General features: G+C 50.5%; 2 protein-coding genes and 1 pseudogene across 2 annotated transcripts; 1 reads left to right on the top strand and 2 right to left on the bottom strand.

Moving 5' to 3' along the window:
• The first annotated feature begins 12,478 nt into the window (after positions 1 to 12,478).
• On the top strand, positions 12,479 to 13,402 carry LOC147599904 (olfactory receptor 14A16-like). The gene has a single exon (XM_086752943.1). The coding sequence runs from the start codon at positions 12,479 to 12,481 to the stop codon at positions 13,400 to 13,402; it is 924 nt and encodes a 307-aa protein (XP_086609069.1).
• Positions 13,403 to 44,583: 31,181 nt separating this feature from the next.
• Positions 44,584 to 45,605, bottom strand: LOC147599903 (olfactory receptor 14A16-like). The gene has a single exon (XM_086753802.1). The coding sequence runs from the start codon at positions 45,541 to 45,543 to the stop codon at positions 44,584 to 44,586; it is 960 nt and encodes a 319-aa protein (XP_086609928.1). The 5' UTR covers positions 45,544 to 45,605.
• Positions 45,606 to 51,144: 5,539 nt separating this feature from the next.
• Positions 51,145 to 54,904, bottom strand: LOC147599902 (olfactory receptor 14C36-like; annotated as a pseudogene).
• Between the last annotated feature and the right edge of the window lie 16,137 nt (positions 54,905 to 71,041).

The following is a 71,041-nucleotide window of genomic DNA, read 5'->3' as shown; positions in this document are numbered from 1 at the left end:
CCATCTGCAAACCCCTGCACTACGGGACCCTCCTGGGCAGCAGAGCTTGTGTCCACATGGCAGCAGCTGCCTGGGGCAGTGGGTTTCTCCATGCTCTGCTGCACACTGCCAATACATTTTCACTGCCACTCTGCCAGGGCAATGCTGTGGACCAGTTCTTCTGTGAAGTCCCTCAGATCCTCAAGCTCTCCTGCTCTGAAACCTACATCAGAAAAGCTGGGCTTATTGTGGTTAGTGTTTGTTTTTCATTTGTCTGTTTTGTTTTCATTGTTGTATCCTATGTACAGATCTTCAGGGCTGTGCTGAGGATCCCCTCTGAGCAGGGATGGCACAAAGCCTTTTCCATGTGCCTCCCTCACCTGGCTGTGGTGTCCCTGTTTATCAGCACTGCCGTGGTTGCCTACCTGAAGCCCCCCTCCATCTCCTCCCCAGTCCTGGACCTGGTGGTGTCATTTCTGTACTCGGTGGTGCCTCCAGCAGTGAACCCCCTCATCTACAGCAGAAGGAACCAGGAGCTCAAGGATGCCCTATGGAAACTGGCCCAATGCACATCATTTCACTGACAACAACCTACCTCCCCTTCAATATACATTTCCCAGAGTTTATCTTAGGCCATATGTTTTTTCTTCCCTGTGATAATTCTACTTATATATAATTTTCTAGGTTTATATCACATTTATTGAGACTTGATTCTGTTGTGTCTGAGCCTTGCACCACAGTGTGTCTGATGTCACCTGTCCAACAGCAGCCTCTGTAGAGTTTCCCTCTAGGTTGTAATTCTGTCTCACCGCATCTTTCTGTTATCTCCAAGCCCCGTGTGTAAGCAGGGAGATACTGTGACCAAAGAAACGCTGTTGGACTGATGAAATGAGCCATGTGTGTCTTTGTGGGGTTCCGACACCTTGAGAAGAGGTGAGAGATTCAGTTGTCTGCATCCAAGTTCAGGGCATTGCTCTTCTCTCAGCAGTGTCTGGTGGCTTTGCAGGATAAACTGGGGAATGTCATTGCTCTCCATCTGAGAAAGGTGTGATCCAGGGCAGCTGGGAATAAGAAAGAGCTCACTGTGTACTGAGCCACAGACAATCCTTTCCTTTGCCGGTGTCTCTGTTTTCTCCCTGAGTGCAGCAGAAATGCTGAAGGTTGCTAACATCCAGGAATATTCCCTAGGGAAGAAGGGGATGGAGATTTAAAAAAACCCCAAACCTCTCAAAATCCTTTCTGCAAACCTGTTTCCTTTCCTTAGCACTGGCAGTGCAGATGCTGACAAGCCCTTCTGCTTTAGGAGCGGTTTTATCTGACAAAGTCAAACACCAGCATTGGCCCCTCACCCGGTCATTCCCATGACCCCGCTGCTGCAGAAAGGGCTGACTCCTCGGCAGGCAGAGGGTGGGGGCTCTTCTCCTCACAGCACATTCAGCCAGCACCGCCCAGAGTTCCAGGCACAGAGCTGAGGGAAGGTCTCCTAGAAAATGTAAAGGACGTGCATAGCAGGGGAGGGTCTATGAGATACGGCTTTTTATCTGCTCAGAGAGATCTTCCCTAAGTTGTCACTGTCTTTCCCTCTGCCATTGTTCAGCCCCACTCGAGACCAGACTATGCATTCACTCTCTCTCTCCCTCCACCCTCCAAGACAATAGGGAGAGATTGAGATCGGGACAGAAAACACCAAAAATAGTAGCATGATAATTAAGGATAATCTTTGACAATAGATGATAAAGTATGTAGCTTATTTTACAGCACACAATGTAAATATACAGAATTAATCACGAAGAAGGAAGATGTTACTCAAACTAACAAGGACAGCAGGATAAATATGGAGCAAACAAGCTATTGGCGAAACATCAGGAGCACAGATGGACAACAAACAGCTGCCGTGGGCAATTAATGGCATATGAGGGCCCAGAGGTAAAAAGTTTAACCTCCTCTTCCTCGCTCTTCCCTGCTGCCTTCATCCCCAAAGACCCCCGTGCACAACCACCAGACATCACGGCGCAAGCGCAATAAGGAGGAGTCTGGGGCATGGACTAGGGAAATGAGTTCCAGGAATGGGTCCACCTTTTCGGGAAAAGGTCATGAATATGTATAGGCATTATCACAATCCTTATGAATATGTAAACACTCCTGTGGATAAATATAGAAAAGTCCACTGACACAGGTGCGCATCTTTTTTGGGAAGCGATTCCCTGTGCACCCAGTGCATCGAAAATAAACTATACCTACTTTAGAACCTTCTGGGTTGTGGAGTTTCTTTCTCCGCATGTCACTGTGAGGGTCCATGGGCTGCAGGGGGACAATCTGCTCCACCATGGTCATCACCACAGGCTGCAGGGCAATCTTGGCCAGGAGTCGCATTACTGCTCGCACTCCTTCTGCACTGACCTTGGTGTCCGCAGCTGTTCCACTCACGGGAAATCCTTCACAGCAGGCAGGCAGATGCCTCTCAGGGTCTCTTCACATCATCCATCTCATCTCCTCTCCACTTCTTGCAGCTGGGCTGGGCCGAGTCGGGCCCAGTCGGCCGTCCGGCCGATAACACAGAGGCGTTATCACGGAACATTCTGCTACCAATTGGCTCGGCCTTGGCCAGCAGTGGGTCCGCCCTAGGCCCGGCCAAGTCCACTGAACAAAGGGGAGTAACTTCTAGCAGTTTCCTACAGAATCTGCCACATTAGCCCCCCCGTCACTAAATAAAACCAGAACAGTCCTTCACTGGATACATCTTCTGGGCAGTGAGCTGACGGTCTCTGTAGAACATATGATCTCCAGGACACCCGACTGTCTGCTTTGCCTGTCCTGTTGGCCTGTGGGCTGCCCTCCAGAAAGGCTCAGGTCTCTCATAGCAGCGCTGAGCTTTCCCTTGGAGGCCAGGACTCTTCTCTCAGAGTCCTTTGCTTCTCTCGTGAGGAGTTGTGTCCTGCTCTATCACAACTCCACCTCTGGGCTGGGAAGGAGAAGAATTCACAGATCCACTCTTTGAAACATTGCTCCCCTGCTCTCATCAAAGTCCAGCTGTGTTTAGTCGTTTTGTTTGTTTCTTTTTTATAGGAGTAATTTGTGCATGAAGTCATCTTGTAGGCAAAAGAAGTGAAAGCACAGGGCAGGTGGGAGAACTACGAATGGACACTGCCTCTCTCCAGATGCTGCACTAAGACACAGAGAGTTGAGCCATTTGCCTGTCCCATCTCAAGATTCTACACATTTGCAGTCGTAAAAACCAAAGATTCTACCCCTGAAACAAACACTCACCAGATGTGATATTGAAAAATACCCAATAGAGAAAACAATTATTATAAACACATGCCAAGACTCTGTTCCGCACTCTCTTCAGAGCCATGAGTGGAATCACTGAACTTTTCCATTTAAGCTGGATTACATCTGACATCCCTTGTGAACATCGGAACTGCCACAAAACCAGCTCCCACGCACCCACTACAGCAGGGCAAAGCTGACTCCTCAGCAGCGCACAGGCAGAGCTCCTGCTCCTCACAGCAACCTCAGACAGTACGAATCAGAGAGAGAAAAAGAATTTCAGTGGGGAAGGATGGGGGATATGCTATGAAAATTGGAGGGGCTTTCCTCAGAGATGTTTGTCCTGATTTTTCACTGTATTTTCCTTTTTTGAGCAGTGCTCTCGTGCCAAGAAACAGAAAATGTCCAATGGCAGCTCCATCACTGAGTTCCTCCTCCTGGCATTCGCAGACACACGGGAGCTGCAGCTCTTGCTCTTCTGGCTCTTCCTGGGCATCTACCTGGCTGCCCTCCTGGGCAACGGCCTCATCATCACTGCCATAGCCTGTGACCACCGCCTCCACACCCCCATGTACTTCTTCCTCCTCAACCTCTCCCTGCTTGACCTGTGCTGCATCTCCACCACTGTCCCCAAATCCATGGCCAATTCCCTCTGGAACAGAAGGAACATCTCATACTCAGGATGTGCGGCACAGGTCTTTTTCTTCTTCTTTTTGATGTCAGCAGACTACTGGCTTCTCACTGTCATGGCGTATGAAGGCTACATTGCCATCTGCAAACTCCTGCACTACGGGACCCTCCTGGGCAGCAGAGCTTGTGTCCACATGGCAGCAGCTGCCTGGGGCAGTGCGTTTCTCACTGCTCTGCTGCACACTGCCAATACATTTTCACTGCCACTCTGCCAGGGCAATGCTGTGGACCAGTTCTTCTGTGAAATCCCCCAGATCCTCAAGCTCTCCTGCTCAGACACCTACCTCAGGGTAATGTGGGTTATTGTGATCAGTCTCTTAATATCCTCTGGGTGTTTTGTGTTCATTGTGGTGTCCTATGTGCAGATCTTCAGGGCTGTGCTGAGGATCCCCTCTGAGCAGGGGCGGCACAAAGCCTTTTCCATGTGCCTCCCTCACCTGGCTGTGGTCTCTCTGTTTCTCAGCACTGGCATGGTTGCCTACCTGAATCCCCCCCAATGTCTTCCCCATCTCTGGACCTGACAGTGACTGTTCTGTACTCAGTGGTGCCTCCAGCAGTGAACCCCCTCATCTACAGCATGAGGAACCAGGAGCTGAAAGACACAGTGCAGAAGCTGATTCAATCAGCTCTTTCTCAGAAGCATTAAGCTGCCCATGTCTCTACAGAAGTCATTGCAAATTCTCCTGTGCTTTGGACATTTTATCTGTGATAAGCATGTTTCCCCATGCCTACATGCACTCCACTTGACCAGAGGCATGGACCCAGCCTGTCTGACCCAGAGGTCTGTTCACGTGTGTCTGGCACAATGGTAGAGCTAGCCTCCCATGTTGCATCACGATAATAAAAGAAAGTTCCTACAATATCTGTGTCTGGAGGTTGGGCTCTCCTTCCAAACCTGAAATCAGGCTAAAGGAATTACCCCCACAGTGCCGTGCTGCTGTGCTGGGGTTCTCCATGGGATGAGGGGAGGAGGGTTGGGGCAAGGTGTTTGAGAACGGGCCTGGTCTGAGCCTTAACATGTGGGTGTCTGGTTCCCTTGGAGATGGTGAATGATCGACATTCCACACAGGGATCTGCCCGGGACTGTCACCCCATGGCTTCCTCACCACAGGCCCCTCACTCTGCAGAGCAGGGCCAGCAGCTCAGGGCCATGTGGAGAGCACAGGGAGGGGTCAGGGGCAGCAAGTCAGGTCAGCATGGACACACTGCCCTGGAGAACAGCTCTTTGGGGGCAAGGACATCCCTGGAGATAAGCAAAGGAGCAACTCTGTGCTTCCAGGACGGGACCAATGACCAAGAGAAACCTATTTCTGAATGCACCAGCTTGGGGCAGCTTTCTCTATTGCTGGGGAGCCGCAGCAGCCTGAGGAGCCCCCGGGCCAGGAGACTTTTCCTGGGAGAGGGGCTGGCACAGAACAACTTGTTGGCAGTGGACAAGAAGAATGTCTGGGAGACAGGCACAAGGGACACATGGAGACACTGTCCTCTGTCTCTTCATGCCATGGGTGGCCTTCAGCCCTGAGACACCTCTGTTTTCTTCCTTCACTCTCCATGCTTGGATGGACCTCAGGAAACATCCATGAGCATGCAAGATGCACAAACGTCCTGGGCTGAGTTCCCATCGCTGCGGGGGAAGAGGAAAGATTGTGAGACACATGGGAGTGCAGGGATGCAGTGGGGGTGTGTGTGGCAGTGTGTGTGTAAAAGAGAGGAAGAAGATGTGAAATGGCGAGGGGTGGGAGTGTGTCATGCTCAAATGAAATATGTTCAGTTTTGATGTTGAGGCAGCAGAAGCAGGTAGATGTTCAGGCAGCAGTTCAGGGCCGGGACATGGAGCTAAAAAGAGGAGTGAAGGGAGTCAGGGGCTGGCACCTTTAGTACCTGAGGAGCATTAGCAGGGCTTTGGAAGAAGCTGCACAGGTGATGGGAAACTCACAGCCATTGTGAGTTCAGTTAAACTTGGGACAGCAAGGGGTCACAGTGAGGTGGGGAAGCAGGGGTGGAGATGGTCTCTTTGTTGAGACTGGAACCCCCCAACAGAACTGAAATCCTTTTCCTTTCTACTGTGGCTCCTGTTTCTTCCAGTGAGACCCCTAGGAGTACACCAGTTCCTTACAGCCACAAGGCTTTTTTTTTTCCCATTCCCACTCTCCATAGAGGCTGGGAGGTGTCCTACTGCTCTCCTGCACTCAGCATCACACACCCTCACATCTCAGTGCTCCCAGGAATGGCCCTCAGCATCCCATGAGGGAAAGGATGCCCCTGCCCAGGGTATGGGGTCAGTCCTTGATCATCCTGCTCAATGGAACATGTCAAGGGCTTTCACAGTCACCTTAACACTGGATTTTCAACCTGTAAGCAGTGCCTCTGACTTCCTACTTCACCAGCTCACAGGGTTAGCAACCTTATCATTCCTCCACGGTCTCTTCAGCGATGGCCCTCAGTGGGGCCCACTGACATCCCCGGAGACTTGGAGGTTTGCTGCTGACTTTGACTGCTCTAGAGGCCCCTTGAATCCACTTTCGGTGCCTGCAGTTCAGGAATTGGCACCAGAGGGCTCATTAACATGCAAAATGCCCTAACAAGCCAAGTCTCTGGGCATAATTCAATTCCTCCGTTCTTATGTGGCTAATTTGAGAGGCTACAGGAGTGTAGTCAAAGTACAAAGTTCTCAGTGATCAATGTCAGTAAGACATTATGTGGTGCACCACACCATTCTTTCTGCTTACGCATTACGTGCCATCAGCAAACTCCTATTGATACTGATCTGGAGTCCTGATTGAATCGGAATATGTAGGGAAGTCAAGACCCTGTATGTCAGACACTCTATGGGCAGTCTTCATCCCCATGTACAACCTCACATGTCTCTCCTCAGCCACCTGGGACTGGCAGCACCTCTGTTCAGATCAGAGCTTTCTCCACTCCAGCCTGTAGCTGCCTGATTTCGCCCATTGACACCAGTATCCACTTGTTTTACTTGGGGAATGACATGCACCTCGATACAGAATGATGTTTCTTAAGTATATATAAAAAAAAAAATAAATGTGTGTCCAGTTAAATTTTAAAAACAGTGCACTCCAGACCGTTAATAAAGATATCAACCAGTGTTGCCCTGAGGGTTGGTCACTGAAGGAGGCCACTAGTAACTGGCTGCACTGTGACTGCATGGCTCAGTCAAGTTTCCACCCACTCCAGAGCTCAGCGGTTCGGATACAGAGAGACCAGTGGGCCTGCGTTAAAGGCCTTAGTAAAGTAAGGGCCCATTAATTCCCCTTGTGCACACAGCCGTTCCTCTTCATGGAGAATGCAACCGGGCTTGTCAAGGGTGATTTTTATTTGCGCTTGCTCACTCTTCCCAATCTTGTCCATTTCAGGCCTGGAATCTTCTTCCAGGCAGATTTACTCCACCATCTCACCAGGGAATGAGGTGAGGCTGACTGGGCTGTAGTTCTCCAAATCCTCCTCCTAACCCTTCTTGAAGATGGGTGCAACATCTGCCTTTCTGCAGTCATCAACAGCCTTCCCAGAGGGCCCTGAAATTTCAAGGACAGACAAGCACAATCTTGCAAGGTCCAGCTTCCCCAGCACCCTTGGGTGTATCCTGTCCTTTTCCATGGGCTTGTTTTCTCGCATGAGTGGAATGCGCCTCACTCAAAAGAGAGAAGCTGTAATACGTTTTATTGAGGCAAAATAATAATTAGACAGAGTTTGACATACTTGATGGAATTTAACAAAGTTTAACAGTGGTTTACCAGGATAAGGAAAAGGATAAGGAAGACTCTTTTGCCAAGTCATGAAGTTCAGAGTGGATCCTCTTGCTTTCTAAACTCCTTGTGAAGCCTAGGTGCTGCAAGGGCCAATCTTACTTTCAGACTTGGACAATGGTTTATGTCTAATGAAATTATCTGTACAAAGTTTATAAATAATATTGAGTAGCTACATGGATTAGTAATGTTTCATTAGGATTAATTCAGCATGCTATCAGTCACTTAGCAGGGATCTGTCCTCAGTAAGGGATCTCCCCTCCTTGGGCAGAGATTTATGCCAAGATAAGATCCCTTACTCTTTTTACCAAAACTAAGATCCCTTAGTCTCAGGTGAGGGATCTCAAACTGTGAGAGGTGTCCCTGCTCAAAGGGAGAGTCACCTGGCATGCTGTCCAGCTGCCATTCAGGGAGAGCTCAAACTGGGCCCATGCTGATGGTAGTATTTATAGAGCAGTTGGCTGCTAGTCAATAGCACAGACAAGATAGACGTCATCATTTTAGCTCTGGTGTCTTCTTCTGTACTTTAGTTATCTTGCATTTTTGGGTCTTCAAGACCACCTCTCTTTTTTTTTTTTTCTGAGGCACCTTCTCTCCCTTGTGCGTGAGCCAGGACCTAACAGCTCGCAGGTTCACTGCAGGCCATGAGTTATCCTTAGTTGACTTAGGCTCCTCAGTCAACCCAAACTAGAGTACAGCTAGGGGTCCAGTGAATCCATCACAGAGACCTTGCTAGTGAAGACAGAGGAAAAAAAGACACAGGGTACTTCAGACCTAGCTCATCTACTCTTCCTAAATTTGAACACAGTGTAACCAGTCGGTCAGAAGAAGTGATTATCCTGCTGTATTTAGTATTGATACGGCCTCACCTTGAGCACTGTGTAGGTGTGGGGCCCACAGTTTAAGAAGCATTTTAAGGTACTTGAATGCATGCAGAGGAGGACAACATGGCTGGAAGGCATGTCCTATGAGGAGCGGCTGAGGACAAACTAGGTTTGTCTAGTTTGGAGAGAAGGAGGCTGAGGAGCGACCTCAATGCTCTTTACAGGTTCCTGAGGAGGGGGAGTGGAGAGGGAGGTGCTGAGCTCTTCTCCCTGGTATCCAGTGACAGAGTGTGTGGGAATGGCTCAAAGCTGCACCAGGGGAGTTTTAGACTGGACATTAGGAAGAATTTCTTTACTGAGAGGGTGGTCAAACCCTGGAACAGGCTTCCTAGAGAGGCAGTTGATGCCCCATGTCAGTGTTTAAAAGGCATTTGGGCAATGCCCTAACAGCATGTTTTAACTTTTGGTCAGCCCTGAAGTGGTGAGGTAGTTGGAATAAATGATTGCTGTAGGTCACTTCCAATTGCAAAATTCAATTCCATTCAGTTCAGTTCAGTTCTGTTCTGTTCCATTCTATTCTATTCTAAATTCAACTGTGGCCTACTTCACATTTATTTGGGGGTTTTTTAAGTGTTAAGGAAGCAGTAGTAGCTCATCTTGTTGCCCTTTGACATTCCTTGCAAGCTTGAATTTTGGGGAGCTTTAACTGTCCTAAGATAATCCCTATTTCTCCAGACAGCTTTTCTAAACTCCACCTTTGCAGCCTGTCCCTGCTTCCAGCTCCTGCGTGCTGCCTTTTGGCACTGCAGCTGAGCCGTGAGGCTCCTGGTTAGCTCAGCCAGTTTCCTGAGATGAAGGCTTGTTTTCCTGAGTATCAGGACAGACCTTTCCTGTGCTTGGAGGAAGATGTCCTTAAAGGACTCTCAGCTGTCATAGATTTTTATCTTTCAGAGCTTCCTCTCCATGGAATCTCCTACAACAACAACAACCCTGAGCAGGCCAATGTCTGCTTCTCTGAGATCTCAAACCTGAGTTCTCTTGCTCTTCTGTCTTACTTCCCATGTGTCGTAGTTTAGCCTCGCTTGGGACCTTGCAAGAGAAGAGTTTTCTAGCAGAGGTGACTCTGCAGTGCCTTGTGCCAATCTCCAGGAACACAAGGGACCACTAAGAATGTCCCTGGGTAGCAGGGCCTGTGATCCAGCCACGCTGTGGACATCAGTGGCATGGTTTTTCTTTATGTCATCAGGTACATGGGTAGAGGATAAAGAAGAGGAGAACTGTCAGGGCTTGAGAGCACAGGGACATGAGTGGTGACCCTGGTGTGATGTTCCTCCCAATCATGCAGTACCCCTGGGTGTAGATGGGATGGATCTTGCATGCTTGCCGTGGTGCTGGTGTTCAGATGCTGCACATACCAGGCCCCTTTGGGAGGCTCTGGGGTTTCTGCCCAGCCCCTACTCCAGGGGGACATGGCTTTCCTGGAGGTCCCATGCTGTATTTCCAGCCACAAGCAGTTGTGCTGGGCACCCCAGGGACCAGACATGGCACTAGCGACCTTTCTTATGCCATTGAGGGAAAACCTTGAAATAATGTGAGTGCCTGTGACAGAGGGATGTGCACATGCAGTTTTGCAGTGAGCTGATCTCTACTGAGTATAGAGGATGGGACCTAGAGAGAGATCTGACTCCCCTTCTGGTGCACTCATCCTTTTGGTCATCTGGAAGTCCAGCAGCTGCCTTGGAAATGTGTCTACCAGATGTTCAGGTGCCCTAAACACTGAATGCAGTCTGAGGTGACAAAGTGACCCCATTCTCACAGCCCCACAGCTGACACTCAGGCAGGTGCAGGTGTCCCATGTGTGCTCCATCACAGCTTACAGAGATGTACACAAGTCTTGGACTGTCCCTGGCACCTCCAGTGCCTAGCAGGTGTTTGTGTGTGAGCTGGTCACTGCCACCATCCATCCCCATGGATGATGGTGGGAGCTCAGGGAAGTGGCTGGCCTGTAGCCCCTATTTTGTGCACACTGAGCGGAGGCAAGAGGATTCCTGACTCCTGTGGGTCTGTGGGGTGTATGGGGCAGAGGTGAACCCCACTCCAGGCTCTGGGCTTCTCACCAGAGAGGAGACACCTGTACAGACTCAAATCCCTGCCCTGCGTGGGTAGAAATGACCCCTGCCTGTCCCTGCTGTGGTGTCCTGCCTGGCAATGGGACAGGGATCGGGGTAAAGGCAGGTGGGCATTGACATCTCTCCTGGATGACAACACCATGGAAGGACAAATCTCACTTCCAAAATCAGTCTTGGCAATGTTCAGAGAGGGACACTGATTACTTCACTCTGCATCAGCCTACACTCCCCAGGAGAGACACGGCTGCCTCCCAGGTGCTGTCAGACCTTGGAGCCCCAGGGACATCTCCAGGGAGACCAGGAGGGCAGAGAAAGTGCCACCTTGGGCTGGTCCTCTGCTGCTGAGCTGGGCCGGGCTCCTGGGACAAAGGGAGCTCATAGCATGCAGGCAGCACTGCAGAGACAGCTCTGCCCAGGAGCAGCTCCTCTGCCAAGCGCAGCAGGGCTGAGGGCTCTGCCTGCAGGCACCGAGGGGAGAGGAGCGAGGCAGAGAAAGGATAAAGGCAGCCTGGGGTGGGAGGCCACTGGAGGAGAAAACTTCACAGCCCTTGACATATTAAGTGTCTGGCTGCAGGTCATTGAAGCTTCAGTTTCTTGAGGGATTTTGTAAAGCTGGCACCTCCCCCAGCCTGCGGGATCTGTAAGTACCACTCTCAGACCTTCTCTGCTGGAGAGGAGGAGGAGGAGATGCTCCAGAGCAGGAATTCTCTGCTGCACTGCCAGAGGGACAGAGCATGATGGCTGCCTTCTCCCAGGGACAGCTGCAGGGGTGTGAATGTGTGTGTGCAGCCAGGGGTGCCCAGGGCTGTCCTTCAGAGCAGGGTCCCTGCGCCCCAGGGGCTGTGTGCTGGGGCAGGGACTCTGCCTCTGCCGGGCTCAGCACTCAGCCTCCCTTTGTGAGCTCCCCACGGCGCTGGGGAAAGAAGCTGTGGGTGGGAGGAACAACTTCTGGCCGAGCAGGGCCCTTCTGCTGTCAAGAGGGATGGTTCATGGTTGTTCAGAGCTCCAAACCACCCACAGGATATTCCCCTACGGGTTTTCCAAGAAGCACATTGAGGCAGAGGGTACCTGGAAAGAAAGGAGAGGGGTTGTGTCCTGCTCTGTCACAACTCCACCTCTGGGCTGGGAAGGAGAAGAATTCACAGGTCCACTCTTTGAAACATTGCTCCCCTGCTCTCATCAGAGTCCAGCTGTGTTTTGTTGTTTTGTTTGTTTCTTTTTTATAAGAGTGATATGTGCATGAAGTCATATTGTAGGCAAAAGAAGTGAAAGCACAGGGCAGATGGGAGAATTACGATTGGACACTGCCGCTCTCCAGATGCTGCACTAAGACACAGAGAGTTGGGCCATTTGCCTGTCCCATATCAAGATTCTTCACACTTGCAGTCATAAACCCAAGGATTTCTACCCCTGAAACAAACACTCACCAGATGTGATATTGAAAAATACCCAATACAGAAAACAATTATCATAAACACATCCGGAGACTCTCTTCTGCACGCTCTTCAGAGCCATGAGTGGAATCACTGAACTTTTCCATTTAAGCTGGATTACATCTGACATCCCTTGTGAACATCACAAAACCAGCTCCCACGCACCCACTACAGCAGGGCAAAGCTGACTCCTCAGCAGCGCACAGGCAGAGCTCCTGCTCCTCACAGCAAACTCAGGCAGTACGAATCAGAGAGAGAAAAAGAATTTAAGTGGGGAGGGGTGGGGGATATGCTATGAAAATTGGAGGGGCTTTCCTCAGAGAAGTTTGTCCTAATTTTTCCCTATGTTTTCCTTTTTAAAGCAGTGTTCTCATACCAAGAAAGAGCAAATGTCCAACGGCAGCTCCACCACTGAGTTCCTCCTCCTGGCCTTCGCAGACACACGGGAGCTGCAGCTCTTGCACTTGTGGCTCTTCCTGGGCATCTACCTGGCTGCCCTCCTGGCCAACGGCCTCATCATCACTGCCATAGCCTGCGACCACCACCTCCACAGCCCCATGTACTTCTTCCTCCTCAACCTCTCCGTCCTTGACCTGTGCTGCATCTCCACCACTGTTCCCAAAGCCATGGCCAATTGCCTCTGGGACACCAGGGACATTTCCTATCAAGGGTGTGTGGCCCAGCTATTCTTCTTTTTATTTTTTATATCTGCTGAGTTTTATCTTCTCACCATCATGGCCTATGACCGCTATGCTGCCATCTGCAAACCCCTGCACTACGGGACCCTCCTGGGCAGCAGAGCTTGTGTCCACATGGCAGCAGCTGCCTGGGGCAGTGGGTTTCTCTATGCTCTCCTGCACACTGCCAATACATTTTCACTGCCACTCTGCCAAGGCAATATCCTGGACCAGTTCTTCTGTGAAATCCCCCACATCCTCAAGCTCTCCTGCTCAGACACCTACCTCAGGGAAGCTGGGCTTGTTGTGTTTAGTGTCTTTACTGGATGTGGCTGTTTTGTGTTCATTGTTGTGTCCTATGTGCAGATCTTCAGGGCTGTGCTGAGGATCCCCTCTGAGCAGGGACGGCACAGAGCCTTTTCCACGTGCCTCCCTCACCTGGCCGTGGTCTCCCTGTTTGTCACCACTGTCATGTTTGCCTATCTGAAGCCCTACTTCTCTTCTCCAACCCTGGATCTGGTGGTGGCAATTCTGTACTCAGTGGTGCCTCCAGCAGTGAATCCCCTCATCTACGGCATGAGGAACAATGAAATCAAAGCTGCCCTGGGGAAAGTATTGGAACATAAGCTACTGTAGATTAATAAGGTGTCCATTATTCTACTATGACTCTCTCTGTATCTCAGGAAAAGCTAGGCTTAAGTTTTATTCTGTGTATCTTTATTATAACTTTGTAGGGGTGGTTGTTTGGGTTTTGGTTTTGTTTCTTTTACACCTATAATTGTCTATTCTTGGCCTCCTACATGTTTTTTTTTCTTGACCCAATTACCTCATGTACATAAAGATTCAGACTCCCTGTTTAGATAAATTCAATACAGAAAGTAGAAGAAAATTATTTGTCTTTGCTCCCATCTCTTCAGCTCTCCTCTGGAGCTGTGAGAGCCAGAAGCCCGGCACAGAGGATGGATTCAGGAAGCAAATACCCAGCTGCGACATGGAGAAGCAGCCACTCTTGCCCTCAGGGCTCCCCCTCTCTCCATGGTGGCCACGGCCTCTCTATTGCTTGCGAATGGGGGCTAATGCTTCCCTGGAGCCGTGGCCAAGGACAGCAGCAGGACATGGTTTTTTCAGTGCTGGTGTCTCACTTCCACACTGTCCTGCTGGGCCCTTGCATTTGGGCTACCTCCAAGGTCTTGTGTAACTTTGGACACTCCCGTTGTGTCCACAGTGGCATCCCTGTGGCTGCAGGCAGGAGCAGGCAGTGTGAACCACTGTGTCAGAGCTGGCCTCCGTGCAAGGACCACCATAACCAAAGGGGTTCTTCAGGGCAAGGCCAGAAGACTGGATGCCTCTTCCAAAACCAGTGTCAGGAATAGATCCAAGGAGCAGCTCCCTCAAAAAGACTTTTGCTCTTCTGGGGTTCGTGATGGTTACATGGACACAAGCTTGGAGCCACAACTGGACATGTTAGGGACCCAGGGCTGGAGAGAGACTTCCCTTCTTGGCTGCACATGTTCAAGCAGACAGCAACTGGTCTTTGATTTATCTGCCTGGCACTGTCCCTCCTGCAGTGGGGCTGATGGCAGATGCCATCCTGGAGAGGAAGTGGGAGCTGACAGGAGAGCTCAGGGGATCTCCAGGGACAGTATGCGAGTGTGGATGGGCAGTGAGTGGCAGCCCATAAAATAAACAGCCAATCAAGGCAGAGTCTCCTGGAGGATGAGGTGAACCTGAGGACACCATGGGCTGATGAGGGCCCTGCAATGCCAGGAGAGGCTGTGAGGAGCCAGAAGGCAAAGGGACACAAGACTGGAGAGTGGTTCAGGACACCCTTTTGGAAACCCCGTGGGCTGGATGTAGTGAATCCCTCCCTTGCCCTTAGTGCCATTGGAGACACCCCATAGTCCTGCTAAGCCTTGTCTTTGGCTCTTGGTCCATCAAGGGAAGATGGAAAGGGCCTCAGCAGCAGTGAACTCTGTCTGTCTGGATCTACTTCCCACCCTCACCAGCACGGCTAGGGGACAGTAACTCTGTGGCCCCAGGCCATCATAGTCCTCTTGCTCTGCAGAGCAGCACCGCAGGATCAGGGTCCTGCACAGAGCATGAGGAGGGAGCCATGCACAGCTGACCAGGCCAGCACAGACACGCTCAGCTGGGAAAGGCTCTTGGGGAGCAGGGATGACTCTGGAGAAGAGCAAGGGAGCATTTCTGTGCCTGCAGGGAGGAATCAATGAAAAGAAGAAACCTCCTTCTGCAGGCACAAGGGCAGGACATGTCTCTGTCACCTGCCCAGGACTCTTGTGCTGGCCTGGGGAGAGGAGTCGACACTGAGGAGGGACAGTCAGTCTGTGGTGGGCATCTCCTGGTCCCGAAACCAAGGGTACTGGAGTTTCACTGACATCCATTTCCTCATGCCGTGGTGAACCTCCATCCCTGGGCCTGAGACCCCTCCCTGCCCTGCAGCAACTGCTGTGCACTTCAGAGGAGCTGGGGCTGGGGGGTTTATGGCCAGAGCTCTGCAGCACCTTGCAGCGGGCACTGCCATGGGGCCAGCCCAGACTGGGCTGCTCTGTGGGGCTGGGCTGGGGAGCAGGCAGGGGAGGTGGGAAGAGCTGGAGAGGGGCTAGACTGGGCTGGTAAGTGCCTGGGAGAGGCCAACACCAATGTTAGCGTAGATGTTTGACCATGCAGAGCAAGGACACGCTGCAGTGGGTGTGTGGTGCAGAGCCCAGTCTCCTGGAAGGCAGCTGAGACAGACAAGTGCAGGAAAGAGGAGGCTGGTCCGTTCCCTTGGTGGCATGGATAGTCCCAGAAGGTGCCCCAGGGCACCTGTCACCCCCCAGCCTCCTTTGTCAGATATTTCTAGCACTGGCCACTCACACCAGTTTGTGGGTGTTTTTGCTCTGTGGCCATCTCCATCCTCCTGCTGGTCTCAGCACCTGTGCTGGGGGAAGAGCCAGCCCTGCCCAGCTGCTCTTCTCACCCAGACCTTGGCCACCCTAGAGCAGGGCTGTTGGTGAGCCCTTGCATGGACACGGCTGGGGCTTGGCTGGATCTGGGCACTGGGGGACTACAAACAAAGGAGGGCTGATGGGGATGGACACTGAGGTCTGGCATGGGCACTCTTCTGACAGCAGTTTCCCCACCCCAAACAGACCCTGTCCCGTGCAGTGTCTGATGAGGGGGGGCCGTGGGGGCGTGTGTTGGGCAGTGGGGCTGCACTGGCTCAGGAACGGGTCACAGATTGGAGCCACAACACAACAGTCAGGAGGTGGAAGCAAGGACAGGCCATGAAGGAGAAATTTGGAAGTGTGACCTCAGCGTACAGGCACGTGTTTAGGAAAGCTGGAAATCACCTGGAGCTGATGGGGGCTGCAGGAAAGGTCAAGAGAAAAATGAAGAGCTTCAGTCACTGAGTTTGCAGTGAAGGCTGAGCAAGGAAGGTGCTGCTGAGTGATGGGGTGGAGGGGGCATAACTGCAGACACAGGCGGGGCTGAGGCACTGGATGCCTTCTTTGCCTCAGGCTTTGCTGATAAGGTCTCCCAGGCCTCTCCTTAGCGACAGGGCTCAAGGAGGAGGAGAGGGTGTATTGAGAGGAACCTGGGCAGATCCCACAAGGACAAGGGCCAGTTCCTGCCCCTGCAGGGCACTCACCCTGGCCCTGGCACAGGCTGGGGAGCAGCTCTGAGGGAAAGAATTTGGTGGGCAGGGAGCTGGACAGGAGGCAGCCGTGTGCCCTGGTAGCAAGAGAGGAGAGCAGTGCCCTGGACTGTACGAGCAGGAGCATGGCCAGGAGATGGGGGGAAAGCACTCCCCCTCTATGTGGAGGTTGTTAGGGCCACATCCAGAACACTCTGTCCAGTTTTGGGAACCCCAGCACTGGAAAGGTGTTGGCAAGCTGGAGCAGGTTTAGTGAAGGGCCCTGAAGATGGTCAGGGGGCTGGATCACTTTCCCTGCGAGGAAAAGCTGATGAAGCTGGGCTTGTTCAGCCTGCAGAAGGGATGGCTGAGGGGCACCTCACAGCAAGGGGGAGGGCTCATCTTTTTCACCAAGGGACTAGCCAGACATTGGAACAAGCTTTGGTCACCACGAGTCATTGTGAAGTCCTCAGTCCTTGGAGATTTTCAAGACCCAGAGGGACCAAGCCCTGAGCAACCAGGTGTGACCATATACCTGATGCTGCTTTGAGGTTCTACAGATGTCCCAAGGTCTGCTCCGAATCTCAATGTTTTTATCATCCTAGGATCTCTTGTCTGATATCTATTCAGCAGATGAGAGAGCAGATGTATATGGGGCACAAATCCTCCTGTGTTTTATGTGACCATGTAAACCAAGTCAGGTGAACTTCTCCTCCACTCCATTGACTGCAAGGGGAGCCTGGGAGGCACTGCCTCAGACAGCTCCACATTACCCCTGAAGCTCATAGCATCAAGTTTTAGCACCCTCAAAGGACATGGTCTGGACCCTGAAGCTCTTACCTGTTGATTTTGGTGGGTGCTCAGAGGAGGTCTCCCAAGATGGGATTCAGAGCTTCAAGCTTATGATCTATGTATAGAGAAGGAGAGACCTGGGCATCTTTGGCCCAGTGGCATACAGGCTCAGAGCAGTACAGGAGTAGCCTGAGAGTGCTTGAAGGGTGGTTTCAGAGATGGTGGGCCTTTGCTTCACAGTGAAAAACAACGTGAGATTAAAAGAAAAGGAGAAAGTACAGCTTAGGAGGCTGAGATTTGACACGAAGAGAAGGAAATGTCTCTCCAAATGCTGTTCTGTTCTACAACAGGTCACTCTGAGGGAATTGAGATTAGTCCGTGTCTTCGTGTTTTGAGGAACAATCAGGGAGCACAGAGAGAGATGGGTAATGTTAGGGATATGGTCTGGTGAGATCAGGAGAGGGAAGCAAGGAAGGTTTTGACAGTGTGCAGGGAAAGAGCTGCAGATGTGAGACTCTGTAGAACAGGCTGTAGTGGAGATGGTCAAGGGCTGTGGCAAGGCTAGAAGCTCCCAACAGAGCCAAGGTCTTTACCCCTGTTGCCTGGACCACCAAAGCCTGTCATGAGACACCAAAACTTGATGGGACCAGGACATGAAGGCCTCCTCATCCTACCAAGGAGAGACCCATAAGCATCATACCGTACTCCTGCACATGGCACCACACATTCCTACATCACACTGCCCCAGGAAAAGCCCTGAGCAATGTGTGACCCACAGGATGTCCCTTCCCAGGGGCTGGGGGTCGGGCCATGGCCCTTTGTCTTCATGCAACACATGGAGGTTCACTCAGCATCAGAGCCACCTTTACATGGCCTTTGCCTGCCTCTCATCTCTGCCTCCCATTTTCTCCTCTAATCAGCCCCCAGGGAAGCTTTGTTGGTAACGATCCTCAGTGGGACCCATTAATACTCCCTGAAACTGTAGGGGTTGCTTCTGACATTGGCTTCTTCAGGGGTTTGTCCAGGCTCCTCTCAGTGTCTGAGCTTCATGGTCTCAGCACCAGGTACACCCTGGGGCTTGTTAAAATGCAAAAAGCCATGTCTCTTCCAAATATTTCCTACAATCTTCAAGTCTTGGACAACTACTTGGAGAAGTCTCCAGAGTGTAGGTAAAGGGGAAGTTTTCACTGAGTATTCAACACAAAAGCATTTTTTACTTTTTAGTTTCTTATTTTTTTTCAATTTTATTATTTTTTTCAGTGGTCAGAAGGAGTGATTGCAGCATTCTTCAGTCGATATGAATGCAGGGCATTTGCTAATGGTATCAGGATGGGTAGGACCAGCTCCTCCTGGAGGTCAGGCACTGCATGGACAACCTGATTCCTCACCACTCCAGCCCCACCATTCCTCTCATCACCCCCCTGGACTTGCATCACTTTTCCTGACATCAGACTCCTGCACCCAGCTCTGCAGGTGGAGGTGACAGCTCCTCTGCACCAACTCCCACCTGCTTTCCTGAGAGACCTGGCTGCACACAGGCACAGCAGGGTTTCCTTCATTGCAAACAAACAGAAGGAGAGGATGGTAAAGTTTAATAAACAAGAACCCACACTCCTCATCTGTATGCTAAGTCTAAGGTGCCTCCAATGAGGTTCACCACCCACAGGGGATAACCTCACTGGAGATGCTTTTCACAGGTAGATACAAACAGAGTGAGGGAGCTGGCTGAAGAGATAATCCTGTTGCTGACAGACAAGGCGAGGCTTCTGATTCATTGAAGCTCAAAGCAGCACCTGGGTACTTGAGAGGGATCTGATTCTGATCAAGGTGCAAGGTCAGGGGGTAACTGGAGAGCAATGGAAAGGCCGTAGGTCCCCACATGGCATCTGGACTCTTGGCTCCTGAACCCCTCCTGCATGCTGCAGCTGCACCTTGCTCTGGAAAAGTTCAATAGAGATGGGAGCTTGGAAAAACAATTTTGAACTGGTTTCTTTATTGTGTCTCTCTACACAAGGAGTCTAGCTCCATTTGTACATGAGGTGTTTGGATCAAAAAAACCCAGGAATTGAATGCCAAGAATAATATTATTTAAGTGGAAATTTTAGAATCCTAGAATATTTAGGTTTGGAAGGAACCTTTAAAGGTTGTCTAGTCTAACACCTCTGCAGGGAGCAGGGACATCTTCAACCAGATCAGGTTCCTCAGAGCCTCATCCAACCTGGCCTTGAATTTTACCAGGTACGGGACATTCACCACCTCTCTGGGCAACCTGGGACAGTGTTCCACCACCCTCAGTTTAAAAAAATTTTTCCTAAGATCTAATCTAAATCTACCTCCCTTGTCAGAGACTGAAAAGGTTAATTAATGTCTCAGCATATCTAAACGGTGAATGGAACTGAGCAAAATGTCGATAAACCATAATACTAAAAACTTCAATAACTGTGAAAGAATGTCTAGACAAATATCCTGTTTTTGTAGCTGACGCAGCAACGCGTGCTTAAAAACTCCAAGAACTGCAAAACGGGGTATCTTGTTTTTGTACCCTTCCCCCAGAATAGAGCCAAACCCTGTGCATGAGCTCAGGCCCTGGATGATACCAAACATGCACAGCATTGCCAAGTGACTGCACAATGGAGGCCTGCACTGGGGAATGCAAAATGACTTTGTGGACAACGTCTTGCTGGACATCAGGTAACAATATGCTTCAGGTAACCTCACGGCTTAAAAAGAACAAGCAGGACTTGCATTTGCAGAGAGCTAACACCCACCACCATAGAGACAGATCAGCATGACGCAGCAATCACAAGCTAAACCACAGGCAGGAAGCACCTGACCTCCTAAGATGGAAAGACTGGTAAAGACCCCCAAAATATCAAGAAGGGGGGGCTGATACAAAGGACTACAAAAAGGGTCACCGCATGAACCCGTGTGTGGACCTCCACCCCACTCAGATGGACCTTTGGGACGCCGATTCTCCGTGGTGGCATTGTCATCCTCTTGAGGCGCCCACCACACCCACTATATAAGACAGACTTTCAGGAGGCTGACTCTCCAAGGTGACTCTCTCTTTCTCGTTCTCTCCCCGCCATTACAGTTTGTGTGTGAATGAAAAAAAGAACCAACATATGCGTATGATGCCGTTGTGTCTTAATTCTGTAACCGAGAAATTCGTACCTTTCAAACCGGATATTTATCCGTACGTGACAGGAAGTAAAATAGAAAAGTACAGATGCCCCACCTTAGAGGAGAGACCTGAGAGACCAGGATGATGTCATAGCAAGGCTGTTCCGGAACATTTTGTGATGTCATAATGAGTGGAGGAAGCAAGAAGCAAATCTTGCATCCCTCTGCATGGAGCTGGCTGCAAGCTGTCATGAGGCAGTGCTGAGAGACAGGCCAGCACCTGAAGGTGTCTCTTGGGGGCTGGTAGGGAATCCCTTTGAGAAGGTGAAAGGACAGCAGAAGCCCACATGCAGGACAAGCGAACTTTTCCCTAGTCATGATGTTCAGGCCAGAGGGCAGAGGTGTTCAGCTGAGCACGTGGAGTAGCACAGGGAGAGCTCAGTTTCCCTTTCTCTTCACCATCAGCTGTATTTTCCACCTGTCCTTTGGGTAGAATGGCACTTGTCCCACATACGTCCTTCCTCTGCCTGACCTCAACCAGGGCAGTTGAATGTGGGTTTGATGGCCAAGCATGGGCTTGTAGTGCTACGCGAGACGCCAGGGCTCTGCAGCACAGCTGCATGCAGCTGGCACAGACAGCAGCGGCCCTGTGCAGGAAGCCCAGCCCCATTCAGAGCAGCGGTGTGACGGGCACCAGCCAGGCCATCTCAGACCAATTCAGTGCCTTTGGCCAGCGACTGAATCCCACCGCTGCAGAGACACAAGGTCTGTCCCTTCTCCATCCACTAGACGGATGACAGCACATGAACACAAAACATCTCCCACGGAGGTCTCTGCAAGTGTTCCGTCACTCTCAAACCCTCCTGGTTCTTCTCTCCCCATCGGTTAACCTTCCCATTGATGATACCATCATGGATTCATCCAACAGGTTTCATAATGTTCCTGTATCACAGGATGTCCTCACCCAAAACCACTTTCAAAATCCTCTCTTTCTTTGCTAGGATGGGCTTCACCTCCAGGCCAAACATGCTCCAATGTCCTCAGGCTGAGGAGCACACTGCTGTGGGAGATAAAGAAGCCATTCAAGTCCTCCTGGAGAATTTCGTGAGCAGTGACCCAGGGAGCACCTGGAAGGGGAGCAAATCAGCATGCCAAATCTTGTGGAGGTTGCTGGAGGGTCTTGGGACACTTTGGGAAACAGGTCTCTGTAGATGGGGTGTCAGATGGGGCAACAATGGTGAAACTCATTTGCATCTGTTACTCACCAAGAGGGAAGATCTGATGAGGGATGTGAAAGCCAGAGTCAGCCTTAGTCGTCACGATCATTAGATACCAGGGTCTCACCTCCCCAGGAGAATGAGGAAGGAAACTAGAAAAGTGCAGATGCGCGACTTCCGAGGAGGAGGCTTTGGCCTAGTCTTGTGATTTGTAGTGGGGGAGCCCATGTGAGCAGCACAGAAGGGCAGCAGAGCTCAGTAGAGCTGGTCTTCAAGGACAGCGCTTTTCAAGTCCAAGACCGTCTGCACCAACAGTCAGGAAAAGAAGAAGAGAGATTCAGGAGAGAAGCTGGAGGAAGCAGGAAATTCCTGGGAAAGCTCCATGGCAAAAAGGAAGCGTACAGGAGATGGATGCAGAGACTTGAAAGAAAGAAGGAATTCAGAAATAGGGTTGGTTTTAGGAAAGCTGCAGAGTTGAGACTTGCAAGGGAGTTCAGGGGCACAACAATCAGCTGTTCCTACTTGAGGAAAAGGTCAAGAAGAAAGGAAGAGAATGTGTGGCCACTGCTGGGTTTAGCAAGAGGAGGAATAGATAGGTTTGAGGTACTCTCGGCCTTTGTCTTCTCCAGCAAGGTCTCTGAGTTGCGTGTGCCTAAAAGGCAGAGCCCAGCCAGAACACAGCAGTGGATGGAGATGGAGTCAGAGGTTACTTAGGTAAAGGTCAGTGCTTAAGAGTCCGTTGCACCAGATGGGATGGATCTAAGGATGCTCTGAGAGCAGGATGATGTCATAGCAAGGCTGTTCCGAGACATTTTGTGATGTCATAATGAGTGGAGGAAGCAAGAAGCAAATCTTGCATCCCTCTGCATGGAGCTGGCTGCAAGCTGTCATGAGGCAGTGCTGAGAGACAGGCCAGCACCTGAAGGTGTCTCTTGGGGGCTGGTGGGGAATCCCTTTGAGGAGGTGAAAGGACAGCAGAAGCCCACATGCAGGACAAGCGAACTTTTCCCTAGTCATGATGTTCAGGCCAGAGGGCAGAGGTGTTCAGCTGAGCACGTGGAATAGAAGAGGGAGAGCTCAGTTTCCCTTTCTCTTCACCATCAGCTGTATTTTCCACCTGTCCTTTGGGTAGAATGGCACTTGTCCCACATACGTCCTTCCTCTGCCTGACCTCAATCAGGGCAGTTGAATGTGGGTTTGATGGCCAAGCATGGGCTTGTAGTGCTACGCGAGACGCCAGGGCTCTGCAGCACAGCTGCATGCAGCTGGCACAGACAGCAGCGGCCCTGTGCAGGAAGCCCAGCCCCATTCAGAGCAGCGGTGTGACGGGCACCAGCCAGGCCATCTCAGACCAATTCAGTGCCTTTGCCCAGTGACTGAATCCCACCGCTGCAGAGACACAAGGTCTGTCCCTTCTCCATCCACTAGACGGATGACAGCACATGAACACAAAACATCTCCCACGGAGGTCTCTGCAAGTGTTCCGTCACTCTCAAACCCTCCTGGTTCTTCTCTCCCCATCGGTTAACCTTCCCATTGATGATACCATCATGGATTCATCCAACAGGTTTCACGATGTTCCTGTATCACAGGATGTCCTCACCCAAAACCGCTTTCAAAATCCTCTCTTTCTTTGCTGGGATGGGCTTCACCTCCAGGCCAAACATGCACCAATGTCCTCAGGCTGAGGAGCACACTGCTGTGGGAGATAAAGAAACCATTCAAGTCCTCCTGGAGAATTTTGCGACCAGTGACCCTGGGAGCACCTGGAAGGGGAGCAAATCAGCATGCCAAATCTTGTGGAGGTTGCTGGAGGGTCTTGGGACACTTTGGGAAACGGGTCTCTGCAGATGGGGAGTCAGATGGGCCAACAATGGTGAAACTCATTTGCATCTGTTACTCACCAAGAGGGAAGATCTGGTGAGGGATGTGAAAGCCAGAGTCAGCCTTAGTTGTCCTTGTCATTATATAATTGGGTCTCACCTCTAGGTTAGAATTAGGAAGGAAAATAGAAGCAGGAAACTCATGGGAAAGCTCCATGGGAAAAAAGGAATCGTACAGCAGATGGATGCAGGGTAACTACAGTCCGGTCAGCCTCAACTCTGTGCCTGGCAAGGTCATGGAGCAGATTCTCCTGGAAACCATACTAAGGCACATGGAGAGCAAGGAGGTGGGTGGTGACAGCCAACATGGCTTCACCAAGGGCAGATCCTGCCTGACAAATTTGGTGGCTTTCTATAATTGGTAGACAGCATCGGTGGACAAGGGTCGAGCAACAGACATCATCTACCTGGACTTGTGCAAGGCATTCGACACTGTCCCGCATGATATCTTTCTCTCTAACCTGGAAGGACAACTCAGTGGATGAGGAGTTTGCTGGATGGCTGCACTCAGAGAGTAGTGATCCATGTCCAGGTGGAGGCCGGTGATGAGTGGCATCCCTCAGGGGTCCGTGTTGGGCCTGGCCTTCTTCAACATCTTTTTCATTGACATGGACATTGGTATAGAGTGCACCCTCAGCAAGTTCGCCGATGACACCAAGTTGTGTGGTGCCGTCGCCATGCTGGAAGGGAGGGATGCCATCCAGAGGGACCTTGACAGGCTGGAGAGGTGGGCCCGTGCCAACCTTATGAAGTTCAACCAGGCCAAGTGCAACGTCCTGCACCTGGGTCGTGGCAATCTAAGGCAAAAATACAGGCTGGGCGGAGAATGGATGGAGAGCAGCCCTGAGGAGAAGGACTTGGGAGTGCTGGTGGATGAGAAGCTTAACATGAGCCGGCAATACGCCCTTGTGGCCCAGAAGGCCAACCACATCCTGGGTTGCATCAAGAGGAGCATGGCCAGCAGGTCGAGGGAGGTGATTGTGCCCCTTGTACTCTGCCCTGGTGAGACCCCACCTGGAGTACTGTGTCCAGTTCTGGAGCCCCGAACACAAGAAGGACATGGACCAGTTGGAGAAGGTCCAGAGGAGGGCCACGAAGATGATAAGTGGGCTGGAGCACCTCTCTTATGAGGACAGGCTGAGAGAGTTGGGGCTGTTCAGCCTGGAGAAGAGGAGGCTCCGGGGAGACCTGATAGCGGTCTTCCAGTACCTCAAGGGGGCCTACAAGAAATATGGGGGGAGGCTGTTCAGTAGGGCCTGTTGCGATAGGACAAGAGTTAATGGTTTTAAAATAGAGGGGGGTAGATTTAGATTAGAAATTAGGAAAAAAGTTTTTACGATACAAGTTATAGAACACTGGAACAGGTTGCCCAGAGAGGTGGTGGAGGCCCCATCCCTGGAAACGTTCAAGGCCAGGCTGGATGAGGCTCTGAGCAACCTGATCTAGTCAGGGATGTCCCTGCTCCTTGCAGGGGGGTTGGAGTAGATGACCTTTGAAGGTCCCTTCCAACCCTAACCATTCTATGATTCTATGATTCTATCCCTGGAAGTGTTCTAGACCAGGTTGGATGAGGCTCTGAGTAACCTGATCTGGTTGAAGATGTCCCTGCTCCTTGCAGGGGGGTTGGACTTGATGACCTTTAAAGGTCCCTTCCAACCCAAAATATTCTATCATTCTATAACATTTCCTTGGGCCAGAGAAGATGAATGGTATCCATGAATGCATTGGACTAAGTATTGCCAGCAGGTCAAGAGAGGCCATCCTTCCCTTATGCAGCACTGGTGAGGCCACCCTTGGGGTACTGAGTCCAGTGCTGGGCTTCCCAGTAGACGAGAGACATGGACATACTGGAGAGAGTTAAACGAAGGCCCACGAGTATGATGAAGGGACTGGAGTACCTCACATGTGAGCAAAGCCTGAGAAAACAGGACCGTTTAGCCTAAGAAGAGACGGCTCAGGGAGGGCTTTGTTCCTGTCTAGAAACACTTGAAGGGAAGGGGCAAAGTGAATGGAGCCAGGCTCCTTTCAGTGATGCTGAGTGACCGGAGCAGAAGCAATGAGCTCACAAGGACACAGAAGAGACTCTCTCCGAACATTAGTAAATGTTTTTTCACTGTGACCAAGCACTAGCACAGGTTACTCAGGGCAGTTCTGGGGTCTACGTCCTTGGAGCTTTTCAAAAGCTACCTGGACATGGTTCTGGGCAACTGGCTCTGGGTGTCCTTGGTTGAGAAGGGAGATTGGACCACATGATCTCCAAAAGTCCAATTCCAACCTTAACCAGTCTGTGATCCTGTGAATCCTCTCCTCAGGGATATAGAGTGAATTAGTTCATCCTCTACAGGAGGCTCTGCCCCATGGGCAGCAAGAGAAAAAGTGATTTTGAAGTACAACAGAAAAGTTCTCAGAAAATTGCAGCGCACTGCAGAATCACAGAATCACCAAACAGATGAGGTGGGAAGGCACCTCTGTCTAGTTCACCTCCCATTCTCAGGTGAGGTCAGGTAGAGTAGGTTGCTCAACACAGTGTCCCATTTGCTTTTGAATATCTCCAAGGATGGAGACTCCACAATGCCTCGGAGCAGGCTGTCCCAGTGATCAGCCACCTTCACAGTAAAAGGAGTGTTATCTTGCATCCAGATAGAGCATCTCGTGTTTCACTGTGCCCATTGCCTCTTGTTTTGTCAATGGATATCACCGAGAAGAGCCTGAACTCTCTCTTCTTTGTACCCTCCTTTCAGGCATTCATTCAGAGTGATGAGATTCCCCCTTTAAGCCTTCTCCTCTGCAAGCTAAACAACCCCATCTTTCTCTGGGAACTCAGGAGAGACGCTTTGGTCCCTTAATAATCTTCATCAGCCCTAAGATGGACTTGCTCCACTAAGTCCATGTCCTTCTCCTACTGGGCAGCCCTGTAACGGACACAACAGTCCAGAAGTGCTCTCTCCAGTGCTGAGTGGAGGGGAAGGATAACTGCCCTCTGTCTCCAGCAACACTCTTCCTAATGCTGCACAGGAGGCTGACGATCTTTGCCACAACCATGCACTGCTGGCTCACGCTCAGCTTGTTGTCCCCCTGTCCCACAAAGCTGCTTTCCAGTCAGTCAGACAGCAGCGTGTACTGGGATTATTCCTCTCCTGGGGAAAGACTTCACATTTTTCTCTGTTGACCTTTGCGAGGTTCCTCACAGACCAGTTCAGCAGCCTGTCCAGGTCCCTCTGAATGGCAGCGACACCATCTGGTGTATCCACTGCTCCTCCCTCATTTTGTAACAACTCCTTGGCCCTCTGTATGAAAAAAAAAACTAGTAAATATGCAAGAGAGAAGCATTACGTCACAGCAACTCCTTTGTTTCCTCTCTTGAGCTCTGGCCAAGCTCTAGATGGGGGGGCCAATGGGGTAACCGAAACCAGGTGGTTCCACATTTTAGAATAATGAAAATTGTTTATTTAGCACTATAAAAGGCTGGACCCTCTTCCAGTGACTTTGGAGACCTCACCTACAAATGGATGCACTGCTGTGTAGGATGTTCCATTTGCCAGGACAGGTTCTCCAAATCCTCGCTGCAACCAGGGCTCCCCAGCAACTGTGGATCTTGCTGTTAATCTGTTGATAATCACTGCTAATCCGTTATTACCTTATCTATTTGAATAAATGGAGTGAAACTTAAGTTTGTGGAGTATTCTGGTATGTGACCCTTTTGTGCTGATCCTGCTCTGAGCTAGAACATCTGCTCACCTCCCCTGGCCCCATGGCGGTGCCCACCACAGAGCGCTGCAGCACTTGGGCACTCAGCCACAGCTCCAGCCCCTCTGAAGGGCACAGCAGCTCCTGGAGATCAGACAATGAGCTCAGCCTTCCCTCCAGCCCCAGGGCTGGTGCTGGCCACAAGGAATAGAGGAAACGGAGGCCAGTTAATCTCTAGCTCTGCTGCATTCATATTGTAGGTCATCCCTAACCCTGACTGCATTTACTGCCTTCTCTTCCCCCACCAGCCCCACTCCTCAGGCAGCTGCTGCACCTCTCCAGTCTCCCTTTCCCATGCCCACTGGGTCCACACTGACTCCTGTGGCACGGCATAGTCCTTGCTTGTGCGCACCTTGATTTTGTGCTTTCATTTTCAGAGAACCTCACTTTCGAGAGTGTTTCACTTTTTGTGTCTCCGTTCTCTTCCACCTTCAAGGGCACATGGTGAGTCCTCATCCTCTCCTGGCCCCTCCAAATTCATTTCCACAAAGATGGCACTATGCCATGAGTTGTGACGTATGTGAAGTAGTGTGATTCGGTAATGGTCAGATCATGCACCATCGTACAACAAGAGGAGAGCTTTTAAATAGAGAACTTTTGCTCCAATGGAACCCAATGACCTTAACCCCACTCACAGGGGGAAAACAAGGAGAAAAGACTCCTTAAAAGACTGATTCCATGGATATTTTATAGGGACTCACTTTGGAGGAAGATCCCAGTGTCCAGGCACTACATCTGGAAGATCTAGTTTCATTGAAGAGCTGCTATTGGACAAGACACATCAGACACAGTGTCATGCAAGGGTGAGACACACAAGGATCGAGCCTCAAGAGAAGTACTATAACCTAGAAAATTATATATAAGTAGCATTATTCCACGGAAAAACAAAGTCTGCAGGCCTAAGATAAATTCTGGGAAACATGAACTGACAACATGCAGATGGTTGTCACTGAAAACACCTCCACTGGGCCATTTTCCATAGGGCATCCTTGAGCTCCTGGTTCCTCATGCTACAGATGAGAAGGTTCACTGCTGGAGGTAATATTGAGTAAAAAAATGACACCACCAGGTCCAGGGATGAGGAAGAAACTAAGAGGAGCTTCACGTAGACAAACATTGCACTGCTGATAAGTAGGGAGACCACAGCCAGGTGAGGGAGGCACATGGAAATAGATTTGTGCCGTCCCTGCTCAGAGGGGATCCTCAGCACGACACTGAAGATCTGTACATAGGACAGCACAATAAACACAAAACAGCCAAATATTAAACAGAAAATAATTACAATAAGCCAAACTTCCCTGAGGTAAGCATTTCAGCAGGAGAGCTTGAGGATCTGGGGGATATCACAGAAGAACTGGTCCACAGCATTGCCCTGGCAGAGTGGCAGTGAAAATGTACTGGCAGTGTGCAGCAGAGCATGGAGAAACCCACTGCCCCAGGCAGCTGCTGCCATGTGGACACAAGCTCTGCTGCCCAGGAGGGTCCCGTAGTGCAGGGGTCTGCAGATGGCAACATAGCGGTCATAGGCCATGACAGTGAGAAGATAATAATCAGCTGCGATAAAACAGACAAAGAAAAAGAGGTGGACCACACACCTTGAGTATGTGATGCCTCTGGTGTCCCAGAGGGAATTGGCCATGGCTTTGGGAACAGTGGTGGAGATGCAGCCCAGGTCAAGGAGGGAGAGGCTGAGGACGAAGAAGTACCTGGGGGTGTGGAGGTGGTGGTGCAGGCTATGGCAGTGATGATGAGGCCGTTGCTCAGAAAGGAAACCAGGTAGATGCCCAGGAAGAGCCAGAAGTGCAAGAGCTGCAGCTCCCATGTGTCTGCAAATGCCAGGAGGAAAATCTCAGTGATGGAGCTGATATTGGCCATTTCCTTCCTTTGTGAACTTGGTCCTGTCCAAGGAGGAAAAATCAGTGAAGTGTTAGGACAGAAAGCTCTAAGCAAAACCTCTTCCACATCTCACGAAACTCCCAACCTCCCAGCATCTGACCTTCCAGAAAGACCTTCATGCAGCTCCCTGGCTGAGCCCTGGGTTCTGCTGGCTGAGGGTGCAATGGGGAGCAGAGGATTCTGCTGTGGGCTCCTGAGGAGTCAGTGCTGCTGTGCACCAACAGGCAGGTAGGAACCAGCAGTGATCTCTGTTTAAATCCCCTCATTAAATCAATGACATTTCAGCACTGTCCCTCCCAAGTCACCTGGCTGCAGAGCTGAGCTGTGGGGGGTTGGTTATGTTTCTTTTGTTCCTGCCTCCTGTCCCACCTGAGGAGGGTTTGCTGAAGGCAGACATCCCTGGCATCTCTGCTACACTGCAGGTGCCATCGTGAGAGCCCTGGGAGGCAAAGGGACAGAGCCTTGGTGCACAGGGAGGACAGACAGTATGTCCATCCGTCCTGCTGTCAGCTGCCCTGGGCTCACAGCTCTCTGAGCCAGAGGATGAGCACACTCAGCTCTTCCCCTGAAAGGAACTGGATGCTGCTCAGAAGAGAGGAACCCAGTTTCAGAATGCAGATGATCTCCACACTCCCCTCCCCAGGGAAGAGCTGTCAGCTCCTTAACAAAGAGCCAGCTTCATCCCCACCCACTGGACTGCACTTCCCAGAGACCCAGGGAATCCCTGCTCTGGAGCATCTCCTCCTCCTCCTCCTCTACATTGCAGAGAGATCTCTGTGGGCTATGGCAGCTGGACGAGACCCCTCCAGGAAGCTCCTGTTCATTGCCCTGCAGCCAGAGACTTACCGTGCAGAGGGCTGTGAAGGTTTCTCCTCCAGTGAGCTCTCAGCCCAGGCCGCCTTTAACCTCTCTCTGCCCTGCCTGTCCCCACTCAGTGCCTGCAGCAGAGCCCTCAGCCCTGCTGCGCTTGGCAGAGCAGCTGCTCCTGGGCAGAGCTGTCTCTCTGCCGTTCTGCCTCCTTGCCGTGAGCTCCCTGCATCCCAGGAGCCTGGAGCAGCTCAGCAGCAGAGGATGAGCCCAAGGCATTGTAATGACCTCTCTGGTGGGTTTGGGGCTGAGTCCATGAACCTCAGACACGGTGAGGAAGTTGATGAAACCTCTCCAGAAGTCAAAGTCAGATACAAACTCCAAGTTTCTTGGAGCCTTAATGGGTCCCACTGAGGGACATTACTGACAAAGCCTCCCTGGGGCTGGTGAGAGCAGAAACCTGGAGGCAGAGATGACAGGCAAAGGAAAAGTAGAGGTGGAACAGATGCTGAGTAAACCTGGATGTGTTATATTAAGCCAGAGGGCCAAGCCCTGACCCCTAGCCACTGGAAAGGGAGATCCTGTTCCTCACATGTTTCTTGAGACTCTTTCTGGGGCAGTGTGATGTGGGGATGATGTGCAACGCCAAGTGCAAGAACAGAGTGTGACACCTCCCTGCTTCTGAGTGGGGAAGAGGAGTCCATGAGGCCCTGGTGCTGTCAGTTTCCCCTAGGTGGCACAGAAAACAGCCATGGCCAAGGGGAGAAAGATGTCAGCTCTGATGAGGGTATTCAGCATTGCCAGCTCCCTCAACAATCTCCGGCACAGGCTGTCCTCTGCTGCCCTACGTCTGCACCTTTTACCTTGAAAGCTGTGGACACCTAATCCTCTTCTTCTTGTTCTCATCTGAGTATCTCACTACCACTACTGATTTCTCTCCACCGTCCCTGTCTGTCCCTTGACACATAAAGCCTTGGGCTGGTCCAAACTCCCTCTCAGTGGAAACATACACACACACAAATCCATCCACTGTCCATTGTTCAAGGAGCTGAAGCCTCTGATCGTCTCAGCAGGCAAAAGCCCAAGTCCCTCAGGATCCGCACAGAGGCCATGTACACGAGACTCCATCTTGGAAGACCACTTCTGGGCACTCTCCAGTTCCTCCCAAGTTGTCTACAGCAGGAAACCCAACAGGGGTATGCATCAGTCAAAATGTGACCACAACAGTGCTGAGTCAAGGGGGATGGTAACTCCCCTTTTCTGAGTGGCCACATGGTTACTAATGCAGCTGCCTACCCAGCTGATCTCACTTACGGTGAGCATGTTCTACTGGCTCACATGGCATCCCTCCTTGGGCCAGGGCCCTCCTTCTTAGGGTCCCTGCTCAGACAGCCAGGTCCTAGCCTGCCCTGAGGTACAAGGTTATTCTTTCCCCTCAATGCAGGATTCATTGCTTCTCCTTGTGAACTTCAGGATGTTTCTGTTGACTGAATCCCAGAGATTCTCAGGGTTCTCCCAGACTGATGCTCCATTGTGACAGCTGTTAATCTTGCAGGCACCAGGCTCACCCTGATTTTGGTGTCTCTCACAAGAAAACAGCATGATTTGCAGGGCACTACAAATACTAAAATAAGGTATTAATTCAATGAAATTGCTTTCAAGTATAGAATTATCCATGCTGACCACCTCAGAAAGAGCTACAAAGCAAGCCAAGCCAAGACCAGTGTGGAAAGAGCAAAGAAAGGAGGGCTGTTTGTATGGGAGGAGCTAAGGATGATCAAAGGGAAGATCTCTGGTGGGGGAAAAGAGGGGAAAAGGGAACAGCAGATGAAGCAAAGAGCATGATCAAGGATGTGTGGAAGTACCTGCCAAGCAGCTCTGCATGTGAGCAGCGGTGACTTGCAGAAGACAAGAAAGATTTTCTGACCAGTCATGTTTGCTCACTTCCATGGCCATGAGGAACCAGAGTGCTTCCCCTAGCATGGTCAAGGGAAGCCCTGTGGTGGAAGGAAATGCACCATCACCTGTGCTGCAAGACAGCTCAAGAGGTCTCTAAGCCAACCTCCTCCTCACAGCAAGGTCTCATCACCATTGCACAGCATCTAGACCAGAACTATTTTGGATGTAGTGTAAAAAGTGCTGAACAGAAGGAGATAATCACTTCTTCTGGCTGTGGTGCTGCTCATGCAGCCCTGGATGCTGTTGGCCACCTTCTCTGCTGGGTCATATTTTGCCTCATGAAACTGAAGGACCACCACAGCCTTTTACAACAGAGCTGTTGCCCAGCCACACAGCTCCTGGCCTCTGTCACTGCAGCCTGGAATTCCCCTGGTCAGTCCTTGGGTCTTTTTAGAAGATGGACGCAAGATTTGCTTCTTGCTTTCTCCAGACACTATGACGTCACACAATATCTCGGAACAGTCTTGCTATGACATCATCCTGGTCTCTCAGCATCCTAGGATTCATCCCATCTGGTGCAACGGACTCTTAAGCACTGACCTTACCTAAGTAACCTCTGACTCCATCTCCATCCACTGCTGTGTTTTGGCTGGGCTCTGCCTTTTAGGCACACGCAACTGAGAGACCTTGCTGGAGAAGACAAAGGCCGAGAGTACCTCAAACCTATCTATTCCTCCTCTTACTAAATCCAGCAGTGGCCACACATTCTCTTCATTTCTTCTTTCACTTTTCCTGAAGTAGGAACAGCTGATTGTTGTGCCCCTGAACTCTCTTGGAAGGGTCAACTCTAGGGCTTCCTAAAACCAATCGTATTTAGAATCATAGAATGGTTAGGGTTGGAAGGGACCTTCAAAGGTCAATTAGTCCAACCCCCCTGCAAGGAGCAGGGACATCTCTAACCATATCAGGTTGCTCAGAGGCTCATCCAGCCTGGCCTTGAACACTTCCAGAGATGGAGCATCAACCATCTCTCTGGGAAACCTGTTCCTGTGTTCCACCACTGCCATTTTTATATTTTTTTTCCTAATATCCAACCTAAATCTAACTCCCTCTATTTTAAAACCATTACCCCTCGTCATAACACAACAGGCCCTACTGAACAGCCTTCCCCCATCTTTCTTGTAGGCCCCCTTGAGGTACTGGAAGACCGCTATCAGGTCTCCCCGGAGCCTCCTCTTCTCCAGGCTGAACAGCCCCAACTCTCTCAGCCTGTCCTCATAAGAGAGGTGCTCCAGCCCACTTATCATCTTCGTGGCCCTCCTCTGGACCTTCTCCAACTGGTCCATGTCCTTGTTACATTGGGGGCTCCAGAGCTGGACACAATACTCCAGGTGGGGTCTCACGAGGTCAGAGTACAAGGGGCACAATCACCTCCCTCGACCTGCTGGCCATGCCTCTCTTGATGCAGCCCAGGATGCGGGTGGCCTTCTGGGCCACAAGGGTGCATTGCCGGCTCATGTTGAGCTTTTAATCCACCAGCACTCCCAAGTCCTTCTCCTCAGGGCTGCTCTCCATCCATTCCCCGCCCAGCCTGTATTTTTGCCTTAGATTGCCACGACCCAGGTGCAGGACGTTGCACTTGGCCTGGTTGAACTTCATAAGGTTGGCACGGGCCCACCTCTTCAGCCTGTCAAGGTCCCTCTGGATGGCATCCCTCCCTTCCAGCATGGCGACGGCACCACACAACTTGGTGTCATCGGCGAACTTGCTGAGGGTGCACTCTATACCAATGTCCATGTCAATGAAAAAGATGTTGAAGAAGGCCAGGCCCAACACGGACCCCTGAGGGATGCCACTCATCACCGGCCTCCACCTGGACATGGATCACTACTCTCTGAGTGCAGCCATCCAGCAAACTCCTCATCCACTGAGTTGTCCTTCCAGGTTAGAGAGAAAGATATCATGCGGGACAGTGTCGAATGCCTTGCACAAGTCCAGGTAGATGATGTCTGTTGCTCGACCCTTGTCCACCGATGCTGTCTACCAATTATAGAAAGCCACCAAATTTGTCAGGCAGGATCTGCCCTTGGTGAAGCCATGTTGGCTGTCACCACCCACCTCCTTGCTCTCCATGTGCCTTAGTATGGTTTCCAGGAGAATCTGCTCCATGACCTTGCCAGGCACAGAGTTGAGGCTGACCGGACTGTAGTTACCCTGCATCCATCTGCTGTACGATTCCTTTTTTCCCATGGAGCTTTCCCATGAGTTTCCTGCTTCTATTTTCCTTCCTAATTCTAACCTAGAGGTGAGACCCAATTATTTAATGATCATGACAACTAAGGCTGACTCTGGCTTTCACATCCCTCACCAGATCTTCCCTCTTGGTGAGTAACAGATGCAAATGAGTTTCACCATTGTTGGCCCATCTGACACCCCATCTACAGAGACCTGTTTCCCAAAGTGTCCCAAGACCCTCCAGCAACCTCCACAAGATTTGGCATGCTGATTTGCTCCCCTTCCAGGTACTCCCAGGGTCACTGGTCGTGAAATTCTCCATGAGGACTTGAATGGCTTCTTTATCTCCCACAGCAGTGTGCTCCTCAGCCTGAGGACATTGGAGCATGTCTGGCCTGGAGGTGAAGCCCATCCCAGCAAAGAAAGAGAGGATTTTTGAAAGCGGTTTTGGGTGAGGACATCCTGTGATACAGGAACATTATGAAACCTGTTGGATGAATCCATGATGGTATCATCAATGGGAAGGTTAACCGATGGGGAGAGAAGAACCAGGAGGGTTTGAGAGTGACGGAACACTTGCAGAGACCTCCGTGGGAGATGTTTTGTGTTCATGTGCTGTCATCCGTCTAGTGGATGGAGAAGGGACAGACCTTGTGTCTCTGCAGCGGTGGGATTCAGTCACTGGGCAAAGGCACTGAATTGGTCTGAGATGGCCTGGCTGGTGCCCGTCACACCGCTGCTCTGAATGGGGCTGGGCTTCCTGCACAGGGCCGCTGCTGTCTGTGCCAGCTGCATGCAGCTGTGCTGCAGAGCCCTGGCGTCTCGCGTAGCACTACAAGCCCATGCTTGGCCATCAAACCCACATTCAACTGCCCTGATTGAGGTCAGGCAGAGGAAGGACGTATGTGGGACAAGTGCCATTCTACCCAAAGGACAGGTGGAAAATACAGCTGATGGTGAAGAGAAAGGGAAACTGTCCTGCCTAAATCTGAACTGTGAAAAGGTGATTCTGGAAACTAAATCTGAGTATGGTAAGAAAAATACAGTGCTAGAAATAAGAGAATGTACACTGCTGGAAAGAACTCTCTTTAGGCCCAGCTGAGGGATCATCAGTGATAGCTTCAGGCTGTTTCCCAGCAGGTTCCCCTGCAGCCCCAGGGACAGCTGGAGGGAGCCCAGAGGGGACAGAGAAAGTGCTGCCTTGGGCTGGGCCTCTGCTGCTGAGCTGGGCCGGGCTCCTGGGATGGAGGGAGCTGATGGTAACAGGGCAGCGCTGCAGAGAGACAGCTCTGCCCAGGAGCAGCTCCTCTGCCAAGTGCAGCAGGCTGAGGGCTCTGCCTGCAGGAGCTGAGGGGAGAGGAGCGAGGCAGAGAGAGGTGAAAGGCAGCCTGGGGTGGGAGGATGCCAAGAGCTCAGTAAGGCAGAGATCTTCACAGCCCTCTTTACGGTAAGTCTCTGAATGGAGAGCAATGCAGCTGGTTTTACTGGAGGGACATCCAAAAGGAGGAATATCCCAAAGATTATAGAATCATAGAATGGTTAGGGTTGGAAGGGACCTTCAAAGGTCATCTAGTCCAACCCCCCTGCAAGGAGCAGGGACATCCCAGACTAGATCAGGTTGCTCAGAGCCTCATCCAGCCTGGCCTTGAACGTTTCCAGGGATGGGGCCTCCACCACCTCTCTGGGCAACCTCTTCCAGTGTTCTATAACTTGCATCATAAAAATTTTTTTCCTAATTTCTTATCTAAATCTACCTCCCTCTATTTTAAAACCATTAACTCTTGTCCTACCGCAACAGACCCTACTGAACAGCCTTTCCCCATCTTTCTTGTAGGCCCCCTTGAGGCACTGGAAGACTGCTATCAGGTCTCCCCGGAGCCTTCTCTTCTCCAGGCTGAACAGCCCCAACTCTCTCAGCCTGTCCTCATAAGAGAGGTGCTCCAGCCCACTTATCATCTTCGTGGCCCTCCTCTGGACCTTCTCCAACTGGTCCATGTCCTTGTTACATTGGGGGCTCCAGAGCTGGACACAGTACTCCAGGTGGGGTCTCACCAGGGCAGAGTACAAGGGGCACAATCACCTCCCTCGACCTGCTGGCCATGCTCCTCTTCATGCAGCCCAGGATGCAGTTGGCCTTCTGGGCCACAAGGGCGCATTGCCTGCTCATGTTAAGCTTCTCATCCACCAGCCCTCCCAAGTCCTTCTCCTCAGGGCTGCTCTCCATCCATTCCCCGCCCAGCCTGGATTTGTGCCTGGGATTGCCATGAACCGGGTGCAGGACCTTGCACTTGGCCTGTTTGAACTTCATGAGGTTGGCACGGGACCACCTCTCCAGCCTGTCAAGGTCCCTCTGGATGGCATCCCTCCCTTCCAGCGTGTCAATGGCACCACACAACTTGGTGTCATCGGCGAACTTGCTGAGGGTGCACTCTATCCCATATGATCTTCCAGGAGTATTCTCTCAGTTTGTCCAGTGCAGAGGAGGAGGACATGCTCCAGAGTAGGGCTTCCCTGCTTAACTCTCTGAGAGACAGGGCATGACGGCTGCCTCCTCGCAGCGATGGCTGCAGGGGTGTGAATGTGTGTGTGCAGCCAGGGGTGCCCAGGGCTGTCCTTCAGAGCAGGGTATTTCCAGGACACTTTTCAAGAACCACATCCAGACAGGAACTACCTGGAAGGAAAGCTGCTTTCCAGGGGCTTTTTGCAAGACAGTGACTGATCAATAGGTTCTCAAAGAACACAGGGCACTGCCCTATGAGCCCTTCGCTGAACCTGCTTTTCCCAAATCAAGCCTCCTTGCTCTCCCCACTACCCAGCAGAGCCTCTGCCCTCAGGGCCCTGGGATCCAGGGCAGGAGCTGCCTCTTCTGCAGCCAGAGCTCCAGCACAGGAGACTCCTGAGTACCCCTCTGTCCCTCCCTGGCCTTGCTGCCCTGGGCGTATGCACAGTGTCATTTCTCCTTCTTTCTCCACCTGCCCCCGCTGCTGCTGTTTTTTTTTTCTTCTCTCTCTTCAGATGGGTGTTTCACTAGCAGCTCAGCAACTGCTCCTGCAAATCTGCCATGCAGATATGTCCAAGGTGCCCAATCCTCCCTCTAACATATGAAGGCAATGGGCCATGGAGTCCTTGGGATGGGGATACATGACTGACCCTCCGATAAAGACACTTCATTTTCAGAGCATCCAGGTGTCCAGAAGCACACAGATTATCCCCAGGAATGGGAGCGTGGAGATCCTCTGCACTTTCAAACTAGATTCCACTTTTCTCAGCAGTATCCAATTTCCTTTCAGGGGAACTTCTGAGTGTGATCACCATCCAGACCAAAGAAGTGTGAGCCAAGGCCATCTGGGAACAAGACTGATGGACAGAGCAGCTCTCCTCTCTATGCACTAAGGGTCTGTCCCTCTGCCTCCTAGGACTCACACTGTAGCAGAAAGATAGCACTAGCAGAAATGCCAGGCATGTCCACCTTCATAAAAACCTTCTCATATGTGAGAGGGGAAACAGGAACAAAATACACACGCCCCGCTCCCCTAGCTCTGTACGGCAGTCAGGTGAATTGGCAGAGAAAATGCTGAAAAGCGCATTGATGTCAAAAAAAACTTTAATCAGAGATCACTCCTCTTTCCTATTGTGCTTTTGCTGCACAGTAGTTCTGACTCCCCCACAGCAAGGACCCCTGCTCCCCATTGCCCGCTCAGCCAGCATCAACCAGAGCTCCAGCCAGGGGGCTGCATGAAGGGCTTCCTGGAAAGACAGAGGCCGTGTGGAGGGGATTCTCTGATCCTCACTGATCCCTGCCTGTTCCTCCTCAGGCCCCTGTTACTAGAGGGATCAGATGCCCAATGGCACCTCCATCACGGAGTTCCTCCTCCTGGTATTCGCAGACACATGGAAGCTGCAGCTCTTGCACTTCTGGCTCTTCCTGAGCATCTACCTGGCTGCCCTCCTGAGGCCTGGCTGCCCTCCTGGCCTCATCATCACTGCCATAGCCTGCGACCACCACCTCCACACCCCCATGTACTTCTTCCTCCTCAACCTCTCCCTGCTTGACCTGGGCTCCATCTCCACCACTGTTCCCAAAGCCATGGCCAATTCCCTCTGGGACACCAGGGCCATCTCATATGAGGGATGTGCTGTCCAGTTCTTCATGTTTCTGTTTTTAATATCATCAGAGTTCTATCTTCTCACTGTCATGGCCTATGACCGCTACATTGCCATCTGCAGACCCCTGCACTACGGGACCCTCCTGGGCAGCAGAGCTTGTGTCCACATGGCAGCAGCTGCCTGGGGCAGTGGGTTTCTCAATGCTCTGCTGCACACTGCCAATACATTTTCACTGCCACTCTGCCAGGGCAATGCTGTGGACCAGTTCTTCTGTGAAATCCCCCAGATCCTCAAGCTCTCCTGCTCAGACTCCTACCTCAGGGAAGGTGGGCTTCTTCTGTTTAGCCTCTTAGTAGCATTTGTCTGTTTTGTGTTCATTGTTGTGTCCTATGTGCAGATCTTCAGGGCTGTGCTGAGGATCCCCTCTGAGCAGGGACGGCACAAAACCTTTTCCACGTGCCTCCCTCACCTGGCTGTGGTCTCCCTGTTTATCAGCACTGGCATGTTTGCCCACCTGAAGCCCCCCTCCATCTCCTCCGCATCTCTCAACCTGGTGGTGTCATTTCTGTACTCGGTGGTGCCTCCAGCAGTGAACCCCCTCATCTACAGCATGAGGAACCAGGAGCTCAAGGATGCCCTACGGAAATTATTTGAACACATGCTAATTCATTGTCTTCATAGGACCTCTAAGCTGTGTAATGAATAGCCAGGACTATACTTTTTCATATGTATCTTTTTTCTTTTTTTTTTTTAATTTTTTTTTTATACTTCCTATACTATAATTCATTTTATATAATATTATTCTTGGCCTCATATCTTCCTGATTTTTGATCCAAATACCTCATGCACAAATGGAGCCAGACTCCTGTGTAGAGAGACACAATAAAGAAATTACTTCAAAATTGTTTTTCCAAGCTCCCATCTCTATTTAATTTCTCCAGAGCAAAATGCAGCTGCAGCATGCAGGAAGGGTTCAGGAGCCAAGAGCCCAGATGCCATAAGGGGACCTACGGCCTTTCCATTGCTCTCCAGTTACCCCCTGACCTTGCACCTTGATCAGAATCAGATCCCTCTCAAGTACCCAGGTGCTGCTTTAAGCTTCAAGGAGTCAGAAGCCTCGCCTTGTCTGTCAGCAACAGGATTATCTCTTCAGCCAGCTCCCTCACTGTGTTTGTATCTACCTGTGAAAAGCATCTCCAGTGAGGTTATCCCCTGTGGGTGGTGAACCTCATTGGAGGCACCTTAGACTTAGCATACATTTGCCAAATGTGGTCCTTGTTTATTAAACTTTACCATCCTCTCCTTCTGTTGGTTTGCAATGAAGGAAACCCTGCTGTGCCTGTGTGCAGCCAGGTCTCTCAGGAAAGCAGGTGTGAGATGGTGCAGAGGAGCTGTCACCTCCAGCTGCAGATCTGGGTGGAGAAGTCTGATGTCAGGAAAAGTGATGCAACTCCCAGGGGGGTGATGAGAGAAATGGCAGTGCTGAGGGGGTCAGGAATCAGGTTGTCCATGTCTGACCTCCAGGAGGAACTGGTCCTACCCATCCTGATACCATTACAAGATCCCCTGAAACCGTATCAACTGGACAATGCTGCAATCACTCCTTCTGACAACTGAAAAAGTAATAAAATTGAAAAAAAAAAAGAAACTTAAAAATAAAAAATACTTTTGTATTGATTACTCAATGAAAACTTCCCCTTTACCTACACTCTGAGACCTTTCCAATTATCTCCCCAAGACTTGAAGATTGTAGAAAATAATTGGAAGAGACATGGCCTTTTGCATTTTAATGAGCCCCATGGTGCATTTGGTGCTGAGGCCATGAACCTCAGACACTGAAAGGAGCCTGGACAAACCCCTGAAGAAGCCAATGTCAGAAGCAACCCCCGCAGTCTCAGGGAGTATTAATGGGTCCCACTGAGGATCGTTACCAACAAAGCCTCCCTGGGGGCTGGTTAGAGGAGAAAATGGGAGGCAGAGAAGAGAGGCAGGCAAAGGCCGTGTAAAGGTGGCTCTGATGCTGAGTGAACCTCCATGTGTTGCATGAAGACGAAGGGCCATGGCCTGACCCCCAGCCCCTGGGAAGGGAGATCCTGTGGGTCACACATTGCTCAGGGCTTTTCCTGGGGCAGTGTGATGTGGGAATGTGCGATGCTGTGTGCAGGACTGTGGTACGATGCTTATGAATCTCTCCTTGGTGGAGTGAGGAGGCCTTCATGTCTTGGTCCCATCAAGTTATGGTGTCTCCTCACAGGCCTGGGTTGTCCCAGTAACAGAGACAGTGTGGAGGAAGACCTTTTCTCTGTTGTGGGCTTCTCGCCCTTCCACAGCTCTTAATCATCTCCACCACAGAGTGCCCTAGAGGGTCTCACACCTACAGCTCTTGCCCTGCATGCTCTCAGTCTTCCTGCACGCTCCCAGTCTTCCTTGCTTACCCACCTTGCTCTCTCACTTCAGGATCCCACTGCCCTTACTGGTATTTTTCCATCCTCTCTAGCTGTTGCTTGAAACACGAAATGATGGGATGGTCCAGGAGCTCTGTTGGTGACCTGTTGTAGACAGAATTACCCTTGGAGAGATATTTCTTTGTTTTATTCCCCTCATCTCAACGTCCTAAGTTGCACCGTCTTCCATTATTTCCTTGTCATGCTTTTATTACTGTGATGCAAAGCTCCACCATCTTTGAAACCACCCTTCAAGCACTCTCAGGATACCCCTAGACTGCCCTGAGCCTCTTTGCTGCTGAGCCAAAGATGCCCAGGTCCTTCTTCCTCTATACACAGAACATATGGTTGAGGCTCTGAAGCCCGTCTTGGCAGACCTTTTCTGGGAACCCTCCAGCTCTAACCAACTCCTCCAAAATGTGGAACTGCAGACAGGGACACACCTGTGTATGGAGCCACACCAGTGCTGAGGTGAAGGGGAAGGTAACTCAAGTTGTCTGATTTGACACATTCTTCCTAATGCAGCCCCAGCCGGCCTTGTTCATGCGGAGCATGCACCACTGGCTTGTATGGCATCCCTCGCAGTGCCTTCTCCTCAGAGTCACTTCTCAGCATGTCAGCTTACAGTTGGCCCAATAAATGGGGTAATTCTCCCCTCTGATTCAGGACTGGCTACTTTTTCTGGTAAACTTCAAGAGGTTTCTCTTGGCCAATTCCCCAAGTTACTCAAGGTTCCCCAAGCTCCATTTGGTCGGCTGTTAATGTCTGTGTGCTCATGGCTCACCCTCACTCAGGTGTGTCTGACACAATAACAGCAGGAGGAGTTTCAGGATACCATAGAAAATAAAAGGATATACTAGTTTAATTTCTGGCCCAGCTATGAATTATTGTGACAACCGTCTCTGCAACAGCAAATGAGGATACAAAGCAAGAAAAACAAGCACCAGTGGAAATAGACTTGATGAAGGTTGGTGTGCCAGGCTGTGTTAGTGGAAAAAGTTATTCCTATATAGACAGACAGACAATATGACTCCCTCCAGGAGCTGGCTTCAACCCTTCTGGCCAATGTTCTGTCTTCTCCGGCAGACCCCTCAGCTCTCAGCTGACTCAGATCCAAAAATGAGGCATGTAGGTGGTGAAAGCACAGATGAATAACTAGGAGAAACAAACATCCAAGTATGCAGGAATTAAGTTAGAAAAGCTAATACCTAAATGGAATTGAGTCTGGCCAGGGATGTCAAAGACAACAAGAATGGCCTCAATAAGTACATAGGTGACAAAAGGAAGAATATGGAAAATACGGGCCCATTGCTCAACGATCAAGGGACTGGCTTACACAAGACATTGACACCGTGGACGTACTGAACACTTTCTTCACCTCTGTCTCCACTAGCAAGGCTTTGACGAATCTCAGGTCCTAGAGACCAGTGGGAAAGGTTGGAACAAGGAAAATGCACCCTTCGTAAAAGAGTATCAGGTCAGGGAACAGTGACTTTTTAATGTCATTCTGAGGTCACCCTTGATAATCTTTGATCGATGATGGTGACTGGGAGAAGTGCCTGGAGACAAAAGTAAAGCAAATGTCAGACCCATCTTCAAGAGTGGCACAAAGGGAGAACCAGGGAATTGCAGGTCTGTCAGCCTCACCTTGATCCCTAGGAGGCTGATGGAACAGCTAAATCTGGAAAACAATTACCAGGCACTTTGAAGACAATAAAATGATCAGGAGTTTTCTGCATGGCTTCACCAAGGGGAAATCATGCTTAACAAACTGATAAACTTGTATGATGAAGTGATTGGCCTGGTAGATGAGAGCAGAGCAGCAATCAGAGAGTGGTGGTCAATGGCTCTCTGTCCAGGTGGAGACTGGTGATGAGTGGCGTTCCTCTGGGGTCCATATTGGGGCAGATCCTGTTTAAGATCTTTGTCAGTGGCATGGACAGTGGGATAGAGTGCACCCTCAGCAAGTTTGCTGATGACACCAAGCTGTGTGGTGCCATCGACACGCTGGAGGGTAGGGATGCCATCCAGAGGGACCGTGACAGGCTGGAGAGTTGGGCCCGTGCCAACCTCATGAAGTTCAACCAGGCCAAGTGCAAGGTCCTGCACCTGGGTCGTGGCAATCCCAGGCACAAATCCAGGCTGGATGGAGAATGGATCGAGAGCAGCCCTGAGGAAAGGGACTTGGGTCTGCTAGTGGATGAGAAGCTAAACATGAGCTGACACTGCACGCTTGCAGCCCAGAAGGCCAACCGCATCCTGGGTTGCATGAAGAGAAGCGTGGCCAGCAGGTCGAGGGAGGTGATTCTCCCCCTCTACTCTGCTCTGGTGAGACCCCACCTGGAGTACTGTGTCCAGTTCTGGAGCCCCCAACACAAGAAGGGCATAGACCAGTTAGAGAGGGTCCAGAGGAGGGCCATGAAGATGATCAGAGGGCTGGAGCACCTCTCTTATGAGGACAGGCTGAGAGAGTTGGGGCTGTTCAGCCTGGAGAAGAGAAGAGGAGGTAGATTCAGATTAAATATTAGGAATTTTTTTTTTTTTTTAAATGATGGTGGTGGATCACTGGAACAGTCTGCCCAGAGAGGTGGTGGATGCCCCATCCCTGGAAACATTCAAGGCCAGGCTGGATGAGGCTCTGAGCAACCTGATCTAGTTGGAGATGTCCCTGCCCCTGGCAGGGGGGTTGGGCCAGATGACCTTTAAACATCCCTTCCTACCCTAACCATTCTATGATTCTATGATTTTTTTTTGGCTCTGCAGACTGAGCAAGTGTACCCACAGTCTGGACATTGCCTTGGATTTGCTGAACACTGGCATTTTTCTTCTCACACAAGGTTCCAGCACTGTTCGCCTCCCTTCTAAACTCTCCTCACACCTCTGCTGATCTGACCAGCATGCTTCCCACAGGCCCTGAGCTGGTGATGTTGTTCTGTGGAGGAAATGTGCTGTGGTGCCTGGGGACAGGTGACCCTGCACTGGCCATGCTGGTCAGGGTTAGGAGAAGACTCAGCGAGGTGGGGATCATGGCTGCTGAATATGGCAGGTTTTAGAGGTCTATGGAGCATTTCCAAAGACACTACAGGTATCCAGGTGTGCCTCTAGATCCATCCAGGGGTAAATCATTGAGGGGGATAGGAACTTTTCTCCAAGCTGGGCCTGCTGGGTCCCCACTGCATCTTGTGCAATTGCAGAGTCTGTCTTTGTTTGTGGGTGCCTTGGTTTAGGACTTTACCTTGAGATGACTCCACCGTGGGCAATCCATCACTATGTGAGGTGCCAGTCACTGCCCACCCAAGGCACATGCTGCTTCAGGAGATCCACTGGGCTCTCCAGGAAGCTCCAGATTCCCCTCTTGAAGGGGTTCTCTGCCATATGGAAAGCCCCAGGTATGTACCTCAGTGAGCATTCACTCTCCCCACCGTGATTAGACACTGACGAGTGAGTCCTAAACCAAACCGTTGATCACAAGGTCACTGTAAAGTTTTTGCTCCTGAACCCATAGAGCAACAGACCTGTTTGGAGTCCAGTTTCTTGGACCTGTTCATGACAGCACCTTTAGAAGAAGAGGACAACCTTCAGGCACTGCACTGGGGAGATTTCATTTTATTACAGAGGTGCTAGGACACATATCCCACCTATCCCCCAGCTCTATCCCACTATTAGGTAGAATTTTATACAGGCTCAAAACTGAAAAAAAAGCAAGGTCATACCTCAGTATAAGTGAGGGGAAAAAATTGTGAAAAGATATAAGAACAATCTACAATATAATGATACCAATACAGTGAATAAAAAGATCAGGTTTTGTCTAGGGCATTGTGGGAATCAACTGTGAAGAAAGACAGGAAGTGTTTGACTGCTGAAAAATGACTGAGAAATCAATTTCCATGCTCCATCCTTGATAACAGTAATGATAATGATAATCGAAATGATAGAAATAACAATAATGACAATGATAACGATAATGATAAGAACACAGATCATGATAAGGGTAATGATGACAATAAGAATGATAAACAAAGCACCAGAGTCATCTGTGGTTAGTGATGAGAAGTGTATCACTATTCAGAAACATCCATGAAATCACTTTTTTAATGGCATCCTTGAGTTCCTGGTTCCTCATGCTGTAAATGACGGGGTTCAGTGCTGGAGGCACCACCGAGTACAGAAATGACACCACCAGGTCCAGGGATGGGGAGGAGATGGAAGGGGGCTTCAGGTAGGTAAACATGCCAGTGCTGATAAACAGGGAGACCACAGCCAGGTGAGGGAGGCAGGTGGAAAAGGCTTTGTGCCGTCCCTGCTCAGAAAGGATCCTCAGCACAGCCATGAAGATCTGCACATAGGACACCACATTGAAAACAAAACAGCCAAATGCGAAACAGACACTGAGCACAAGAAGCCCAACTTCCCTGAGGTAGGAGTCTGAGCAGGAGAGCTTGAGGATCTGGGGGATTTCACAGAAGAACTGGTCCACAGCATTGCCCTGGCAGAGTGGCAGTGAAAATGTATTGGCAGTGTGCAGCAGAGCATTGAGAAACCCACTGCCCCAGGCAGCTGCTGCCATGTGCACACAAGCTCTGCTGCCCAGGAGGGTCCCGTAGTGCAGGGGTCTGCAGATGGCAACGTAGCGGTCATAGGCCATGATGGTGAGAAGCCAGTACTCTGCTGACATCAAAAAGAAGAAGAAAAAGACCTGTGCAACACATCCTGCATAGGAGATGTCCCTGGTGTCCCAGAGGGAATTGGCCATGGATTTGGGAACAGTGGTGGAGATGGAGCCCAGGTCGAGGATGGAGAGGTTGAGGAGAAAGAAGTACATGGGGGTGTGGAGGTGGTGGTCGCAGGCTATGGCAGTGATGATGAGGCCGTTTCCCAGGAGGGCAGCCAGGTAGATGCCCAGGAAGAGCCAGAAGTGCAAGAGCTGCAGTTCCCGTGTGTTTGCGAATGCCAGGAGCAGGAACTCAGTGATGGAGGTGCTGTTGGACATCTCTTATATTTTTGATGAGCCACTATCTGAAAAGGTAAAGACAGAATAGGGCAGACTTCTCTGAGAAAAATTTTGTAGGTCCTTAGACAAAGTAACTGTCCCATACTGCAGGATGAGGAGAGATGTTCTGTCCGTCAGCGCTGGTGTCAGCCGACCTGTGCTGGCACCTCTTTGACCTGGAGGAGGCTCACACACAGACATTTCCCCAAAAAGAATCCGGACACTGCTGAGAGCGTAGGAGTCCAGTTTCCAAGTGCAGACCTGCAAACTCCTCACCTCATCTCATCGCACCCAAGCAGGATCTCATCTCTCCTCGCCCAGCCAGGGACACAGAGGGCTCATTGTAGCTGCCCGCATAGAGATGCCCAGTAGCATTTCCGTGACCTCAGCATAGAGGTGTCTTCTCCATGGGGCAGTTATGTTTCACAGAAAGCCCATGGTAGAGCTGTGCCCTTGGGGAAAGCAGCCTCCATCCAGCAGGACCCTCCAGGGAAACAGCTGAATGTTTCAGTGGTGGGATGTCCTGACAGGAGGGTCAGATCATTGCCAGCCCCACAAGCTACATCTCCCAGACCCCAAAATATAAGAACCAATTTGGATGCTTTTCCTCCATTGATACATCTGCATGAGAGGACCCCCAGCATCAGTGTCTGAGCTGCCAATTAACCCTCAACCAGGACACAGTGAATCCAAGGGGAAGAAGAAGGGAGCGCGGAGAAGAGAGGAGCATGCCAAAGAACTCCTGTCAATAGAGGAAGACAAGGAGACATGGTCGGACACTTGAGCATTTCTCCTCTGTGGTGGTTGGGCTGGTGGGAAGGCAACTCATACCCAAGTCTCCATGATGTTAAAGGGTGGGCTGCTCTGCTGAGGGGGAGAGGAGACCGGGAGGGTTCTCTGGGAAAGGCATCTGCCCTGCAGGGAAATGCCTACATCCCCCCTCGCAGTGCATTTCTGTGAGCAGCTCCCTACACTCCCTGCCCCTCCCTGTGCATCCTGGAGCTGTCCCTGCCAGAGGCTGTTCCTCTCTCCCCGTGTCTCTGTCAGTGGTCACAGACCCCATCTCACCCGCTGAGTGCTCAGCTCTACCCTGCAGAAACCACCTGGCAACAGGGCACTGCCCAGGAACGTCTCTGTGGATGCAGGGACTAAGAAGCTGCTCAGAAAAGTCCTCATGAGAATTTGTGTCTCAGTGCCTTCTCCAGAGCAGAGAAATGAATTTCCATCTCCCACTGCCCACCAAACAGAACAAGAGCAAACACAAAGCACAGGCTCATTTCACTTTCAGATAAATGCTGCCTTTATGTCCTTCTTGAACAGGACCCTCTGTAAATGGGGTGATCTGGGGCTGTGAGCAGCCCTGACCCATGCAGCACCCTCAAACTGGAGAAGCACCTTACTATGACAGAGGTCACTCCTTTCCCCCACAGCTTCTCCCCACAGAACCACAGGGAGCTCCCCGGGCAGGCTGAGTGCTGAGCCTGGCAGAGGCAGAGTCCCTGCCCCAGCACACAGCCCCTGGGGCGCAGGGACCCTGCTCTGAAGGACAGCCCTGGGCACCCCTGGCTGCACACACACATTCACACCCTGCAGCCGGCCCTGGGAGAAGGCAGCCGTCATGCTCTGTCCCTCTGGCAGTGCAGCAGGGAATCCCTGCTCTGGAGCATCTCCTCCTCCTCCTCTCCAGCAGAGAAGGTCTGAGAGTGGTACTTACAGATCCCGCAGGCTGGGGGAGGTGCCAGCTTTACAAAATCCCTCAGAAACTGAACCTTCAATGACCTGCAGCCAGACAATATGTCAAGGGCTGTGAAGTTTTCTCCTCCCGTGGGCTCTCAGTGTTCCCTCACCCCAGGCTGACTTTAACCTTTCTGCCTTGCTTCTCTCCCCTCGGTGCCTGCAGGCAGAGCCCTCAGCCCTGCTGCGCTTGGCAGAGGAGCTGCTCCTGGGCAGAGCTGTCTCTCTGCGGTTCTGCCTGTTTGCTGTGAGTTCCCTTTGTCCCAGGAGCCTGGCCCAGCTCAGCAGCAGAGGACCATCCCAAGGTGCCACTTCCTCTGCCCTCCTGGTCTCCCTGGAGATGTCCCTGGGGCTCCAAGGTCTGACAGCACCTGGGAGGCAGCCCTGTCTCTCCTGGGGAGTGTAGGCTGATGCAGAGTGAAGTAATCAGTGTCCCTCTCTGAACATCGTCAAGACTGATTTTGGAAGTGAGATTTGTCCTTCCATGGTGTTGTCATCCAGGAGAGATGTCAATGCCCACCTGCCTTTACCCCGATCCCTGTCCCATTGCCAGGCAGGACACCACAGCAGGGACAGGCAGGGGTCATTTCTACCCACGCAGGGCAGGGATTTGAGTCTGTACAGGTGTCTCCTCTCTGGTGAGAAGCCCAGAGCCTGGAGTGGGGTTCACCTCTGCCCCATACACCCCACAGACCCACAGGAGTCAGGAATCCTCTTGCCTCAGCTCAGTGTGCACAAAATAGGGGCTACAGGCCAGCCACTTCCCTGAGCTCCCACCATCATCCATGGGGATGGACGGTGGCAGTGACCAGCTCACACACAAACACCTGCTAGGCACTGGAGGTGCCAGGGACGGTCCAAGACTTGTGTACATCTCTGTAAGCTGTGATGGAGCACACATGGGACAACTGCACCTGCCTAAGTGTCAGCTGTGGGGCTGTGAGGACGGGGTCACTTTGTCACCTTAGATTTCATTCAGTGTTTAGGGCACCTGAACATCTGGTAGACACATTTCCAAGGCAGCTGCTGGACTTCCAGATGACCAAAAGGATGAGTGCACCAGAAGGGGAGTCAGATCTCTCTCTAGGTCCCATCCTCTATACTCAGTAGAACTCAGCTCACTGCAAAACTGCATGTGCACATCCCTCTGTCACAGGCACTCACATTATTTCAAGGTTTTCTCTCAATGGCATAAGAAAGGTCGCTAGTGCCATGTCTGGTCCCTGGGGTGCCCAGCACAACTGCTTGTGGCTGGAAATACAGCATGGGACCTCCAGGAAAGCCATGTCCCCCTGGAGTAGGGGCTGGCCAGAAACCCCAGAGCCTCCCAAAGGGGCCTGGTATGTGCAGCATCTGAACACCAGCACCACGGCAAGTATGCAAGATCCATCCCATCTACACCCAGGGGTACTGCAGGATTGGGAGGAACATCACACCAGGGTCACCACTCATGTCCCTGTGCTCTCAAGCCCTGACAGTTCTCCTCTCCTTTATCCTCTACCCATGTCCCTGATGACATAAAGAAAAACCACGCCACTGATGTCCACAGCGTGGCTGGATCACAGGCCCTGCCACCCAGGGACATTCTTAGTGGTCCCTTGTGTTCCTGGAGATTGGACAAGGCACTGCAGAGTCACCTCTGCTAGAAAACTCTTCTCTTGCAAGGTCCCAAGCGAGGCTAAACTACGACACATGGGAAGTAAGACAGAAGAGCAAGAGAACTCAGGTTTGAGATCTCAGAGAAGCAGACATTGGCCTGCTCAGGGTTGTTGTTGTAGGAGATCCCATGGAGAGGAAGCTCTGAAAGATAAAAATCTATGACAGCTGAGAGTCCTTTAAGGACATCTTCCTCCAAGCACAGGAAAGGTCTGTCCTGATACTCAGGAAAACAAGCCTTCATCTCAGGAAACTGGCTGGGCTAACCAGGAACCTCACGGCTCAGCTCCAGTGCCAAAAGGCAGCACGCAGGAGCTGGAAGCAGGGACAAGCTGCAAAGGTGGAGTTTAGAAAAGTTGTCTGGAGAAATAGGGATTATCTTAGGGGAGTTAAAGCTCCCCAAATGTTCAAGCTTGCAAGGAATGTCAAAGGGCAACAAGATGAGCTACTACTGCTTCCTTAACAGTTAAAAAAACCCCAAATAAATGTGAAGTAGGCCACAGTTGAATTTAGAATAGAATAGAATGGAACAGAACAGAACAGAACTGAACTGAATGGAATTGAATTTTGCAATTGGAAGTGACCTACAGCAATCATCTATTCCAACTACCTGACCACTTCAGGGCTGACCAAAAGTTAAAACATGCTGTTAGGGCATTGCCCAAATGCCTTTTAAACACTGACATGGGGCATCAACTGCCTCTCTAGGAAGCCTGTTCCAGTGTTTGACCACCCACTCAGAAAAGAAATTCTTCCTAATGTCCAGTCTAAAACTCCCCTGGTGCAGCTTTGAGCCATTCCCACACACTCTGTCACTGGATACCAGGGAGAAGAGCTCAGCACCTCCCTCTCCACTCCCCCTCCTCAGGAAGTTGTAAAGAGCATTGAGGTCGCTCCTCGGCCTCCTTCTCTCCAAACTAGACAAACCTAGTTTGTCCTCAGCCGCTCCTCATAGGACATGCCTTCCAGCCATGTTGTCCTCCTCTGCATGCATTCAAGTACCTTAAAATGCTTCTTAAACTGTGGGCCCCACACCTACACAGTGCTCAAGCTGAGGCCGTATCAATACTAAATACAGCAGGATAATCACTTCTTCTGACCGACTGGTTATACTGTGTTCAAATATAGGAAGAGTAGATGAGCTAGGTCTGAAGTACCCTGTGTCTTTTTTTCCTCTGTCTTCACTAGCAAGGTCTCTGTGATGGATTCACTGGACCCCTAGCTGTACTCTAGTTTGGGTTGACTGAGGAGCCTAAGTCAACTAAGGATAACTCATGGCCTGCAGTGAACCTGCGAGCTGTTAGGTCCTGGCTCACGCACAAGGGAGAGAAGGTGCCTCAGAAAAAAAAAAAAAGAGAGGTGGTCTTGTAGCCCAAAAATGCAAGATAACCAAAGTACAGAAGAAGACACCAGAGCTAAAATGATGACGTCTATCTTGTCTGTACTATTGACTAGCAGCCAACTGCTCTATAAATACTACCATCAGCATGGGCCCAGTTTGAGCTCTCCCTGAATGGCAGCTGGACTGCATGCCAGGTGACTCTCCCTTTGAGCAGGGACACCTCTCACAGTTTGAGATCCCTCACCTGAGACTAAGGGATCTTAGTCTTGGTAAAAAGAGTAAGGGATCTTATCTTGGCATAAATCTCTGCCCAAGGAGGGGAGATGCCTTACTGAGGAAGGATCCCTGCTAAGTGACTGATAGCATGCTGAATTAATCCTAATGAAACATTACTAATCCATGTAGCTACTCAATATTATTTATAAACTTTGTACAGATAATTCCATTAGACATAAACCATTGTCCAAGTCTGAAACTGAGATTGGCCCTAGCAGCACCTAGGCTTCACAAGGACTTTCTAAAGCAAGAGGATCCACTCTGAACTTCATGACTTGGCAAAAGAGACTTCCTTATCCTTTTCCTTGTCCTGGTAAACCACTGTTAAACTTTGTTAAATTCCCTTCAGTATGTCAAACTCTGTCTAATTATTATTTTGCCTCAATAAAACGTATTACAGCTTCTCTCTTTTGAGTGAGGCGCATTCCACTCATGCGAGAAAACAAGTCCATGGAAAAGGACAGGATACACCCAAGGGTGCTGGGGAAGCTGGACCTTGCAAGATTGTGCTTGTCTGCCCTTGAAATTTCAGGGCCCTCTGGGAAGTCTGTTGACTGCAGAAAGGCAGATGTTGCACCCATCTTCAAGAAGGGTCAGGAGGAGGGTTTGGAGAAGTACAGCCCAGTCAGCCTCACCTCATTCCCTGGTAAGATGGTGGAGTAAATCTGCCTGGAAGAAGATTCCAGGCCTGAAATGGACAAGATTGGGAAGAATGAGCAAGCGCAAATAAAAATCACCCTTGACAAGCCCGGTTGCATTCTCCATGAAGAGGAACGGCTGTGTGCACAAGGGGAATTAATGGGCCCTTACTTTACCAAGGCCTTTAACGCAGGCCCCCTGGTCTCGCTGTATCCGAACCGCTGAGCTCTGGAGTGGGTGGAAACTTGACTGAGCCATGCAGTCACAGTGCAGCCAGTTAATAGTGGCCTCCTTCAGTGACCAACGCTTAGGGCAACACTGGCTGATATCTTTATTAATGCTCTGGAGTGCATTGTTTTTAAAATTGAACTGGACATGCATTTTTTTTTTTTTATATATATAATTAAGAAACATCATTCTGTATCCAGGTGCACGTCATTCCCCAAGTAAAACAAGTGGAAACTGGTGTCAATGGGCGAAATCAGGCAGCTACAGGCTGGAGTGGAGAAAGCTCTGATCTGAACAGAGGTGCTGCCAGTCCCAGGTGGCTGAGGAGAGACATGTGAGGTTGTACACGGCGATGAAGACTGCCCATAGAGTGTCTGACATACAGGGTCTTGACTTCCCTACATATTCCGATTCAATCAGGACTCAAGATCAGTATCAAGAGGAGTTTGCTGATGGCACGTAATGCATAAGCAGAAAGAATGGTGTGGTGCATAAAGAATAAATTGTTTCTTGCTGACATTGATCACTGAGAACTTTGTACTTTGACTACACTCCTGTAGCCTCTCAAATTAGCCACCTAAGAACAGAGGAATTGAATTATGCCCAGAGACTTGGCTTGTTAGGGCATTTTGCATGTTAATGAGCCCTCTGCTGCCAAGTTCCTGAACTGCAGGTACCAAAAGTGGATTCAAGGCGCCTCTAGAGCAGTCAAAGTCAGCAGCAAACCTCCAAGTCTCTGGGGATGTCAGTGGGCCCCACTGAGGGCCACCACTGAAGAGACCATGAAGGAATGAGGAGATAAGGTTGCTGTCCCTGTGAGCTGGTGAAGTAGGAAGTCAGAGGCACTGCTTACAGGTTGAAAATCCAGTGTTAAGGTGACTGTGAAAGCCCTTGACATGTTTCATTGAGCAGGATGATCAAGGAATGACCCCATACCCTGGGCAGGGGGATCCTTTCCCTCATGGGATGCTGAGGGCCATTCCTGGGAGCACTGAGATGTGAGGGTGTGTGATGCTGAGTGCAGGAGAGCAGTAGGACACCTCCCAGCCTCTATGGAGAGTGGGGAATGGGAAAAAAGCCTTGTGGCTGTAAGGAACTGGTGTACTCCTAGGGGTCTCACTGGAAGAAACAGTAGCCACAGTAGAAAGGAAAAGGATTTCCGTTCTGTTGGGGGGTTCGAGTCTCAACAAAGAGACCATCTCCACCCCTGCTTCCCCACCTCACTCTGACCCCTTGCTGTCCCAAGTTTGACTGAACTCACAATGGCTGTGAGTTCCCCATCACGTGTGCAGCTTCTCCCAAATAGCTACTAATGCTCCTCGATTAACAAAAGTGTGCCAACCCCCTGACTCACTAGAAACCTTCTATTTGTCTTCATGTCCCAGCCCTGAACAGCACATCCTCCTTCTTCTGCTTCCTCAACATCAAAACTGAACATATTTCACTTGAGCATGACACACTCCCACCCCTCGCCATTTCACATCTTCTTCCTCTCTTTTACACACTGCCACACACACCCCACTGCATCCCTGCACTCCCATGTGTCTCACAATCTTTCCTCTTCCCCCGCAGCGATGGGAACTCAGCCCAGGACGTTTGTGCATCTTGCATGCTCATGGATGTTTCCTGAGGTCCATCCAAGCATGGAGAGGGAAGGAAGAAAACAGAGGTGTCTCAGGGCTGAAGGCCACCCATGGCATGAAGAGACAGAGGACAGTGTCTCCATGTGTCCCTTGTGCCTGTCTCCCAGACGTCCTTCTTGTCCACTGCCAACAAGTTGTTCTGTGCCAGCCCCTCTCCCAGGAAAAGTCTCCTGGCCCAGGGGCTCCTCAGGCTGCTGCAGCTCCCCAGCAATAGAGAAAGCTGCCCCGAGCTGGTGCATTCAGAAATAGGTTTCTCTTGGTCATTGGTCCCCTCCTGGAAGCACAGAGTTGCTCCTTTGCTTATCTCCAGGGATGTCCTTGACCCCAGAGAGCTGTTCTCCAGGGCAGTGTGTCCATGCTGACCTGACTTGCTGCCCCTGACCCCTCCCTGTGCTCTCCACATGGCCCTGAAGTGGAGGCCCTGCTCTGCAGAGTGAGGGGCCTGTGGTGAGGAAGCCATGAGCTGACAGTCCCAGGCAGATCCCTGTGTGGAATGTCGATCATTCACCATCTCCAAGGGAACGAGACACCCACATGTGAAGGCTCAGACCAGGCCCGTTCTCAAAAACATTGCCCCAACCCTCCTCCCCTCATCCCATGGAGAACCCCAGCACAGCAGCACGGCACTGTGGGGGTAATTCCTTTAGCCTGATTTCAGGTTTGGAAGGAGAGCCCAACCTCCAGACACAGATATTGTAGGAATTTTCTTTTATTATCGTGATGCAACATGGGAGGCTAGCTCTACCATTGTGCCAGACACACGTGAACAGACCTCTGGGTCAGACAGGCTGGGTCCATGCCTCTGGTCAAGTGGAGTGCATGTAGGCATGGGGAAACATGCTTATCACAGATAAAATGTCCAAAGCACAGGAGAATTTGCAATGACTTCTGTAGAGACATGGGCAGCTTAATGCTTCTGAGAAAGAGCTGATTGAATCAGCTTCTGCACTGTGTCTTTCAGCTCCTGGTTCCTCATGCTGTAGATGAGGGGGTTCACTGCTGGAGGCACCACTGAGTACAGAACAGTCACTGTCAGGTCCAGAGATGGGGAAAACATTGAGGGGGGATTCAGGTAGGCAACCATGCCAGTGCTGAGAAACAGAGAGACCACAGCCAGGTGAGGGAGGCACATGGAAAAGGCTTTGTGCCGTCCCTGCTCAGAGGGGATCCTCAGCACAGCCCTGAATATCTGCACATAGGACACAACAATGAAAACAAAACACCCAGAGGATACTAAGAGACTGATCACAATAACCCAAATTTCCCTGAGGTAGGTGTCTGAGCAGGAGAGCTTGAGGATCTGGGTGATTTCGCAGAAGAACTGGTCCCGGACATTGCCCTGGCAGAGTGGCAGTGAAAATGTATTGGCAGTGTGCAGCAGAGCATGGAGAAACCCACTGCCCCAGGCAGCTGCTGCCATGTGGACACAAGCTCTGCTGCCCAGGAGGGTCCCGTAGTGCAGGGGTTTGCAGATGGCAATGTAGCGGTCATAGGCCATGACAGTGAGAAGCCAGTACTCTGCTGACATCAAAAAGAAGAAGAAAAAGACCTGTGCCGCACATCCTGAGTATGAGATGTTCCTGCTGTTCCAGAGGGAATTGGCCATGGATTTGGGAACAGTGACGGAGATGCAGCCCAGGTCAAGGAGGGAGAGGTTGAGGAGGAAGAAGTACATGGGGGTGTGGAGGTGGTGGTCGCAGGCTATGGCAGTGATGATGAGGCCGTTGGCCAGGAGGGCAGCCAGGTAGATGCCCAGGAAGAGCCACAAGTGCAAGAGCTGCCGCTCCCGTGTGTCTGCAAATGCCAGGAGCAGGAACTCAGTGATGGAGCTGCTGTTGGACATTTTCTGTTTCTTGGCACGAGAGCACTGCTCAAAAAAGGAAAATACAGTGAAAAATCCAGACAAACTTCTCTGAGGAAAGCCCCTCCAATTTTCATAGCATATCCCCCATCCCTCCCCACTGAAATTATTTTTCTCTCTCTGATTCGTACTGTCAGAGTTTGCTGTGAGGAGCAGGAGCTCTGCCTGTGCGCTGCTGAGGAGTCAGCTTTGCCCTGCTGTAGTGGGTGCGTGGGAGCTGGTTTTGTGACAGTTCCAGTGTTCACAAGGGATGTCAGATGTAATCCAGCTTTAATGGAAAAGTTCAGTATTTCCACTCATGGCTCTGAAGAGAGTGCGGAACAGAGTCTTGGCATGTGTTTATAATAATTGTTTTCTCTATTGGGTATTTTTCAATATCACATCTGGTGAGTGTTTGTTATAGGGGTAGAATCTTTGGTTTTTACGACTGCAAGTGTGAAGAATCTTGAGATGGGACAGGCAAATGGCTCAACTCTCTGTGTCTTAGTGCAGCATCTGGAGAGAGGAAGTGTCCATTCGTAGTTCTCCCACCTGCCCTGTGCTTTCACTTCTTTTGCCTACAAGATGACTTCATGCACAAATTACTCTTATAAAAAAGAAACAAACAAAACAACTAAACACAGCTGGACTTTGATGAGAGCAGGGGAGCAATGTTTCAAAGAGTGGATTTGTGAATTCTTCTCCTTCCCAGCCCAGAGGTGGAGTTGTGATAGAGCAGGACACAACTCCTCACGAGAGAAGCAAAGGACTCTGAGAGAAGAGTCCTGGCCTCCAAGGGAAAGCTCAGCGCTGCTATGAGAGACCTGAGCCTTTCTGGAGGGCAGCCCACAGGCCAACAGGACAGGCAAAGCAGACAGTCGGGTGTCCTGGAGATCATATGTTCTACAGAGATGGTCAGCTCACTGCCCAGAAGATGTATCCAGTGAAGGACGGTTCTGGTTTTATTTAGTGACAGGGGGGCTATGGTGGTAGCTTCTCTAAGAAGCTCCTAGAAGTTACTCCCCTTTGTTCAGTGGACTTGGCCGGGCCTAAGCCGGACCCACTGCTGGCCAAGGCCGAGCCAATTGGTAGCAGAATGTTCCGTGATAACACCTCTGTGATAATGTATTTAAGGGGAAAAACAGAAAAAAAGAAAGGAGATAATGTAAAGAAGCTGAGCAGGGGCAGAGAGGCACAAGCCTTGTGGGCCTTGCAGGCCTCACCCTCTGGCCTCCTGCCGGACGGCCGACTGGGCCCGACTCGGCCCAGCCCAGCTGCAAGAAGTGGAGAGGAGATGAGATGGATGATGTGAAGAGACCCTGAGAGGCATCTGCCTGCCTGCTGTGAAGGATTTCCTGTGAGTGGAACAGCTGCGGACACCAAGGTCAGTGCAGAAAGAGAGCGAGCAGTAATGCAGCTCCTGGCCAAGATTGCCCTGCAGCCTGTGGTGATGACCATGGTGGAGCAGGTTGTCCCCCTGCAGCCCATGGAGCCTCACAGTGACATGCGGAGAAAGAAACTCCACAACCCAGAAGGTTCTAAAGTAGGTATAGTTTATTTTCGATGCACTGGGCGCACAGGGAATCGCTTCCCAAAAAAGATGCGCACCTGTGTCAGTGGACTTTTCTATATTTATCCACAGGAGTGTTTACATATTCATAAGGATTGTGATAATGCCTATACATATTCATGACCTTTTCCCGAAAAGGTGGACCCATTCCTGGAACTCACTTCCCTAGTCCACGCCCCAGACTCCTCCTTATTGCGCCTGCGCCGTGATGTCTGGTGGTTGTGCACGGGGGTCTTTGGGGATGAAGGCAGCAGGGAAGAGAGAGGAAGAGGAGGTTAAACTTTTTACCTCTGGGCCCTCATATGCCATTAATTGCCCACGGCAGCTGTTTGTTGTCCATCTGTGCTCCTGATGTTTCGCCAATAGCTTGTTTGCTCCATATTTATCCTGCTGTCCTTGTTAGTTTGAGTAACATCTTCCTTCTTCGTGATTAATTCTGTATATTTACATTGTGTGCTGTAAAATAAGCTACATACTTTATCATCTATTGTCAAAGATTATCCTTAATTATCGTGCTACTATTTTTGGTGTTTTCCGTCCAGATCTCAATCTCTCCCTATTGTCTTGGAGGGTGAAGGGAGTGAGAGAGTGAATGCGTAGTCTGGTCTCGAGTGGGGCTGAACAATGGCAGAGGGAAAGACAGTGACAACTTAGGGAAGATCTCTCTGAGCAGATAAAAAGCCATATCTCATAGACCTTCCCCTGCTATGCATGTCCTTTACATTTTCTAGGAGACCTTCCCTCAGCTCTGTGCCTGGAACTCTGGGCGGTGCTGGCTGAATGTGCTGTGAGGAGAAGAGCCCCCACCCTCTGCCTGCCGAGGAGTCAGCCCTTTCTGCAGCAGTGGGGTCATGGGAATGACCGGGTGAGGGGCCAATGCTGGTGTTTGACTTTGTCAGATAAAACCGCTCCTAAAGCAGAAGGGCTTGTCAGGATCTGCACTGCCAGTGCTAAGGAAACGATTGCAGAAAGGAGTTTGAGAGGTTTGGGGTTTTTTTAAATCTCCATCCCCTTCTTCCCTAGGGAATATTCCTGGATATATTCCTTCAGCATTTCTGCTGCACTCAGGGAGAAAATAGAGACACCTGCAAAGGAAAGGATTGTCTGTGGCTCAGTACACAGTGAGCTCTTTCTTACTCCCAGCTGCCCTGGATCACACCTTTCTCAGATGGAGAGCAATGACATTCCCCAGTTTATCCTGCAAAGTCACCAGACACTGCTGAGAGAAGAGCAATGCCCTGAACTTGGATGCAGACAACTGAATCTCTCACCTCTTCTCAAGGTGTCGGAACCCCACAAAGACAAAGACACACATGGCTCATTTCATCAGTCCAGCAGCGTTTCTTTGGTTATAATATCTCCCTGCTTACACATGGGGCTTGGAGATAACAGAAAGATGCGGTGAGACAGAATTACATCCTAGAGGGAAACTCTACAGAGGCTGCTATTGTACAGGTGACATCGGACACACTGTGGTGCAAGGCTCAGACACAACAGGATCAAGCCTCAACAGAAGCAGTACAAACCTTGAAAATTATATATAAGTAGAATTATCACAGGAAAAAAAAGAAAACCCAAAAAAACCCCCCCAAAACCAAAAACATGTAGCCTAAGATAAACTCTGTGTAAAGTTAAGAGACAGAAAGGATGATTTCTGTCAGTGAAATTATGTGCATTGGGCCAGTTTCCATAGGGCATCCTTGAGCTCCTGGTTCCTCATGCTGTAGATGAGGGGGTTCACTGCTGGAGGCACCACTGAGTACAGAAATGACACCACCAGGTCCAGGACTGGGGAGGAGATGGAGGGGGGCTTCAGGTAGGCAACCATGGCAGTGTTGATAAACAGGGAGACCACAGCCAGGTGAGGGAGGCACATGGAAAAGGCTTTGTGCCGTCTCTGCTCAAAGGGGATCCTCAGCACAGCCCTGAAGATCTGCACATAGGACACCACAATGAAAACAAAACAGCCAACACAAAAAAAACCACTAACCACAATAACCCAAATTTCCCTGAGGTAGGAGTCTGAGCAGGAGAGCTTGAGGATCTGGGGGATTTCACAGAAGAACTGGTCCAGGACATTGCCCTGGCAGAGTGGCAGTGAAAATGTATTGGCAGTGTGCAGCAGAGCATGGAGAAACCCACTGCCCCAGGCAGCTGCTGCCATGTGGACACAAGCTCTGCTGCCCAGGAGGGTCCCGTAGTGCAAGGGTCTGCAGATGGCAGCATAGCGGTCATAGGCCATGATGGTGAGAAGCCAGTACTCTGCTGACATCAAAAAGAAAAAGAAAAAGACCTGTGCAGCACATCCTGAGTAGGAGATGGCACTGGTGTCCCAGAGGGAATTGGCCATGGCTTTGGGAACAGTGGTGGAGATGCAGCCCAGGTCAAGGAGGGAGAGGTTGAGGAGGAAGAAGTACATGGGGGTGTGGAGGTGGTGGTCGCAGGCTATGGCAGTGATGATGAGGCCGTTTCCCAGGAGGGCAGCCAGGTAGATGCCCAGGAAGAGCCAGAAGTGCAAGAGCTGCAGCTCCCGTGTGTCTGCGAATGCCAGGAGGAGGAACTCAGTGGTGGAGCTGCCGTTGGACATTTTCTTCCCCTGGGAATGGAGTCTGTTCAAGGAGGAAAATACATCAATAAGTTAGGACAGATTTATTTAAGAGTGATGTATTCAGTTTCGCAGAGAAACCTCCAGGATTGCCTCTCCCCGTTCAGTGAGAACTTTTGCAGGTCCCTTCCATGAGCTGTGGTTCGTCCTGACTGATCGTGACCTAGGGAGCAGAGGGCTTCGTTGTGGGCTCTGCAGGATTCAGTCCTGCACTATGGCAACAGGTAAATAGGAACAGGGATGATCTCAGATTAAATCCACTTCTTTTATCAAAGAGCTTTTCAGTATCGTCTCTCCCAATTCTCTGAACTGTGGAATACAGCTGTTGCGATTTTTCTCTGCTTATTCTCCACCTCCATCCTTGGAAACCTTCAAGGCCAGTTTGAGCAATCTGATCCAGTTGAATATATCCCTGCTGCCTGCAGAGGGGTTCAACTAGATCATCTTTAAATGTTCCTTCCAAGGCAAATGATTCTATGATTCATTTGTTCAACATCTTTGTTAACAACATGGACAGTGGGATAGAGTGCACCCTCAGCAAGTTCATTGACAACATCAAGTTGTGTGGTGCCGTCAACAGGCTGGAGGGGAGGGATGCCACCCAGAGGGACCTTGACATGCTGGAGAGGTGAGCCCGTGCCAACCTCATGAAGTTCAACCAGGCCAAGTGCAAGGTCCTGCACCTGGGTCATGGCAATCCCAGGCACAAATCCAGGCTGGGCAGGGAATGGATGGTGAGCAGCCCTGAGGAGAAGGACTTGGGAGTGCTGGTGGACAAGAAATTTAACACGAGCAGGCAATGCACCCTTGCGGCCCAGGAGGTCAACAACCTCCTGGGCTGCATCAAGAGAAGCGTGGCCAGCAGGTCGAGGGAGGTGATTCTCCCCCTCTACTCTGCCCTGGTGAGACGCCTCCTGCAGCACTGCATCCAGTTCTTTAGCCCCCAACATAAGAAGGACATGGACCAGTTGGAGAGGGTCCAGAGGAGGCCACAAAGATGATAAAAGGTCTGGAGCACCTCTCCTATGAGGACAGGCTGAGGGAGTTGGGGCTGTTCAGCCTGGAGAAGAGGAGGCTCTGGGGAGACCTGATAGCGGTCTTCCAGTGCCTCAAGCAGGCGTTAAGGAAAGATGGGGAGGGACTGTTCAGTAGGGCCTGTTGTGACAGGACTAGAAGTAATGGTTTAAATATAGAGGGAGGTACATGTAGAGTAGATTTTAGTAATTTTTTTTTTTTTAACACTGAGGTTGGTAGAACAATGGCCCAGGTTTCCCAGAGAGGTGGTTGATGCCCCATCCCTGGAAAAACTCAAGGCCAGGTTGTAAGAGGCTCTGAGCAACCTGATCTGGTTGGAGATGTCCTTGCTCCTTGCAGGGGGGTTGGACTAGATGGCCTTTGAAGGTCCCTTCCAACCCTAACCATTCGATGATTCTATGATTCTGTTCTGGTTACTGCACTACCATTGAGGAGAACTGGAGCCCTTGGCATTCCTGCTGCTCTCCAGGTAAAATCCAGCGAGTGCTGAGAAGCAAAGGGATCCCTTAGTGTGGGATGAGGACAGACACTGTCTCTCCATCAGCCCTGGTCTCGACTGCACTGTGCTGGCATCTGATTGAGCTGGAGGACAATCACACTCAGGTGTTCTCCCCAAAAGAAAATGGACACTGCTGAGAGCAGAATACAGTTCCTAAGCGTAGCTCTCCCAGTCCCTCACCCCTTCTCGTCATAATCAAGGATGATCTCAGCTCTGCCCTCCCAGCCAGGGACACCAAGGGCTTCTTATAGCTGCTCGCATACAGCAGCCCAGCAGCATTTCCATGGCCTTAACCCTGCAAGGTCTTCACCATTCGGCACTTGGAAAACCAGAGGAGCTGTGGATGTGCCCTTCCGGAGGGCAACCTGGAACCCAGCAGGACTCCCCATTGAAAGAGTCAAATATCCTAAAGCTGGTTTCACCTGAAGGGAGGGGCTGATCTTTTCCAGCCATACACACTGCAATGGCCAAAGTCCCAAAGTTTGGGAAAGGGTTTGGTTGCTTTTCTGTGGAAAAATCTGCATGACAGGATCCACAATTTCTCCAGGAATGGTCCCCGCACTGCAGGGAATTGCAGGCAGATGCTCAAATCCCCCCTCCCACCACGTTTCTGGGATCAGCGCCCTCTCCCTCTCTGACAATGTCTCTGCCACCTGCAGCTGTCTCTGCTGGGAACCGCTTCTCTGTGCCCAGGTCTCTTCCCTGGCAGTGCTCACAGAACCAGAGCCCCATCCCACTCCCTGTGTGCTCAGCTCTGCCCTGCAAACTCCTCCTGGCAGCAGGGAACTGTTCCGGGGGCAGCTCTGTCTGTGCAAGGGCTAAGGAGCAGCTCAGAGAGTCCTAAAGAGAACGGGCATCTCTGTGTCTCCTCAAGAGTGGAACAATAAAGTCCCGTCTCCCACTTCCCACCCAGCCAACCAAGAGGACTGATCCCAAAGCACAGACTCCTTCCCTTTCAGGTAACCCACACTTTGACCATCCTCTTTACAAGTCCCTTTGGAAATGATCTGGGGGTAGCATGGAGCTTAGAGCAGTGCTGACCCATGGAGCACACTCTCGACAGCAGAAAGACCCTGTCCTGTCAGGGGTCTCTCCTTCCACCCACAGCTTCTCCCCACACCCCTCATAGCTGAGTCCCTGCCCCATCACACAGCCCCCATGGTGAAGGGACCCAGCTCGGAAGGACAGCCCTGGGCACCCCTGGCTGCACACCTGGCTTTGCACCCTTGCACTCACCCCCCACACAAGGCAGACATCATGCCCTGTCCTACTGATGGTGCAGCAGGGAAGCCCTGCTCAAGAGCTCGTCCCCCTCCTCCCCTACACCGGGGAAACTCTGAGAATTGTCCTGGCAGTTCCTACAGGCTGCGGGATGAATCAGCTCGAGGAGATCCCTCCAGGAACACCAGCTTCAATGCCCCGCACACAGAGACTTACCGTAAAGAAGGCTGTGAAGATTTCTGCCTCAGCGAGCTCTCGGCATCCTGCCAGCCCAGGCTGCCTTTCACCTCTCTGTGCCTCGCTCCTCTCCCCTCAGCTCCTGCAGGCAGAGCCCTCAGCCCTGCTGTGCTTGGCAGAGGAGCTGCTCCTGGGCAGAGCTGTCTCTCTGCAGCGCTGCCCTGTTATCAGCAGCTCCCTCCATCCCAGGAGCCCGGCCCAGCTCAGCAGCAGAGGCCCAGCCCAAGGCAGCACTTTCTCTGTCCCCTCTGGGCTCCCTCCAGCTGTCCCTGGGGCTGCAGGGCTGACAGCTCCTGACAGGCACAAGGGTCATCCCTGGGGAACAGCATTTGCAACAGACTAAAGTAATCTCTGACTGCCACTCTCTGAACACTGAATCTGCTGGGAAACAGGCTGAAGTCATCACGGATGTTCCCTCCCGCAGCTGGGAAAAGACACTTCCTTCCAGCAGTGTTATTGCTCCTCTCAGGAAGACATGGCAGTGAGAATCGCCTTGTCCTTTCTGTAGGCAGGGTACCAGACAGTGACAAGGAGGGATCTCATTTACCCCTGCTGAGGGAAAGGACTCAGCAGAGTCAGTCACGGCATCTCACCCTGGGTTTGCAGTCCTAGGGCTGGAACAGGACCCATCTCCCTCCCACGCACACCCCAGACCCAGAGGAGGTGGGATGCCTCTTGCCTGCATTCAGCTGTGCACAAAGAGCTGCACCTGCACGTGAGCTGTTTTTCTCAGCTCCCTTTGTAATTCCTGGTGACTGAGGGTGTTGTTCAGCTCTGAACACCTGGTGACATTTGAAGTGACACCAGAGTTTGTCCAAGAGCTGTGCAGGCAGCTGCAAGCTCCAATTGAAGCAGTGCTAATGGAGAGGACAGCATCTTGGGGCATCCTTCTGGAGCCTGGTGGGGAATTTGCTTGGTAGATGGAAATGAGAGCAGTTAGGACAACTAAAACTTCCCCTGTTTGTTGTAGGAAGGATCAAAATCAAGGTTTCAAATCCAGATATCCTTGGAGATGGAGGTGGAAACTCCCCCTACCAACCAGGATATGTGTTGCCTTTGTTGGCGTGGCGACCTGGTTCAGGAACGGCACGGCGACCAACCCCAGGCCGCTCGGTCCATCAGCTCGCTGACACCAGTGTGGTGGACGGCAAATGGTGTTTATTGAGGGGTAACACGGCGTTATATAGCTTAGGTTTACAACGTTATTTCCGTCTGCTTGCATCACAAACTGACCGCTATTGGTCATCAGGAGAGAGACCCTATCTTTCCGTACAGCGCGATATCTTCCGGTCGCCAGACCCTAGCTACCCACATTTCCCCCCTCCCTATGCGTAATTAAATTGATCAAAATATCACAGTCTTTTCCCATTCGAATGCAAACGATTTTGACTGGCCTCATGGAGAGGGAGGCAAAAGAAAAAAAGCGTCCTTTCAAATCCAGAGCAGCAAGCCAAAGTGGTTCAGGTGTCATCACAGTCAGCAGGGTATATGGATCCGCCACTGCTGGGTAGAGGTCTTCTTACTTTCCGTACCTCCAGTCCCAACGATATCTTTCCAGTGAGCAAGTACACAACCTAAAGGGCTTTTCTTTAATGTTCCTCCACTCTGACCTCCTCCCATATTTACTGATTCATTCTCTGATCCTGTCTTTACTCCGTGTCCAGCAACTCAGTTGCTGTACCACCCCTTCCCCAGAGTTTGAGGGGTGCTGCCACTCCCCCAGAATCCGAATGGGCGACTACTTCCCTCTCTTCCCTTAGTCCGACTTCCTCTTTCCAGCGTACACATACACAACCCTCTCTTTACTCACCTAGGACACTCGAAATTCCAGCTAAACACTGCTCACAACTTTTCATTACAGCACTTACTTGCACTCTGGAACAAACACAGGTTTACAAGAGGTATCGCGGTGTAAAGGATACCATTCAGGGCCATCGGGGTCCCACTACAAGGGAACAAAGAAATCTACAATGACAGAACACAATAAATTCGTACCGCAACTACAAAGACGCACTTTGGATCCAGTTCAAGAATACATACACCGTGATCTCGGATAAAAAACATACTAAATGTATAGTTAAGTTAGTTAAAATATTCTGTTCTTGTTCTATGTTTTACAGCAATCTTAAAGAATATATATGTCTTAAAATAGTTGTTCCCTTAAAAAGATCGATTAATGGCACTTTGTGAGTAGGCGTAAAAGCGAAGGCAAGCCTAATACTGTTAGTAAACCTGATTGAAAATACTGTGTAATCATCTCGCGATAGCGAGTATAAGGCACGCTGGGCGGATGGTAAATGGGGAATGATTAGGGATAATTCTAAACAAACAGAACCTTAAAGCAATTGTCGGTGTTCCATGTGTTCCACTAACATGATGTTAACCGTCTCTAACCGGCTCTTGACAAACGACACGAGTCTGTTTAATATACAGGGTCCGAAGATCAATGCTAACACGATCATTGTGACTGGCCCTACCAGGGTAGATACCAGGGTGGTTAACCACAGTGAATGGCTAGACCATGATGCAAACCAACTTTGTTGTGCCTCTCGTTCCCTTTTCCGTTTCTCCAATCCCTCTCGCAATTTGGCCATGGTGCCTCTCACTATTGCCGTGTGGTCCGCATACACACAGCACTCTTCCCTTAGCGCGGCGCACACTCCTCCTTGCTGTAAGAACATCAGGTCCAATCCTCTGCGATTTTGCAACACTACCTCAGATAATGATCTGATTGACTGTTCTAATGCGCTTATTGATTGTTCAATTCTAGCCACGTCCTCATCTACTGCTACCCTCAAGGCACTAAATTCTTGACTCTGTTGTACCAAGGATGCTACTCCCGTACCTATTCCTGCACCCCCTATTGAGAGAAGGAGTTAAAGAAATCTTAATAGATATGGCATTGATTAATTATTGCTGTGCATCCTAAGGAATCAAGTTGATAAATAGTGCTTAATGTTTTGTTAACTACTTGCTTAATAATTTGCTAACCATTGTGCAAACTATTTGAAGCAGAAAGTCTTGCAATTCTTCACGAAAGACAGTTCCCGGTAAGGACTAGGGGGGTCGCTTCAAGAACCAGCTAAAACCGACCCTGCAGCTTGAATGAAAGCCAAGGGATAACTGAGTTTGCGCAAGAACAAAAGGTTACTAGCGGTGACGAAGAGGAGTCACCTGCCTTCATCCCCACGACCCCCGACGACCACCACCAGGAGGCACTGCGCAAGCCCAGACAGGAGGAGTTTATGAAAATGACCCCTTGGGACTAATTTTAATATGAAGCGGGGATAGGTCATGCATATGTATAGGCGTATTGTGAAACTTTATGTATATGTAACATTTGGTTGTATAAATTTAAAGTGAGTTGCCACGTAAGGCGCGCACGGTTTTGGTGGGACTACCCCCCTGTGCTGCCCAGCGCTGAATAAACATACCTACTTTACAATCTTACAGATTGTGGAGTCCGTTTTCCGCACGTCAGTTTGGCGAGCCAGGCAGGAGGATCTCTGCTTGGCTGCGGGATCGACTGCGGAGCGGACGCCCCTAGGCGCGCCCCGAGCACTTTCCTCGGAGGAGCCTCCGCTGCCAGCCGCTCACCGCAGGAGCAGACAACGACCTCCTGAAGCCGCGGACCAAACGGTATGTTTAATGGTAGGGGCCTGTAAGTCGTACGCGTGGCTGGGGCAGCTGGTAAATCGCGCAGAGACGTCTGGCGTGCAGCATAGTCCCCGTTGGTTGGGTACCCAGGTTGGTTTGGGGCGCCAGAGGGGACTCGCTGACCGATAGAGCGGCCGCTAGCGATCTTGGGGGTAGATCGAGCGAGTCCGAGGTAACCGCTGCATCCCATTGCTGGGAGCCAGGATGGACCTGCTGATGATCGGTACATGAGAAGCAGGAGAAGGGTAAGCGGGCCTCTTTAACCCGGATTTGGAGATAGTTTAACATCAGTAGGTGAGTTTGTTCTTGCAACCATTTTGCAGCTGCTTTAAAAGGCTGGTATGAATGAGGGATCCCTGTGCTGTATGGTTAAGAGAGTGTGGTTGAGTGATTGATTGTAAGTGTGGTGTGGAGGAGTGAAATAGTTTGTCTAAATTTGAATCATTCATTGAGACCCTCTCACAGAGGAAATATAAAATGGGTAACACTCAAGGGGGAATATTAAGGAAAAGCCCCCTGGGCTGCATACTCGCCCACTGGAAAGATATTGTCGGGGGTGGAGGTACGGAAAGTAAAAAGACTCTTATTAAATATTGCAATCAGTGGTGGCCATTGTATAAGTTAGAGGGTGAAGTCAAGTGGCCGTTCAATGGAACGTTGGATTACAATACTTTGTTGCAGCTTATGTTGTTTCTTAGAAGAGAAGGGAAATGGGACGAGGTGTCGTATGCAGATATGTTTTTTACCCTACGAAATCACCCAGAGTGGCAAAGGGACTGTGGGATGATATCCCCGCAGGACCCTATGGTACTCGCACTCGAACGGGAGAACAAGGAGGGTGGGGGCAGGTTAAAAAGGTGCTGTTCATCATGCAGCATTGGGCAGAGGTGTACGAAAGCAGATAAAGTACGCCAGGTTCCAGAACAAGATTTAAGTGATTTGTTTAAACCTCCCCCCCGATCACAGGACCAGGACGCAGACTCGGAAGGGACATCGAATGCCCCTGATAGCCCTGTATCTTCCCGTACTAGACAGAAATCTGCTCCGACAATCTTACAAGCACCCCTCCGGGAGGCGGTGGGGCCGGATGGCGGAACAATGTTAATTAAAGTACCCTTCTCCACCGCTGACTTGGGAGAGTGGAGAAAAATTGCTAAAGATTACAGAAGCGATCCGGTAAGTGTGGCTAAACATTTCCAGTTCATTGTAAAACAACATAATCCGGACTGGAAAGACATACAACTGCTATTAGAATACATGACTGAAACGGAGAAGCAGTTGATTTTAAAAACGGCAGGAAATCTAGCCGAGGATTATTATAAAGTTACCGGGGGAGATGTTAAGGAGCACTTCCCCCTCCAGGACCCGAAATGGGAGGTAAACAGGTCAGTACATATGGAAAGATTGCAGGAATATCAGGAGTGGATTTCGAAGGGGATGGAACGGGCAATCCCTAAGACTATAAACTGGTCAGCCTTATATGCAATTAAACAAGGTCCTTCCGAGTCTCCATCTGAATTCCTGGATCGACTGAGGGATGTGATGGGTCGTAGCACGCCGCTGGACCCGGGGTCTGAGGTAGGGATACAGCAACTAGTTTCTCTGTTCCTGGGTCAGTCTACGGGGGACATAAGACGAAAGCTTCAAAAGTTGCGTCCTGCGGAAAGCAGGAATTTAGAGATATTGCTGGATGAGGCTTGGAGAGTGTTCAGTAATAGAGAAGAAGGGTATCGGCAGGGACAAAGAAGGTTGGTGGCTGTCGTTCGGGGAGATGGGGAGTGGAGAGGTAGGCGAAATCAGCCTCGGTTGGGGTTGGAAAAGGATCAGTGTGCAATGTGCAAGGGCTTTGGCCACTGGAAAAAGGAATGCCCAAGGAACAAGAAAGAAGGCCGGAGGATCCCGGCGAATGCGAGGATAGCTAATGTGATAGAAGACTGACGGGAACCTGGGGAGTCTACCCTAGCGGATCCACTGGTTATAATTAAGCTAGGGGAAAAACAACAACAAGTAGAATTCTTAGTAGATACAGGGGCAACATATTCGGTTCTGAATCAAGCTTTGATGCCCCTGGGAAATGATTATGTCATGGTAAAAGGAGCGACTGGCCAAAGTGAAAAGGCATAGTTTTGTAAGCCTCTAAAATACAAATTGGGAAAACAATGGGGTATCCACAAATTTTTATATATGCCCAACTCCCCGAAAGCACTTTTGGGGAGAGATCTATTGGAACAATTGGGAGCAAAAATTATATTTGAAAAAGGAGAAATTACTCTGGAGGTAAAAGATCAGCAATATATTCAGATATTGAGTCTAACCTTAACCAGTCTCCCCTCAGAAGGAAAAATTAGTGAGGAAATCCTAAACCAAGTGTACCCGGGGGTATGGGCTACTGATGTACCTGGAAGGGCGAAAAGTGCTCCACCTGTTGAAGTTAAGGTTAAGGAAGGCCGACGACCGGTAAGAATTAAACAATATCCCCTAAAGAAGGAAGACAGAGAAGGAATCCGGCCGGTGATAGAAAAATTTCTACAGTTAGGACTATTAAAGGAGTGTGAGTCAGAATTCAATACCCCTATATTACCTGTTCGGAAACCCGATGGGTCATATAGGGTGGTCCAAGACTTATGGGCGGTGAATAAGATAACTGAGGACCTCTACCCAGTAGTGGCCAATCCATATACCCTGCTGACTGTGTTGACACCTGAACCAATTTGGTTTACTGTTTTAGATTTGAAGGATGCTTTCTTTTGCCTCCCTCTCCATGAAGCCAGTCAAAAATTGTTTGCGTTCGAATGGGAAAACCTTAAAAGTGGTCGGAAGACCCAGCTCACTTGGACGGTGTTGCCACAAGGATTTAAAAATAGTCCTACCATTTTTGGGAATCAGCTTGCAAAAGACTTAGAATCCTGGGAAACCCCATCTGGGGAAGGAAAATTGTTGCAGTATGTAGATGATATCCTGATTGCCACGAAAACAGAGGAAGACTGTATGGCATGGACGGTGAGTCTGTTGAATTTCTTGGGACTCCAGGGATACCGTGTCTCCAAGAAGAAAGCCCAGGTAATGCAACATAAAGTGAATTATTTGGGCTATGAAATTAGTGCGGGGCAGAGAACTTTGGGACAGGCCCGCAAAGAGGCAATATGCCAGACTCAGAGACCTCAGACAGTAAAGGAGTTACGGACTTTTCTGGGAATGACCGGGTGGTGCCGATTGTGGATCTATAATTATGGACTGCTTGTTAAACCACTGTATGCTCTGACAGCTACTGAGCAGAAGCACCTTGAGTGGAACAAAGAGACCGAACGAGCCTTTGAGCTACTGAAAAAGGCGTTGATGTCGGCCCCGGCCTTAGGACTCCCAGATGTGAGTAAGCCGTTTCTTCTTTTCTCCCATGAGAAACAGGGTATTGCCCTGGGAATATTAGCACAAGATCTGGGTCCATATCGACGGGCAGTTGCCTATCTCTCTAAGCAGTGAGACGCCACTGCAAAGGGTTGGCCTGGACGCCTACGGGCGGTTGCAGCTGTGATACTGAACATACAGGAAGCCCGAAAGTTTACCCTGGGCCAGAAAATGACTGTTTTGGTGTCTCATACAGTATCAGCGGTACTGGAAGCAAAGGGTGGGCACTGGCTCTCTCCACAAAGGTTCCTGAGATATCAAGCTGTATTAGTAAAACAGGACGATGTGGAAATCGTGGTCACTAACATTGTCAACCCAGCTTCTTTTCTCAGTGGGAACACAGGAGAACCAGTGCACCATGACTGTTTGGAAACCATCGAAGCAACATATGCAAGCCGCCCAGACCTGAAGGATAGCCCCATGGAAAATGGGGAAAACTGGTTCACAGACGGGAGCAGTTATGTCTTAAATGGCAATCGACATGCGGGATATGCCATCACTACCAGCCAGCAGGTAATAGAGTCAGGGCCTTTGCCCATGAACACCTCCGCACAGAAGGCAGAAATAATTGCCCTAACCCGAGCCCTGGAGTTGGCCCAGGGCAAAACTGTGAACATTTACACGGACTCAAAATATGCCTTCGGAGTTGTGCACGCACATGGAGCAATCTGGAAAGAAAGAGGACTATTGAACTCCCAGGGCAAAAATATCAAACATGCAGAAGAAATTTTGAAGCTACTAGAAGCTGTCCAGCTCCCTGAGAAAGTGGCAATTATGCATATTAAGGCACACCAGAGAGTGAGCTCCGATTTGGAGAAAGGGAATGAACTGGCGGACAGAGAGGCAAAACAAGTGGCCAAAATGAAGGTGAGAATAGAAGGGGCTCTAATTCCTGATAGGCAAATCTCTCTAGAAGGTAAGCCAGAATATACCAAGGAAGATCAGAAACTTATCACAGACTTGGAAGGGTCATATAATGAAGAGGGGTGGGCTTATACCCCACAGGGAAGACTAATTATTCCCTCTTGTTTACTGTGGCACTTGATACGGGAGGAACATAGAAAAAGGCATTGGGGAACAGAGGCTCTGTATAAACATTTGATAAGGGAAATCGTGGCTAGAAACTTATATACCACAGTGAGACAGGTGACTCAACAGTGTGACCTTTGCCTCCAGACTAATCCAAAAAATACTCCCAAACCAGAAATGGGCCAGATTGGGAAGGGCAATGGGCCTGGACAACAATGGCAGGTTGATTTTACAGAACTTCCAAGAAAAGGGGGGTATCACTATTTGCTGGTATTAACTGATACCTTTTCAGGTTGGCCAGAAGCGTTCCCAACTAGGACAGCCAAGGCTCGGGAGGTAACTAAAGTATTGGTACAAGAGATAATACCACGTTTTGGGGTTCCAGCAACCATATCCTCTGATAGAGGACCACATTTTGTCTCAAAAATAGTGCAACAAATCAGCCACTATTTAGGTATAGATTGGCAACTTCATACCCCGTATCGCCCTCAGTCGAGTGGCCAAGTAGAGAAAATGAATCACTTAATCAAACAGCAAATTGTGAAATTGGGACAAGAAGCAAACTTAACGTGGCCTCAGTCACTCCCTTTAGCCCTTCTGCGTATACGAACGAGACCAAGGGCAAAGGAAGGACTGAGTCCCTTTGAAATTTTGTATGGACGACCCTATGGAATACAGAGAGGAATGTCTACGCAAGCTGGGGATGAAATTATGACTTCCTACATGGTGGCATTGGGCAAACAGCTCAATAAAATTGGAAAGCATGTAATTGGGACCCGGGGAAGAGGTCTAGATGAACCTGTGCATGATATACAACCTGGAGATGATGTATATGTAAAGTCTCTTGCAGAAAAAACCTTGGAACCACAGTGGGAAGGACCA

The sequence above is a fragment of the Chlamydotis macqueenii genome, chromosome 8 (assembly GCF_036417535.1).
Source record: "Chlamydotis macqueenii isolate bChlMac1 chromosome 8, bChlMac1.mat, whole genome shotgun sequence".
Taxonomy (NCBI): Eukaryota; Metazoa; Chordata; class Aves; order Otidiformes; family Otididae; genus Chlamydotis; species Chlamydotis macqueenii.
Note: the sequence above shows the minus strand (reverse complement) of the source record. Positions and strands in the feature narration are given on the sequence as shown.

Coding starts and splice junctions, on each gene's coding strand:
- LOC147599903 (XM_086753802.1), bottom strand. CDS start 45,543: ATGTCCAACAGCACCTCCATCACTGAGTTCCTGCTCCTGGCATTCGCA.
- LOC147599904 (XM_086752943.1), top strand. CDS start 12,479: ATGTCCAACGGCAGCTCCACCACTGAGTTCCTCCTCCTGGCCTTCGCA.